At 30.6% G+C, this 72,089-nt stretch overlaps 5 protein-coding genes across 8 annotated transcripts in view; 3 read left to right on the forward strand and 2 right to left on the reverse strand.

Moving 5' to 3' along the window:
* LOC140452913 (uncharacterized) overlaps nucleotides 1-1,849 on the forward strand; it is an 11,329-nt gene extending 9,480 nt beyond the window's left edge. Inside the window, exons 2-3 of the mRNA XM_072547240.1 lie at nucleotides 749-963; nucleotides 1,645-1,849. Of these exons, the coding sequence (XP_072403341.1) occupies nucleotides 749-963; nucleotides 1,645-1,703 (274 nt within the window). The 3' untranslated portion in view covers nucleotides 1,704-1,849. The remainder of the gene's footprint in view (nucleotides 1-748; nucleotides 964-1,644) is intronic.
* An 18,163-nt stretch (nucleotides 1,850-20,012) lies between these two features.
* Nucleotides 20,013-25,882, forward strand: LOC140452877 (uncharacterized). Of its 2 annotated transcripts, XM_072547214.1 has the most exons (5): nucleotides 20,441-20,517; nucleotides 21,299-21,472; nucleotides 22,490-22,911; nucleotides 22,973-23,302; nucleotides 23,713-25,882. In XM_072547214.1, exons 3-5 carry the CDS (start codon nucleotides 22,651-22,653, stop codon nucleotides 25,756-25,758), a joined length of 2,637 nt encoding a protein of 878 aa, XP_072403315.1. In that variant the 5' UTR covers nucleotides 20,441-20,517; nucleotides 21,299-21,472; nucleotides 22,490-22,650; the 3' UTR covers nucleotides 25,759-25,882. The 2 variants fall into 2 exon arrangements, with proteins under 2 accessions (XP_072403314.1, XP_072403315.1); XM_072547213.1 differs by lacking the exon at nucleotides 21,299-21,472 and having other exon boundaries at nucleotides 20,013-20,517.
* Nucleotides 25,883-27,068: 1,186 nt separating this feature from the next.
* On the reverse strand, nucleotides 27,069-32,848 carry LOC140452882 (uncharacterized). Of its 2 annotated transcripts, XM_072547218.1 has the most exons (5): nucleotides 32,434-32,510; nucleotides 31,479-31,652; nucleotides 30,040-30,461; nucleotides 29,649-29,978; nucleotides 27,069-29,238 (listed from the first exon to the last, which is right to left on the reverse strand). In XM_072547218.1, the coding sequence occupies exons 3-5, from the start codon at nucleotides 30,298-30,300 to the stop codon at nucleotides 27,193-27,195; spliced, it is 2,637 nt and encodes an 878-aa protein (XP_072403319.1). In that variant the 5' UTR covers nucleotides 30,301-30,461; nucleotides 31,479-31,652; nucleotides 32,434-32,510; the 3' UTR covers nucleotides 27,069-27,192. The 2 variants fall into 2 exon arrangements, with proteins under 2 accessions (XP_072403319.1, XP_072403318.1); XM_072547217.1 differs by lacking the exon at nucleotides 31,479-31,652 and having other exon boundaries at nucleotides 32,434-32,848.
* Nucleotides 32,849-33,699: 851 nt separating this feature from the next.
* Nucleotides 33,700-39,478, forward strand: LOC140452878 (uncharacterized). 2 transcript variants are annotated; one of them, XM_072547216.1, is made up of 5 exons: nucleotides 34,037-34,113; nucleotides 34,895-35,068; nucleotides 36,086-36,507; nucleotides 36,569-36,898; nucleotides 37,309-39,478. In XM_072547216.1, the coding sequence occupies exons 3-5, from the start codon at nucleotides 36,247-36,249 to the stop codon at nucleotides 39,352-39,354; spliced, it is 2,637 nt and encodes an 878-aa protein (XP_072403317.1). In that variant the 5' UTR covers nucleotides 34,037-34,113; nucleotides 34,895-35,068; nucleotides 36,086-36,246; the 3' UTR covers nucleotides 39,355-39,478. The 2 variants fall into 2 exon arrangements, with proteins under 2 accessions (XP_072403316.1, XP_072403317.1); XM_072547215.1 differs by lacking the exon at nucleotides 34,895-35,068 and having other exon boundaries at nucleotides 33,700-34,113.
* A 9,072-nt stretch (nucleotides 39,479-48,550) lies between these two features.
* On the reverse strand, nucleotides 48,551-50,089 carry LOC140452643 (uncharacterized). The gene has a single exon (XM_072546963.1). It carries the CDS (start codon nucleotides 50,087-50,089, stop codon nucleotides 48,551-48,553), a length of 1,539 nt encoding a protein of 512 aa, XP_072403064.1.
* Between the last annotated feature and the right edge of the window lie 22,000 nt (nucleotides 50,090-72,089).

Here is a 72,089-nt window from a genome sequence, read left to right on the forward strand (position 1 = left end):
AAATTAGATGAATTAAATAATGTGCAAAGTGCTTTAGCAGATCAAGAAAACAAAATAGACAATCTAGACACAATTCCTGTTCATTTTCAACATGTCAGTTTTTATACCATAATTTTATATGTCTTAGCAATTATTTTCCTTGTCTACACCATTTGGCAAATATACACAAAAAGGACAAATCCAGAATCACCAAAAGAATCCACAGTACGAGAAAAAAAAGGTACCAGATAATTTTCCATTTCTTCGAACTATGCCACCCTATAGTTCTCATCTAGCCCCGGAGGAGTTAAGAAACCAGAACTGCTAATTCAGCTATAATAAAAGGACAGCGTCAGCATGCCACATCTCGGCGTCACCGAGCTTATAAATTTACTTTTGCATTGTATAGCGTCACTCTTATTTTGCATTTTACTGTAGTAAGTAGTCCCTTGTAAATAAAGTTCTTTTTTAAAAATATCGTTCTTGGACCTAGAAACATCATTATATATATATATATATATATATATATATATATATATATATATATATATATATATATATATATATATATATATATATATATATATATATATATATATATATATTATATAGAAATGATATTTCTATTTTGTTATGAAAGTTCATAAAACTCAAATTTGCTAAATTTTGTAATCTATAATGATTAAGTTTTCGCGTAGTAATATTTTTTATCCATTTTATCTAGTCAATTTTCAATAATTTTCAAATTCTCAAAATATATTTGTTTCAGGGCAGAAACCTGGGCACGAGCTGCTGGACGGGTGGATTTATATGTAAAGCTTCCAGCTTTTCATAAAAGTTATCAACTTTGTCATCTACATTTTGATGACAATTGCTTCTTAAATTATCTCCGTAACAGGCTTAAGCCTACTGCAGTTCCTACCATTTTTTCATGTATGCAGGGATCCTCAGACAATCACTGTGATCATTCATATTCACTTTTAGGTAAGTCATTTTCTATTAGTGTTTTTTGGTAAATACTTTTCTATTATTTTTAAAACTTCACTGTCCAAATGGTAATAGCTACGAAGAGTCTCTCAGTCCAATGTTATTTTAATATTAAATATCATGACCTACTCTTGAATCACATTTGAATCATGAATGGATTTTATATAATCCATTTAGCATATAACCACGCTATTTGAATCATATATGATTCATTGGACAGTGAAGTTTTAAATATGTTGGTTATACCAAAAAGATATTTATCTTTAATATCAGACATTAATGTTTCATTATAAGACATCAAGTGCAAAACGTTATTAAACTTAAAAGGCGGTTTCTAAACTATTGAAACCTATGTTTCAATTTTAAATAGTGTTCCTTATGTTATTATATATCAAAGTTAAGAGTGCTCTACAGGTTATACATGGTTATTTAGTCTGTTTGATCCACTCTATGTATAATCCTATTTTTAAAAAACAGTTAAAAATAAAAGTTGTTAAAAGTTATATGAATTTTAATACTAGTAGTAAACATTCAGAGGATTCATTCATAACACGTGATAGAATTAGCACTATTTTTCCAAAAGAAATATTCAATAGATTATAACATTTTTAAATTGGACTTTTTTCTATTATTACAAGAGTATTAACTTATGTATAATACAGTTTTTTCTGTTTACAGATAATGTAGACAAATCAACTTCACCACTATCAGAATTTTCTCCAACATTGAGCACTTAAACACCTTTACTTCTATCTTCCCATACTCCTAGGAAGGAAGTTCTCAGATCAAAAGTAAAGGAATTGATAAATGAAAATTATCGTTTGTCCCAAAAAATAAATGAACTTGAGAATCAAGTTATAAAAAAATGTCAAATAAATATATAAAAAATAAATTAATCGTTTGGAGCAATAAATAGATTTTTTTACTACTAACATGAAAAATTACTATTATTTATTTAATTACTACAAGAAGTAAATTTTCTCTCTGTAGAGAACCTTTACTTTTACTTTTTTACCTAGGTAAATAATGCAAAATAAATGTTAGTATAGTGCCATGTAGTTGTTTTGATTTGTTGATTTACTTCTAATAAAAGTATTACAATGCCTTTAACTTCTTTTGCCGACACTGTTCACAATAGTGAAGTAAATATTCCCTCAGAGAACTCTGTTACAGGAAATGCAGAAATACATAATGGTTTGTAACAATTGTCCAATTAATTATAATTTTAACCAAATTTCCATGTTCCAAGTCTGGTTAAATACATGTTCATGTTCCAAATATTACAAATTATAGTTTTTTATAATTGTTTGTTTTTCATTTTTTTTTTGTTTAGAATAAATTAAGCTTACATTAAGAATATGCTAATATATAAATGTTAGTAGCAAAAAAATACTATACAGTTGTGGTAATCTGAAAACTGTATATAGCACGTATAATTAGTGTGAAAAGAACAGTATGAGGTTGTTCTACTAGCAAAGAGAAGCCGAATATAGTATGAAACTAGTACCGACATACGAGCTTGTTTTTAACACCCATTAGATTGAATTGTAGTTTTATTAAAGTGACATTCAGTTTTAATAAGGGAAACGTCAAATATACATCTATTTTTTCATTAATAATGAAATCACAATCAATCTAGGTTTTATCACAAGAAATTCTCGAGATATTTCGGTACCCACATATAGAATTTTATATCTTACTTTTATTTGTGGCATCCTGTCTTATGCTTCTAGAGAATTGTCACCATACTATTTTAACCATATTTACACCCTCGAAAAAATTCAAAATAAGTTTCTCCGGATTTGTGCTTATAGATTAAACTTAAAGAACTTGTCTTTGGTTTAACTAAGGTCAAGGCTAAATATCAGTTCCTTAGAAAACTATAGAACTAAAATGCGATCTAGTCTTTCTCTATAAACTACTTAATCATACAACTGACTCTTCTGATTTATTAGGTCCTATCAACTTTAGATGTAGCACTAGAATTCTTAAAGAAATGTCTTTGTTCTCTATAAAGCACTATCACACTAACTATGCCAAATTCCCATATCAGAATTCAGATACTGGGAAATGACTTTAGTCAATCTTATGATCTGCTGGATATTTCTTTCTTTCTCCCCCTCCTTTTACACTATCAGGGTGTCGGATCTGCTGGATATAAAATCTGTAAGATTCAAGCACTGTTTGACTGAGTATATTAGGGATCGAAGATGAGTGACCTTTAACTTGAGAGTTTTCATTTCATTTTTATAAGAACTTAAGGTATCCATTTCATTTTAAAACGATTCTCAGGAAAATTTAATTTATGTAATTTAATAATTGTTTAACAATATTTAATAATTATTTAGTATTTAGTTTTAGTATTTGTGTTATGGTTAGGATATTTTACGTTGTTAATTATTTTGTAAAAAATGGGGACATCCCGTTAATAAATAAATAAATAAATAATAATTCTGATTTTATTCGCAAAAAAAAATAATGGAATTGATATTTCCAGTTAGGAGAATGGTAACCTTTACAACTGAACATAAAATTCAAAGTATTTAATGATATTATTCTGGAAGTAGTGCCAAAGATATAATTGGTACGTTTTTGTTTTTATTCGAAGGCCCTGTACCATCAAAATCTGCAATTCACAACATTATTTTTAAATTTAAAAAAACTGATTGTGAAAAAAGAATTCTAGAAAATGCACGAATAGTGATAGAGATAAATTAACCAGATCGTGTAATTAATCAAGAACAGGAACAGCGTGAAACTGCCGTAAGTAGTCTAACTAAAATCAATTTTCCTTGTAACAACACCCTAATTTCAACAGAAACTGGTATCACTGCTAGAACTGTACGAAATACTTTAAAAACAAATAAGTACCATTGCTACTAAAAAAATTTTAAATTCACAACTATTCCACTAAATACTGTAGGGAATGCAATTTAAAAAGGCAGGTAAAAAACTTATAATAAAAAAGATGGCCTCTGGCTGTCTTTTATGTAATTTCAGATATAACAAGAAAAAATGCATGTTGTTTATAAAAGCGCAAATAGTCAATGTTCTTTGTCTCAAAAACATTTCACGATATTACTCGGTAAAACTATTTTGAATGAACATCTAAAAAGAAGAAAAGATATGAAACAGCTCTCTAATGATTTAAAAACCACAATCATAAAAATTCTTGGAACAGGTCAAGACAAGAGTTTAAGAGGGTACACGTAAACTCATCACCAATTACCATAAATACCCTCGTACATAGTACAAACTCATCACCACCATAAAAGTAAGTATTTTCAAATAGACCCCGAGAGATTGGTAAACTCATCACTGGCCTACCTGAACCCCGTGGCAGGTATAGACCATAAACTCCTTGCAAACCGCCAAGATTGGATAATTTGGACAGAATAAATCTAAAATAGATGTATTAAATGCAAATGCAATTCATTTGTTTTTACTTGGGAATTCCTCAAAATTCTATTGATAGATCTATATATACCTAAAACTATACGCTTAGAAAAATTTCTCTTTATTTGCCCGGACATATCTTGTATTCGGAGGAATATGAGCAACGATCGTTTTCCTTTTATGTCACCTGTACATAAGACATAAGTTTTGTACAGGTAGAAGAAGAATATAAAAATAATGGAATGGAAATAAACTTAGAGAAAACCGAATACCTAACAACAGAAAACAAGGATATGAGAAACCTAGAGATAGACGAGGGAAGACAAATAAAGGGAACAGATAAATTCAAGTATTTAGGAACCATAATATCGAACCAGGGAACAACAGTAGAAGATATAAACAACAGACTGAGACAAACAAGAAACTGTATAAGACAACTAAACTCAGTGTTGTGGGATAAGAACATTACGATAAAGACAAAAAAGAGAATATATAATACCCTGACAAGAAGTATCCTGACATATGGGTCCGAAAACTGGACAATAAACAAGAGAAATAGAGGTAGAATAAGAGCAGTAGAAATGGAGTTCCTGAGGATAAGCTGTAGACTTACAAAAAGAGACAGAATTGAAAACGCAGAGATTAAGCGGAGAATGGGAGTGCAATCAGACATAATCGACTATATAGAGGAGAAGAGACTATCCTGGTACGGCCACGTCAGAAGAGCGGACAGAGGACGCTGGATAAACAAAATCACAGAATGGAGCCCGATTGGAAGAAGAAAGAGAGGAAGACCCCGAAGGTCATTCAGAGATGAAATCGACGAGGCTATGGAGAAAAGAACCCTGCGAGATGGAGACTGGAATGACAGGGAAAATTGGAGAAAACGATTGAGTGAAGGAAGACAGTGAAAACTGTGGAAATCCTTAGTAGTAGTAGTAGTACATAAGACAATGAAAAAGCACATCAAGCAATCCAACAGATGAAACTAAAGACGGACCGCGATAAATGTTTTGTGTTGGATAACGATTCGCAACAAAATATTATTATTTTTGGCATTCCTGAGAATTTACGATACTTGCGAAAGCAGATGCATATTACTTGGATGGTACATTTCAATACGTTCCAAAATTTTTCTTGCAATTATTTACCATCCATAGCTTATTAAATGGGCATTACTCAATTAATTCGTTGCTTCGAAGAAGTTGGTGTCATTTTAAGTCCATTAAGACTTGTGGCTGATTTCGTAATTGCCGTTCGACGTCTGTGAACCGAATTGGGTGTTTATTTCACTTGACTCAAAGTTGGTCTCGCAAAATCCAAAAACTTGGTTTTATAACCACTTACAAGAGGGGAGATTTTAACGGCAAGTGGCTGCACCACTTATTTGGCAGGTCATTTTTGGACCCAGAATGAGTGGGCAATTGTTTTGTCAACGATTTCATGCGGATATCCCTAACTTGCCTTTATTTATGAAAATGGCCGATTATATGTTAGAGAACTACGTAAGTAATGAGTCTCTTTTCCCACTAACTGATTATGCATCCCAGTCTGGCCATATACATTTCACCACAAATCCATGCGAATCCGTTCATGCCCATTTTTCCAACCATTTTTACCATTCTCATCCCCACTTTTGTATCTACGCTTCTACAGTACTAAACAATAGTGTACATAAAACTGCAAAGTTTACATGTACCTGTCCTGTTTTCACAGGATAATGTTTCTTAGGCTTTAACCGTTTATAAGGTGGGTCCTTAGGCTGTACTTAAGCATTTTGATTCCTTCTGTCATAATAAATAGATTTCTAATTAGTTAATAAGTTGAGGACTATTTCCGATATAAACGGAAACAGCACATGTTCATAAATATTTTCATTATAAAGTTCACTAACGAAACTATGCAACTGAATTTTCAGATCTCAAAACCGCTTAGATTGACAGATACGTCCAATAGGCTACACCGTAAAAAAATCGATATTAATATCTATTTTAAAGTAATTTGCTTAAAATAATTTCTGAATTGAATAAATTACCACAAAAACGAGAAGTGTAACAGGTAACTGGCCATTTTCCGCATTAGAAACCAGCGCCTTGGGGCAAAAATACTGGTGATCAGTTTACCTATCTGCGGTGATGAGTTTGCCTATCTCCAAAGGATGCCGGTGATCAGTTTACCATATCTCGGAGGGTCTAATAATTTTATGGTGGGCTATAAAGTGATGAGTTCGTACACGTCCGTTCAAGAAACCCAACTGAGGAACTTCCAAATCGACAACCTGCTAAGCAAACAAGATGTCCGAAACATAAAGACAGAAAAGTGAAATCATGTGATGACTGTAAGAGAGCAAGTTGTAAGGAACGTAGTGTCACCCGAAACTTTTGTCAAGATTGTTTTAGAAATTAAGATATATACGTATTCATCACTCCCTCTTAATTTTTCCGATATAATTTTTAATTGTTAAAATTTTTTGTAAGTTTACTTTTGTTAAATTAATGTTGTAGAAGTTAAAAGTAAGTCTATTTAAGTTAGTTTACACAAAACAATTGCCTCCCGAAATAATTGTTAGAGTTGTTTTTTACTTTAATAGGAATAGAAGTTTTTCAGTTTCTTATTTGGTTATGGTAAAAAAGTTTTATTTTTATATAAAATAAATAAAACATTTTTAATAATTATATTTAACTTTTGTATTTTTTAGTTAATAATAAATATTGTATGAGACATGTCTTCTTTTTTTCAATGCAGAGATAAATGCTGGTCACTTTAATTTTGGAGTATTTACGCACCCCACGATACCAGTTGTGTGTTTATAAAATAACGATACCAGCTGAGGATAAAAATTAAAACGAATATATTGTCCATTGTAATTAATTTAAATTAACTTGTTTACTAACTTTGAAATAATATAAACACGTCTCTGTTCTAACCTCTTGTGCCAGTCCGTAACTGATTTGGTCTGTTTTCAATATGGCGTCTGGATACTTTATACTTCAAAGGCGCCGAGAGTGTTAAAAGGTAGACTGTGGTTTCGCGGTGTTCTCGTGGACGATTTCGTAATAGTTCTTTTTATGATTTAAAGGTAAGGACATGCTTATTATTTATTTTTTATAATAAACCGTAGTTTTAGAACTTAACACTCTTTGTTTTTTAAAAGTTGCACTCATTAATCAAACAAATTTAGATTTAATTCGTTTTACGATTAAAACGTAAAAAGATTTAAACCAATAATTAGACTTATTGCACTTTATTTTTAAAAAAAGAGAATTTATTTTGTATCATTAGAGTTTACTTTAGTTTACTTAAAAAAAAAATGAAGTAAAATTATATGAATTTGAGTTAATGCACTTTCTTTTTAATTTAATGGGAATGATAAATAGCATTATTCGATTTGTTTCTGTTTTAGATGAAACAGGCGTGGAGAAGCCGTAAAATTTTGGGATAACTTCAACCTTCCGAGGTTTTTGAAAGGCAAGAAAACCCTGATTTGACGGCTGAAGAACCTATTCAACCTTCCGAGGTTTTTGAAAGGCAAGAGAACCTTGATTCGACGACTGAAGAACCTATGTACATTAGTGGAAATTAAGTAAGTAGAAAAAACTAAAAAAAATATTGATTTTACATTACACCAAAAACCCGTTAATTACAGGATTCTACAGCATGGACTACAGTGGAAATTGAAGCGTCGGTAAATGAATCCTTACTTGACAGTCAATAGAAGTACAAACGAATCTTGTACCCGAATACGATAATGATGGTTTTTCGTATAAAGACGAGATAGAGAATGCCAAAACAGTTGAAGAAATTAGAGTAACACCGAGACGGACTTCTTCTTCATCCTCCTCTTCTTAGAGGTCTTCTAGTTCTTCTTTATCTTCTTCCTCGTCTTCAAATTCAGATAGCTCCACGTCAAAAGAAAGCTCTAACGAAAAGACTAAAGAGAGAAGCAAGTCACAGGGCTATTTGGCTTCGGCTATTGTGCAAACAGCTGCTGGATTTAATGTAGATGTCATCACACAAGAAAGTGATTACAGATCCCGTGTACGTACTTAATATGTCATATTCTAGAATAATTTACTGTATAATTTTTTATTTAACTAAATTAATTCAATAATTAAATCATATTTCATTAACTAATTGTGTAGACGTTAAAAAGATTTGTTTAACTTATTAATTTATAAATTTAATAAAAAAATCCTTCTCTTTCAGACTGCCACTGCATCACGAAATTCTTGTAAAAGATCTTGTGCGACGAATTCTCCCATAACCATTTCTCCTATGTACACTGATGATAGTGACTTTGACGATGACGAAGGTGATCCTACTTTTAATGTAGAGGACAAATTTGGTAAGTCCTCATGGGGAAAAAATTTGCTAATACGATCGTACTCGGATTCTTTTAGCTCTGATAATGGCATTGCAACACAACTTAAAAGAGGTCGTAAGAGGGTAAAACATCGTTCTAAATGGAGGCAAAATGGAGTTAAAAAGTTGCGCAATGAAGGAAGAAGTTATGTGTCCATGTCAAAAACTCACACAAAGAAGCGAGCCCGTTGTCTAAAGACTGCTTGTACTGACAAGTATAAATTAAAATGCATAAATAAAATAGATACTCAAGGTAGATACGAATTATTCGATAAATTCTGGAAGTTAGGTGATTTAAATAAGCAAAGAATCTACATAAACAATTGCATGGTTGACATAGCACCAAAATATAAGTACACAAACGCTAAGAAACCTCGTCGCCCTAATAAGGCTTTTTATTTTAATTTTCAAGGCGACAAAATAAGAGTCTGTAAGACCTTTTTCAGAAGTACGTTGGACATCACTGATAGAATGATTTACACCATAATTACCAACACTGATGAGATGGGCTTAGTTGCTGACAAACGCGAAAAACACGGCAATAATCATAGATTGGATCCTGAATTGTTAGATGATATCAGAAAACATATTGATACAATTCCAAGAATGGAGGGCCACTACGTTAGGGCTAACAGTTTAAGACAATATGTCGAGGGTGGTAGGACAATTAAGGATTTATATAGTGACTTTAAGTCTGCACAAACTGAAAAAAAATAAACAAATTGGCAGTTACATAACTTACTATAACATTTTTACAAATGAGTTAAACTTAAGTTTCCACAAACCAAAAAAGGATCAGGACCAATGTACTGCATACGAACACATTGATCGCAATGGTCCTAATTTCGCAGTAAAAGATAAAAAATATCAGAGCCATATTAAAGAAAAATAACCAAGTAGGAAGGAGAAATTTAATGACAGAATGAATATAAACAACGAAAACAAGGTCCTAGAGGTGAAACTTCAGCATTTTATTATAAAAGTAAATTGAGTAGTTACAACCTAACATTAACTGAACTGAATAGTAAAGACGACAAGCCTCCATACGACAACGTTCATTGCTACTTTTAGACAGAATGTGACGCCAAACGTGGTGCAATCGAGATTGGTTCGTGTATTTGGAAATATTTGATAAATATAAGCTCTGACAATGAAGAAGCGAAAAACGTCATCTTCTATTCAGATAATTGTTGTGGACAAAACAAAAATAAGTTTGTCTTAACCTTATATATGTATGCCGTGTCTAATTTAAATATTAAGAGTATAACGCACAAATTTTTGATCAGGGGTCACACCCAAAACGAGGCAGATAGTGTGCATAGTCTAATACAGAAAGAGGTCAAGAAAAATTTAAAACCTGGCCCTATCTACACGCCGGTTTAGTATATTGCCTTAATCAAAAACGCAAAAAAGACACGACCAGCAATAGCCGTACACGAGCTGTTTTTCGATTTTTTCGTATATTTGAAAGAATTACAAGAGGAGTGGCGCTATAATTTCAGTATCAACACTAATGGGCAAAACGTTAACTGGAATGATATTAAACAATTATTAAAGGTGTCTAAAGACTACCCATTTACGTTTAAATACAAAATGTCATATAAAGAAGAAGAGTTTAAGGAAGTAAACGTGCGAAATAAAAGAAGAAAAATGACACCTCTCAGTGAAATTCTGCTTAAAAAAGCTTATACTTCAAAAAAAGAATATAAAGCGCTAATAAAAAGAAAAATCTGAAGGAGTTAGCTACTAAAGGATTAATTCCGTCATACTACGCTAATTTTTATAATAGGTAAAATATAAATTACCCTGTTAATTTACTATTGTATTCCTATGTACGTGATCTCATTATTATTACGGCATAATTAAGAGTACAAGACTGCTAATAATAAGAGAGCTCAAAGACAATTTTATTGTATTCAATATTAAGCAAAGTTCCTTTATATTATTTTTTGTTAATTTTCTTAAAGACTTTCATTTTGTGTTACGTTTCTACAAAAACTTGATTTTTAATAAAATACTTATATAATTTTGTATTTTATTTTATTACTAGCACCCACCCGGCTTTCCACGGGTTTATATTATAAAAACAAACCTTCCCTTATATTAGTCTGTCTATTATTGATGAAAACTGCATTAAAATCCGACTTATTTTATACTATGTAAGGATTATCCTTCTCAATAACTTTTTAGTAATTTCTTTATAAATTGCAAGTTTTAACAATTTTATAACGTTAAATAGAATTAAACTTTAATTATTATAAGACACTTACTTTTTAATAATCTTAAACAGTAATAACACTGAAAGTCTAATATATTTTATTTTACTTTAAATTATAAAAAGAATGTAATCTTAAAATTAAAAGAATATAAAAATATTTTTAAAAGCGAAATTGCATTAACAGGTTTTCGTGTAATCCGAAATTTAGATATTTTTCTTTATTTTTTATTATAAAACGAACTAAGTCCTCAATCTTTTTTTTAAACTAACGCACCTTTTGAAACATGCACGATAACAGGTATTTATATGTACGAATTAAAAGAGAATTTTATTATGAATACGCCAAACGTTATCACATTTCCTTAAACCATATACATTCAATAATATGCCTCTAAATATAGGTGAGGTCAAACATGCAAAACTTTAAACGCAATTTCCCAAAAAAATGTGATTTTAGAGTTATTTCGGTTTATTTTTAAAGGAGCGATATAGTAGTCTAGATGATATAGTTGGAATGCGCGTAGTTGGCAAGTCCATGCAAGAGGAAATATCAAGACTCTGAAGATTATGAAGAAAATGAGAATAATGAAAAATTGTAACAAGATTATACTTGGCAACCCTGTCAACCATTGTGACGTAGGATGCTGTCAACGGTTGTCTGCCATATTTCATTGGCATTGTCATATTGTCATAGCAATCAACATGTGTGTATCTGTATAATGTAGTTTTAATTGTTTTATTTTTCATCTGAATACACCACATCAAGCAATGTGTTTTATTATCGATTACATCAACGTGTGCGTTGCTACCTATTTGCAGTGAAGTTAGTACGAAATAAACCCTTCTTTCTCGAGAATCACACCCCAACCTACACATCCTCTTAAAAAATGAAAATAAAAAGAGATGAAAAAAAGAATCAGCCAATTCTTAATAAAATACGAAAATATTAGAAAAAATAATTTTTTTAAGGAGAAGGTATAAAAATTTGTATAGGCAGTATAAGATAAACATAATACAAGCAATACATAATATAGTACAAGATAAGCAGGTCAAGAAGAGCTATAATTAACGACTTCCACATGTTACAGGAAGGATATGGAAGAATAAATAAGATATATAGTACAGAAATATAAGGAAATACTATTTCTAAATCGAATTACGAAGACATGTTGAGAAATATGTGAAATGTAAAGAGATGCGACGACTGCCAAAGGCATAAGCACTCAATTATTAACAAGGAACCCATGAACATGTACATGGATGAAAATGGGAACAGACATATATTGACTTACAATACGAATTAAGCAACTACATAGAAAGATACATAATACAGAATAAAATAAGACGAAACAGTAGCCAAATCATTGGTAGAAAAATTTATCTTGAGGTATGGAGTACCCAGAAAAATAATAGCAGACCAAGGCACAGAGTTTATGGCTAGAATAATTATTAAGGAAGCAATACTTGGCATTGCTGTAAAAAGAGTCAATGAATATACTCGAAATATATAAATGTACTTTTGAATGCAAATAATATAAAATTATATTTAAATGAATATAATGTGTTAAGTTAGTACAATATAATATATTTAAAATGTGTATAATAAAAGAAAATGTTAGATTGTATATTAGTTAAACAAAAGAAATAGGGATAAATGAATAAATGGTTAAAACGGCAAAACTTTATTGTGAGATGTCAAAGTGATTAATCGTGTATACGAAAACTGAAAACAGAACTATAACTTGGTACCAAGAATTAATATGAGATTTTATTATTGTAATTTTGATTTAATATGTAAATAGTATTGTAAATATTATGTGCACATAATAACATAATAGGGGTTAATATGTAATATAATCTAAATGATTTAACGTTTAAAAAAAAGTAGGTAAAATATTAAGATAATATAAGGCATAATAAAGGATACTAGATAGCATATTACAAGGGAACAATCAGGGTAACCTTATAATATGCTGATGTTAGGTGAGGTTACTAAATTAAAAAATAAAAAAAAAATTTTTAGATAATAAGGAAATATGTACCAAAAATTTGTATAGTTCTATAAATATGTATATGTAAATACTGAATGTAAATAATGTATATATGTACAGTAATCAGTTGATGATGACACGAAAAATTTTCTTCTTTCGGAAGGGAAGAGTAAAAACAGTTCATGTAATTGATTGAAAACGAACAGCACTCAGAAACTTTTTCTTCTGAGGGATAGGGATGTAACGGGATTTAATTAAGCATCAGATCTAAGTAATCTTTTTAATAACGTGACACACATTTGCGAAAATATATTATTTGTTTACGACATTGAAAATATCGTTGTAACGAGAGACACTCTGACCTAGTGAAATTTGCAATGTAGTCGAAAGATTATTAAATAACGTGTATCAATTAACAAATAACAAACGTATTATGATAACAAACTCACGTGTGTTAAATAGCTGGAAATCACGGGATTATTAGTATTATCATTATTGTTAAGAATAAAGAATCAAGAGACTGGTCGAGGTTAATATTGTTAACGTCAACTGAGTACTATCTAGTATTGTACTTAGATAACTAATAAACCAAATCATGAGTATCTAGTGTGTTTAAATAAATGTACCATACGAGACCATAAGTGAAGCATTATTTATTACAAAAATAACAAAAAAGTATTGTATTGGACACCGCAGGAGAGACGAGGGAAGTCAACAACTACTATACATAAATATATAAGTCCCATCTGAGCAGTCATTACAAGTATCCTCCGAACTGTAACTACTATACACAACTCACAAATATGATTATTGGTATACGATAACGTTTTATTGCATACTATATTTTATCTACAACAATTACTATTTTACAACGATATTCATACAGTGTGTAAAGGCCAAATGGAATAAATTCATTATTTAGGTTAATGTACATATTTATAAAAAATCCCGAAACACGTCAAATTTAAATTATAACTTGACATTCTTTAAGGTGAAAATGCAACCCTTACCTTCAACTCCCTTAGAATGACAGGTACAACCCCCAATTTTTAAAATAGGAAGTATAGGCTTGTGATATATCGTTTGAAAGGTCTTTTCATTCTCCATTTAAAAATGCTTTAGCTTTAAAGTTTATTAAGATTAATTAAGATAAAATAAATTAAAATCATGTGGTTACCGAAATTCAGTACAATACAATCAAAATCTAAAATGTAATGCAAAACGTAATAAAATGTAAAACACGAAAAAGAACTATGAATGTTAATAAAGTAGATGTTCAAAATGTTTACCGCAAACGTCTTGGCAACATTCTAATCTCAAATAAAACTGTCTTCTAACATTATTTAACATAACAGGTGTGATCTACCTAATCGCAAGCGTTATTCGTTCTTTTAAGTCATTTAAATCAGAAGGTTTAGTTTTGTACACATATCCCCATAAAAAGAAATCTAATAATGTAAGATTAGGTGATCGCGCTGGCCATTCAATCGATCCTCGCCTCCCTATTCACCGATTGGAAAATATTGTATCGACGTACTGCCGGACATTCAGTTGGTAATGTGGTGGTGCTCCATCCTGCTGAAACCATATCGTATTCGCTGGAACTTTAGGGTTTCCTGGATCAGGATATAAATTTTCCAACGTTGGAATGACATCATTTTGAAGTAGTGCCAAATAATTGTTGCCATTCAAGTTGCCCTCAATGAAAAAGGGACCAATGATATTGTTCCCTACAATCCCTACCCAAACATTAACATTTTGAGGATATTGAGTGTGTTCTTCTCTCATCCAGTGAGGATTTTCCGTGGCCCAGTAGCGGCAATTTTGCCGATTAGCATGACCGTTAAGTGAAAAACTACACTCATCAGAAAACATAACTTATTCTAATTGGATAATATTGTTATCCAACATGTCCATCATTTGCTCACAAAAAAAAGTTGTCCTATCAAAATCGTCTTCCATGAGCTCCTGAGTAGGTATCATCTTATAGGGATGCAATTTATTTTCTTTTAATATGTTAGCCTGTCTACTCGATGTATGAGGATTTTCCTGAAACTCAAGCAAGACATCTAATTTGAGTTCATCACTCTGTGCATTGGCAGCTGCTTTTTTTATCTGCCTTACATGACCAAACTCGCGAAACTGCTTCTCTATTTTACTTATTGTTCCTGGGGATATAGGCGGTAAATTAGGAAATTTCTCATGAAATAGGCGAGTTACTTCCTGTTGGGTTCGGGTATTATCTCCGTAATCAATCATTTGTAAAACTGTCATTCTAAGGGGGTTAAAGGTAGGGGTTGCATTTTTACGTTAAAGAATGTCAAGTTATAATTTAAATTTGACGTGTTTCGGGATTTTCTATAAATATGTACAGAAACCTAAATAATGAATTTATTCCATTTGGCTTTTACACACTGTATATAATCCAATTGTAACGAGGACTAACAAACGGATGTTTACCATTCTTCCAGTATGTTCAAACAACTAACGTATATTACTCGACATAGATATGAGTTGGATGATCACAAACCGATAAGGACCTAAATGTTCTCTACAAGCCACATCTGAACGACCACTACTATACACAAATCTCCACCGAACGTACAATTCGACAAGAGTCTCCGCTGAACACTCAGTAGTACACACAGATCTCATCTGAACGTATAATTAGTCAAGAGTCTTATCTAAATATCCACTATCATACATAAATATTCAATATGACTATTTTTGGATTTGTTGCTACTATATTTTATCTACAACAATTTTACAAATATATTCAGATATAATCCAATTATGACGAAGACTAACCAACGAATGATTTCCATCCATAAATTATGTTCAAACAAACTAACGCACCGAAAGACCATTACATTATATCTTCGTTGTTATTTATCTGATTTTGAAGCACAAGACGTTAACTGAAAGGCAAAAGGTAAGCGTAAATATTTGCATACTATAGTTTATCTACGACGGGCAAGTAATTTATTGTTTTAAAGTGGATAATGAACATTGGTCTCTGTAAGAATATATGCTGGTCATAGACGGTTCTTCGTTTGCTATCAGGCAACAATTTCCCCTAATGTTAGTATCGAAGTGATGGAATGGGTTTAAAGCGACGTACAAAAAAAATATGGTCATCTGATATTAAAACTAGGAAATTCTTCGACTCCTGTTTTGGGATAAGCTATCGAAGACTTAAAACTAAATTGAGGTAAAGGTAACCGTTGTCTTAAATTGTTAGGGAGGCTGCACGAACACATAGCTCTGGAGTTAACCAGAACGGTCATTAATTCGCCAGTGGTCCATTTCAGATACCTTTTTTAGCGGTCATAACTTAACATCTTTTTAAATATGCTAATCTTAAGTATCTTAATTTAAAAATAATATATACAAAAGTAAGAATTATTAAAATTATCATACAAAAAACGATTAGTGATATTAAACGGTGATAAAATGAATATATCTAATGAAAAAAAGTATTTTACAATATTGTAGTTGCAATAAATAAGTTAAATTAAAAAAAAAATGGCAATATACAATTAGCATCCATCTTAAAGTCAATCAAATAATGAAGATAAATTTAGAAAAGAGTTGGCTTATTGAAATCTTACTTTGTGTTAATCTACATCCATCTCAAAATTATCAATTACAATTGTATCATATTTATATTATTCGTACGGCCTGAAGTCACGTAACTGGCCAAAAGTCACGTATATATTAAAAGAATTGGTTGGTATACGTTACTATTTACAGGGGTAAGATTTCATGCTTCTACATATTATATTCTCTACTGTTAGCAGTTTTTTTATTACAGCTCAAGCTTATAAATATAGATATGCGTTATTTTTTATCATACTGCTTTTTAAGATGCTTAAATGTACATGTACTCCTTTTTGTGCTCAACTTGTGAGAGTACTATATTACTGTAGTACATGTACGCATTATTTTGGTAAGGATGTAGCATCAGCGGAGTTTGATGCATACATCCAGCATAACACAACCCTACACCCTAGGTGTGGGATGCTGGCAGTAATATCCTCGTATATATTTACCTGTAACGAACGGAGGCATTCAGTGTCGGCGTTGCAACAATTTTTGTTGCAAATGCCGACAATGAGTCCGACACTGATTCGCAAATAGAAGATAGTGATAACGATATTTCGAAGGATTCATATTAGATTTCTTAAAAATATCGTTATCACTATTTATTATTATCGTTATTTGCTATAGAAAATTGAGTTTAGAGAGTATAATGTTATTGATCTATATAACGTTAAAAATCTAAATAGCTCAGACAATATTTTTTTTTTTTAAGTGCAATTTTTAAAATTTGTGTAGTTTATAAATATTGCTTTTGCAGAGATACTGATATATGATTCTCCGAACGGAAACTAGTACGTATGGCAGTAAAATAAACATGTTTATAAAACTTTTTTAATTCCTTCTGACATCAGTAAATTTACAGAGTAAAATGTATAGTCGTTACATTTTATTTTGTAAATTAATTGATAGTAAACAGATATATATATATATATATATATATATATATATATATATATATATATATATATATATATATAGAAACTTTTTTATTTCCTGGGTTTGTCGGTTTGTTGTAAGTAAAACTACTTAAACGTTTCGGCAGTTTGCCATTTTCAAGCACTTTATTTTATAAACATTAAATTGTGCAATTATATTTCATGTTTATACTTTTTCAAAAGTTTAACGTGGACTAACTGACTTTAACTATCTAACATTGACAGATGACATCTGACAGGTATCTTAAATAGGAGTGGTTCAGGGTCGTATCTTAAATTTCTGCCATGGTGCATTTACAAACAACTCAATTTATTAAATTATGAGACATATTGGAAAGATCTTTGATGTCTTATTATTGATATAATTTGGATCTTTTTTATGTGAATCATATCCAATATGCATCTTTTGTTGTAATTTTGTTCTTTTTTCAAAATCTATACATTTGCGAAATCAAAAGAATGGCTATTTTCTAGAGAATGTTTTGCTAGTGCTGTTGTGTTTAATCCATTGGTCTGTACACTTTGTTTTTGTTAAACTTTTAAAAAAGTGGAAACATGTTTATAATGTTTATAAAATAAAGTGCTTATTGAAAATGTCAAATTGCCTAAACGTTTGCCGTTTAAGCAATGGTTAAGTAGTTTCATTTACCGACAACAGACCACCTTTATTTTTAAAGAAACCCCCCTTTTAATTTTTATGTGTTTAAAAGATTCTTAACAATCTGATTGCAACGAACTCTATCATGTAGGGTCTATAATGAATAATACAAGGTGAAATTTTGAAATTATTAATTTATCACATGTTATGGTATTATTTTAAATAAGCTAAATACAGACATCACACTTCTATTCTAAGTGTCAGTATATTGGGGAAAATTTCTTTTTAGTAACCGTGTTAACATTTTTTGCTAATTTTTCTAATTAAACAAAATCGATAAATAATGATAAATAATGCAGATTGTTATCAATCAGTTGTTGGTGTGTTGACATTTTACATTAAAATAATAAATTCCCAATTAAAAGCTAATCCAACGTCAGTGTCAAGTTCACGTCAAATTGCAAGTCAAAATAATGTGAGTCACACAACTATCCTAAGGTGTTTCCATGAAGAAAAACTTTATCCATATAAATTGACTTTTGTGCAGGAGCTAACAGAAGACTGTCCAGATCGTAGAAGGGATTTCTGCGAGAGAATAATGGATACAATTAATACAAATGAAATAGCTCTTGGCACAATTCGTTTTTCTGATGAATCAACATTTACATTAATATAACGAAGAGGTAAACCGAAAAATCTGTAGATATTGGTCAGCGGAGAATCATCATTGGATGCGTGAGACACACTCAGTATCGTCAAAAGTTGAATGTTTGGGCAGGTATTATGGGAGATCGTATTATTGGTCCTATATTTGTAGATGGTAATTTGACAGCGGACAAATATTTAAGCATACTAAGAGACTATGTTCTTCCTCAGTTGGCTAACTTATATCTCAATCCAATAGATCCGAACCTACCGCATGAAACTGTCTGATTCCAGCAGGACGGTGCAACACCCCATTGTGCTTTAATGGTGAGAAATTACTTAAATGAAGTCTTCTTCAATAAATGGATTGGATGAAGGGGTACTATTGAGTGGTCAGCTAGGTCGTCAGATCTTACGCCTTTGGATTTTTTTCTGTGGGGTTGTCTCAAGAGCAAAGTATATGCAATACAACCAACTAGCATTGAAGACCTCAAAGAAAAGGATAACTACAGAAATACTGAGTTATTTCACCTCAATCTTTAAACAAAGGTCGGGACGAGTTTTATAGGAGACTGTGCTTTAGCCAGCGACCAGGTGGAGAACATTTTGAGCATTTATTTTAATGTAATCCAATCAATTACCTCGGGTATTGTATAAAATAATTGTCTTGAAGAAAATTATATTTAATTTCAAAATTTAACCTTGTATTATTCTTAAAAGACCATACATGATATAGTTCGTTGAGATCAGGTTGTTAAGGAGCTTTCAAAAACATAAAAAATACAGGGTGTTTCATTTAAAATACAGATTATAGACCATGCCAGACTTTCGTGGATCACCCTGTACATTCAAATTTATATTTAAAAGCGCAAGTTTTTTATTATTTTTTAAAATAAGGACACAAACAATTTTATTCCATAAGTGGTTTCCACACCGTATACATATATATATATATATATATATATATATATATATATATATATATATATATATATATATATATATATATATATATATATATATATATATATATATATATATATATATATATATATATATATATATATATATATATATATATATATATATATATATATATATATATATATATATATATATATATATATATATATATATATATATATATATATATATATATATATATATATATATATATATATATATATATATATATATATATACATATATATATATATATATATATATATTTGTTTTTAGTACAATCCTGAGCCTTCGATAGTAAAACTTAAGCACAAACCTGAACCCCGTTTACGATCCTGAACCTGTATATTGGTTCAGGATTGGGTTCCTTTTATAACTGACATATAATTTAAAATTTACAAATTAAATAATTTTTTTAACTTAGTGGTGCCATCAGCGGACAAAACTGCCTAACTTTCACTTCAATATGTCATTTGGAATCGGAGAGAAACCTGTTTGTATTGTGGTTCAGGATTGCATTTTTTAGTTCAGCCATTTGCCACTTTGGCGCTGGAAACAATTTCTCGAATATACATGATTTTGATATACATTATCACAATTAGTACCATCCTGATCCATACTATGTGGCAACATTGTTTTGTCGTTATTTTGTTTAGAGAATTGGGGAATTCTATTTTTAGCCAAGGTCAGAGAGATTTCTTTTCAATAGGTGTTATAAATATATTATTATTTAGTCGCAACTTTGCAACAGTCGCTTGTGTAGGTTCAGGAACGTGAGTTTTAAAATGAATGATTATAAAGGACGTTCTAAACTTATGGTTGATATGTGTTTAGGGAAAGGTAAGTTATACAAATGGTATTAAAATAAATTGTCATTTTGAGCACGTTGGCTTAAAAATCTAACTGAATTGTCCTTATTTATATTAAGGATAAGTTAAGTTAATATTAACAGAGGTACAGGGTGTCCAAGTAAAATAGTTATTCTTGATTTTAATTCATATTTACAAAATGACTGTGTCAGAGTTTATTAAAAATTATTATAAGTAGGCGATTGTCTGATCGAAAGAAGCTTATTTGCAATCTGGGATGATCATATTATCCTGTTTTTAGGATTTGTTCTAAATAATATTTTAAAAAAATGTAAATTTTTATTTTTTTTTTTAACAAAAAACATATACATGATTTTAGACGACTTATGAAATGTGTTCAGTTGTCTGCGATATCTCCAAGTAAGAGAAATCATGTCATCTTCTTTTTGCTAATTGTTATGTAAGATGTTTTAAAAGTACTTCGATAAATCTCTAGGGAAATTATTTTAGAAGGAAAAGTCTCTCTAACTAATGAACCTTGATGTCTTCCTGTTTATATTTTTAAATTAGTAATTTATCACTGTCAGTATCTCAGACGAATTTGACTAAATTAGCACTATTACAGGTTAATTAGTTTAAAACCTTTGTCTCTATTAGTTAACAATAGCGCAAAAGTGACTGTTTATGAAGACTTTTCATCTAACAATGATACCTCTGAAATTTTTCAAAATAGTTTTAAAACATCCTGTGTATAATTAACCAAAAAAGCAAAGAATTAAAAAGGGTTTAAAGAATAAATGTATAATTTTTAGACAAAAACATAGAAAAAATACACTTTGATTATTTATTGCTCGTCAAATTCGGAGAGCAGCTTATCTACAATTTCTCAGATACAAGTAAATAAAGATTCAGAAGTTTAAAGTTCAAAAGAGAAAAATGGAAAGGGGAAAAACGAATAAGAGCAACGTATGGGTAATGTAAGATCTGTAAGTGATCATGTTGTGGATGATATGCGTTTAACGAAAGTAAATTGGCCAAGTTTAAATAATATTTTACATAATAAAATAATAATGGGTCTGAAATGCTTTTTTCTCATATATTAAGCTGTAAGAATAAAATATGTTTTTGGTAATAAATTTCCTGTATTTACAGGGAAATCATAATCTTTTTGTATAAAAAAAGTTACATTTCTTCGATATTCAAAATATTAACCATGTGCTGAATTACCAATATTAAAATATCTCGAAACAGTTAATATTTGGAAGGTCAATGAAATATAACTTTTTTATTCAAAAATGAATTGTTTCAAAATAGTTTAGCTGTAAATTTCTTTAAAAATAGATTTCTTCTATTCAATACGATAAAGTGATATCTTGAGAATATACACATCTAATAACATGGAGACCCAGTGGAGTAGTAGTAGAGTATCCGCTGGGAGTTTGTTAATGTTTTCCTCTCTCCGCACAAGTTTTCTAGGAAACTTCTATCGGTTCACTCGTAAGGGGTTGATTGTGTGTTACAATTACTCGAATCTTCAGGCATCTATCTGGAAAAATGGCGAATTTATGAACAAAAACAAATTCTGTTCTTACAACTTTTGACGTTCTGTAGATCAGAATGGAGCGATCTTAGCACCTATATTCTTGAGCCAAATATTATTATTTCGATCTTTTAAATCTACATATACAATATATATGTATTACAGTAAGGTGTAATGTATGGAATAAATTCATTTTAGAAAAACAAGTTATTTTGTCAAATCCTGAGATAGGTTGATTTTAATTTTAATTTAATTTATGTTACGTAAAATGTAAATTTACATCAAATTAAAATCAAAAATCGATCTGTTTTAGGATTTTTTTTAAAATTCTTTGTTTAGCTAAATATAGACATCATACTGTATGTATAAATTAAAACAACACAAAATAAAACAAAAAAAAAACAGTTTAATTGTAAAGAAAAAAGCGTACTCTATTCGCTATAAATGATTGTGAAATTTTTAGATAAAAAATTACCTGGCCTTGATTCAGCTTGCTCGAATATTTCTGAAAATAGGCTATTACCACCTACAAAAATACAAATAATTGAAGATTGGCTTCTGGGTGTGGAACCCAAATGCATATATTCAAAGTTTAATTCTCAAAATGAAGAAGAAAATGCAGAAATGAATAATGAAAAAGAACAAAAAGGAATGGAAGAACACGAGGAAGACGTCAAGTTTATAAGTGATCAAGCAATAAATATGGATTTTTTATCTGACGAATGTGATTCCTATGCGGACAATGATAATGCTATGTTTCTAGAGAAACAAAAAATGAATAACTCGTCCAACACATCCAAAAGCGAATTTATAGAGGATGACGACGATTCCATAAAGGATCCTAATTATATACCATCTGAGGACGGCCGAGCTAAAAAAAAATGGGTAGGTATTTTTTTTGTTTAATTGTTCTTAAATTTGGTTAAACTTTGACTCTTTCTTGCAGTTCTCAAATTTAAAAATTCCACTAAGAAAGAGTCACCCACAAATCTGTGAAGAATTGGTTGACAGCAAACAGCGTGAAAACGATTCTTTAATACTTAAAAAAGTGATTGATATAGCGGAGCACGGAAATGATGTTTCTTCAATATTATTTAATGAACCGATTGAAAGAGAGAAGCACGAGAAGGACAAATCTCTAATAGTACGGAATCTCTTAAATTTTGATAATAAACAAAAAAGTGAACATCAAATGGAGAAGGAGAGTGAAAAGGAGCAACACACAAGCAGCAGTACTGTAGCTCAAAGGATATCATCTGTTGCTCTAGAAGACAAGGTAAGAACTCAATTAAATTACCTTATAAGCAGTATATGGCATCCAAAACAATTTGATACTTTACATTCCCCTAAACTCCAAATTGTTAAACTAACAATCTGTGAGAAAGCATATTACGTAAGGAACGAAGCAGAATTGATTTTAATTTATTAGACATGACATGCTGTGGTAATGTTGTTTTGTCGTTTACGACTCATTAGACGGGTTTTTTTGTCCAATAAAACAAACCAAACTCAGCTATATGTAAAAAAAAGTCTATCTGACTAGTCGTAAAGGACGAGACAACTAAGTCACAAGATGTCGTGTCTTAAGTTAAAATCAATTATATTTCATTTTTTTTAATGTTACTTTACTTAAATCTTTTCTATTTCTTTTAACGTGTTTGATTCATTCTGCATTTTTTTTTTCAGCCACTTGTTGAAAAAACGTTGAGAAAAAATTACAAAGATCGAAGGGATTTTTGCTTCTATTGCGAAAAGGATGTATCCCATTTTTCGAGACATATTTCTAAATGGCACTCAGAAGAAATTGACGTAGTTAAAATATTATGTCATAAGGTTAATTCAAAAGAGAGACGATTGGCTTTATCAAACTTAAGAAAAAAGGGAAATTTTATCAGAAATCGGACAGACTCCGCATTAAGACCAGTTAAGAGGCCAAAACTTACTGATAAGTCGTTAAGTGCAGATCAATATCTGCCGTGCAAGTATTGTTTGGGTTACTATAAGAAAAAATTTTTATTTAGGCATACTAAAATTTGTCTGTCTAATTATGATAAGGAAAATAATAGAAGACAAACGTCCCAAAGCGACGGACAAACTACTTTGCTTCTACACCATTTTCTTAAACATGACGATTTATTAAAATCAAAAATTTTCTCAAGAATGCGTGCAGACGACATAAATCTTATTGCTAAAAAAGATCCCTTAATTTGCCAGTACGCATATTCGTACATAAAAGGCCGTCAAAGTAAAGGCAATATTGATTTGGTAAGACAAAATATGCGAAGACTCGCAAAACTCTTAGACTTTGCAAGGCTACAGAATCCTGATATTAAGAAACTTATAGATATTCTTCGCCCAAAGCATTTTCAACTAATAATTTCTGGAGTTAATAAAATAGCAAAATATAACCCAGAAACAGATAATTATGAGTCACCAACGTTGGCCATAAATTTTGGGACACTTATAAAAAAATGTTGCGACTTAGCATATATTAATCTTGTTCAGATTGAAAACACAAGCGATGAGAGAAAAGAACTTAAAATATTAAAAACTCTTTTAGAATCCCAATGGTGTAATGAAGTTTCTGCTCAAGCATGTACCAATTTAAATCAAAATAAATGGAACAAGGAAGAACTTTTGCCGCTTACTAACGACCTCAAGAAACTTAATATTTTTTTGCAAACATCTTCAGAAGAATTATTCCACAAATTGAAATCAGATGAGAATGATTTTAAGATCTATAATTCATTAAAAGACACACTGTATGCGCAAGTCATTCTTCTTAACAGACGGCGACCAGCAGAGGTGGCTCAGCTAAAAGTCCAAACGTTTAAATCCATTAATTTGGGGGGTGAAAATGATAATGAATTTGAAAAATGTTTAACTGAAGCTGAAAAAATTTTATTAAAAACTTACAGTCGTTTAGTTATAAGAGGTAAGCGTGGAAGAGGTGTTCCCATATTGTTATCACCATCAATGAAAATGCATTTTGATTTAATTTTGCAGTGTAGAAATAACTTTGCAATTGAAAGTGACTTTGTATTTCACACCACTGGAAGAGGATTTGTTGATGGAACTAAAATTATTCATAAATATGCCAAAAAATGTCAGTTGGAAAGACCTGCGAGTATAACAGCAACAAAACTTCGAAAGCATTTGGCCACCATTACTCAACTTCTTCAATTTTCCAATAATGATATGGAGCAATTAAGCAAATTCATGGGACACACATTACAAACGCATTGCAATTATTATCGTTTGTCTGACAAAGTATATCAAACGGCTAAAATTTCTAAACTTTTACTTTTAATGATGGAAGGCGGAGCTGAAAAATACAAAGGTAAAACTTTAGACGAAATTGACATTAACTTAGCTCCTCTCTCTGACGCGGAAGAGGAAGAAATGGAAAATATCTTGGATACTAATGATAATCTAACCGTCGATTGTAAGATTCCATCTACTTCAGCTGACTTAGATAATAATAAAGAACCTCATAAAAAAATGCGTAATTTAAAGAAGAAAAGATTTATTGATAGAAGACGACCATGGACAAAACAACAAAAAAGCATTATCGCAGAATACTTTTCCGACAACATTAAAAACAGAAAGCCTCCCATTGAGATAGAAGTGAAACACCTTATTGAAGAATATCCCGAGGTATTTAAAGAAAGAAAATGGACATGTATCAAAGCTGTAGTGTATAATATGTATACAGGAAAACTTAAATATTAAACATCCATTTTCAAATATTTTTTTTATTTATTTAAATTTATATTTTCACTGTTTTGAAAGACTTTCTTGTTTTAGTTTTGATCTGATCTGTATCTATTTTTGATAATAAATTAATGCAATACTTTTCTGATTTATTTCTTTTTTTAAATCCTAATCGCCGTTAATGTAAGCTCATATTTTTGACATTTATGAATTGGAACGTTATGACGCCTTCGCTGTTAAAATAATCCGTAAATAGGACGTATTGTTTATATAAATGTTAGGATATGTATAATTAAGGGAAAGTAAAAATATACTGCTTCTGACTCTCACGCAAACACATACGAAAACTTTTCGTATTTTATTTAAAACTGGCAACATCTCTTAGGTTCAGGTTTGTGCATATGCACGTATGTTTGGGTTCAGAATTGACTGAAATAACAAAGGGATCAGGATTATGTCATTAATAAGTAAAATCCCCATTTATATATATTTGAAAATATTGAAATTTTCGTTTGTATATATACATTTTTGAAATCCCCGCTAGAATTAATTAATATAAGCGTGCCATAGGCAGCTCTAAATACTCTAGAAATAGGAGGTTCAGGATTGTATGGTTTTTCAGATGGTTCAGGTTTGTTATAAAGATGTATATATATATATATATATATATATATATATATATATATATATATATATATATATATATATATATATATATATATATATATATATATATATATATATATATATATATATATATATATATATATATATATATATATATATATATATATATATATATATATATATATATATATATATACATCTTTATAACAAACCTGAACCATCTGAAAAACCATACAATCCTGAACCTCCTATTTCTAGAGTATTTAGAGCTGCCTATGGCACGCTTATATTAATTAATTCTAGCGGGGATTTCAAAAATGTATATATACAAACGAAAATTTCAATATTTTCAAATATATATAAATGGGGATTTTACTTATTAATGACATAATCCTGATCCCTTTGTTATTTCAGTCAATTCTGAACCCAAACATACGTGCATATGCACAAACCTGAACCTAAGAGATGTTGCCAGTTTTAAATAAAATACGAAAAGTTTTCGTATGTGTTTGCGTGAGAGTCAGAAGCAGTATATTTTTACTTTCCCTTAATTATACATATCCTAACATTTATATAAACAATACGTCCTATTTACGGATTATTTTAACAGCGAAGGCGTCATAACGTTCCAATTCATAAATGTCAAAAATATGAGCTTACATTAACGGCGATTAGGATTTAAAAAAAGAAATAAATCAGAAAAGTATTGCATTAATTTATTATCAAAAATAGATACAGATCAGATCAAAACTAAAACAAGAAAGTCTTTCAAAACAGTGAAAATATAAATTTAAATAAATAAAAAAAATATTTGAAAATGGATGTTTAATATTTAAGTTTTCCTGTATACATATTATACACTACAGCTTTGATACATGTCCATTTTCTTTCTTTAAATACCTCGGGATATTCTTCAATAAGGTGTTTCACTTCTATCTCAATGGGAGGCTTTCTGTTTTTAATGTTGTCGGAAAAGTATTCTGCGATAATGCTTTTTTGTTGTTTTGTCCATGGTCGTCTTCTATCAATAAATCTTTTCTTCTTTAAATTACGCATTTTTTTATGAGGTTCTTTATTATTATCTAAGTCAGCTGAAGTAGATGGAATCTTACAATCGACGGTTAGATTATCATTAGTATCCAAGATATTTTCCATTTCTTCCTCTTCCGCGTCAGAGAGAGGAGCTAAGTTAATGTCAATTTCGTCTAAAGTTTTACCTTTGTATTTTTCAGCTCCGCCTTCCATCATTAAAAGTAAAAGTTTAGAAATTTTAGCCGTTTGATATACTTTGTCAGACAAACGATAATAATTGCAATGCGTTTGTAATGTGTGTCCCATGAATTTGCTTAATTGCTCCATATCATTATTGGAAAATTGAAGAAGTTGAGTAATGGTGGCCAAATGCTTTCGAAGTTTTGTTGCTGTTATACTCGCAGGTCTTTCCAACTGACATTTTTTGGCATATTTATGAATAATTTTAGTTCCATCAACAAATCCTCTTCCAGTGGTGTGAAATACAAAGTCACTTTCAATTGCAAAGTTATTTCTACACTGCAAAATTAAATCAAAATGCATTTTCATTGATGGTGATAACAATATGGGAACACCTCTTCCACGCTTACCTCTTATAACTAAACGACTGTAAGTTTTTAATAAAATTTTTTCAGCTTCAGTTAAACATTTTTCAAATTCATTATCATTTTCACCCCCCAAATTAATGGATTTAAACGTTTGGACTTTTAGCTGAGCCACCTCTGCTGGTCGCCGTCTGTTAAGAAGAATGACTTGCGCATACAGTGTGTCTTTTAATGAATTATAGATCTTAAAATCATTCTCATCTGATTTCAATTTGTGGAATAATTCTTCTGAAGATGTTTGCAAAAAAATATTAAGTTTCTTGAGGTCGTTAGTAAGCGGCAAAAGTTCTTCCTTGTTCCATTTATTTTGATTTAAATTGGTACATGCTTGAGCAGAAACTTCATTACACCATTGGGATTCTAAAAGAGTTTTTAATATTTTAAGTTCTTTTCTCTCATCGCTTGTGTTTTCAATCTGAACAAGATTAATATATGCTAAGTCGCAACATTTTTTTATAAGTGTCCCAAAATTTATGGCCAACGTTGGTGACTCATAATTATCTGTTTCTGGGTTATATTTTGCTATTTTATTAACTCCAGAAATTATTAGTTGAAAATGCTTTGGGCGAAGAATATCTATAAGTTTCTTAATATCAGGATTCTGTAGCCTTGCAAAGTCTAAGAGTTTTGCGAGTCTTCGCATATTTTGTCTTACCAAATCAATATTGCCTTTACTTTGACGGCCTTTTATGTACGAATATGCGTACTGGCAAATTAAGGGATCTTTTTTAGCAATAAGATTTATGTCGTCTGCACGCATTCTTGAGAAAATTTTTGATTTTAATAAATCGTCATGTTTAAGAAAATGGTGTAGAAGCAAAGTAGTTTGTCCGTCGCTTTGGGACGTTTGTCTTCTATTATTTTCCTTATCATAATTAGACAGACAAATTTTAGTATGCCTAAATAAAAATTTTTTCTTATAGTAACCCAAACAATACTTGCACGGCAGATATTGATCTGCACTTAACGACTTATCAGTAAGTTTTGGCCTCTTAACTGGTCTTAATGCGGAGTCTGTCCGATTTCTGATAAAATTTCCCTTTTTTCTTAAGTTTGATAAAGCCAATCGTCTCTCTTTTGAATTAACCTTATGACATAATATTTTAACTACGTCAATTTCTTCTGAGTGCCATTTAGAAATATGTCTCGAAAAATGGGATACATCCTTTTCGCAATAGAAGCAAAAATCCCTTCGATCTTTGTAATTTTTTCTCAACGTTTTTTCAACAAGTGGCTGAAAAAAAAAATGCAGAATGAATCAAACACGTTAAAAGAAATAGAAAAGATTTAAGTAAAGTAACATTAAAAAAAATGAAATATAATTGATTTTAACTTAAGACACGACATCTTGTGACTTAGTTGTCTCGTCCTTTACGACTAGTCAGATAGACTTTTTTTTACATATAGCTGAGTTTGGTTTGTTTTATTGGACAAAAAAACCCGTCTAATGAGTCGTAAACGACAAAACAACATTACCACAGCATGTCATGTCTAATAAATTAAAATCAATTCTGCTTCGTTCCTTACGTAATATGCTTTCTCACAGATTGTTAGTTTAACAATTTGGAGTTTAGGGGAATGTAAAGTATCAAATTGTTTTGGATGCCATATACTGCTTATAAGGTAATTTAATTGAGTTCTTACCTTGTCTTCTAGAGCAACAGATGATATCCTTTGAGCTACAGTACTGCTGCTTGTGTGTTGCTCCTTTTCACTCTCCTTCTCCATTTGATGTTCACTTTTTTGTTTATTATCAAAATTTAAGAGATTCCGTACTATTAGAGATTTGTCCTTCTCGTGCTTCTCTCTTTCAATCGGTTCATTAAATAATATTGAAGAAACATCATTTCCGTGCTCCGCTATATCAATCACTTTTTTAAGTATTAAAGAATCGTTTTCACGCTGTTTGCTGTCAACCAATTCTTCACAGATTTGTGGGTGACTCTTTCTTAGTGGAATTTTTAAATTTGAGAACTGCAAGAAAGAGTCAAAGTTTAACCAAATTTAAGAACAATTAAACAAAAAAAATACCTACCCATTTTTTTTTAGCTCGGCCGTCCTCAGATGGTATATAATTAGGATCCTTTATGGAATCGTCGTCATCCTCTATAAATTCGCTTTTGGATGTGTTGGACGAGTTATTCATTTTTTGTTTCTCTAGAAACATAGCATTATCATTGTCCGCATAGGAATCACATTCGTCAGATAAAAAATCCATATTTATTGCTTGATCACTTATAAACTTGACGTCTTCCTCGTGTTCTTCCATTCCTTTTTGTTCTTTTTCATTATTCATTTCTGCATTTTCTTCTTCATTTTGAGAATTAAACTTTGAATATATGCATTTGGGTTCCACACCCAGAAGCCAATCTTCAATTATTTGTATTTTTGTAGGTGGTAATAGCCTATTTTCAGAAATATTCGAGCAAGCTGAATCAAGGCCAGGTAATTTTTTATCTAAAAATTTCACAATCATTTATAGCGAATAGAGTACGCTTTTTTCTTTACAATTAAACTGTTTTTTTTTTGTTTTATTTTGTGTTGTTTTAATTTATACATACAGTATGATGTCTATATTTAGCTAAACAAAGAATTTTAAAAAAAATCCTAAAACAGATCGATTTTTGATTTTAATTTGATGTAAATTTACATTTTACGTAACATAAATTAAATTAAAATTAAAATCAACCTATCTCAGGATTTGACAAAATAACTTGTTTTTCTAAAATGAATTTATTCCATACATTACACCTTACTGTAATACATATATATTGTATATGTAGATTTAAAAGATCGAAATAATAATATTTGGCTCAAGAATATAGGTGCTAAGATCGCTCCATTCTGATCTACAGAACGTCAAAAGTTGTAAGAACAGAATTTGTTTTTGTTCATAAATTCGCCATTTTTCCAGATAGATGCCTGAAGATTCGAGTAATTGTAACACACAATCAACCCCTTACGAGTGAACCGATAGAAGTTTCCTAGAAAACTTGTGCGGAGAGAGGAAAACATTAACAAACTCCCAGCGGATACTCTACTACTACTCCACTGGGTCTCCATGTTATTAGATGTGTATATTCTCAAGATATCACTTTATCGTATTGAATAGAAGAAATCTATTTTTAAAGAAATTTACAGCTAAACTATTTTGAAACAATTCATTTTTGAATAAAAAAGTTATATTTCATTGACCTTCCAAATATTAACTGTTTCGAGATATTTTAATATTGGTAATTCAGCACATGGTTAATATTTTGAATATCGAAGAAATGTAACTTTTTTTATACAAAAAGATTATGATTTCCCTGTAAATACAGGAAATTTATTACCAAAAACATATTTTATTCTTACAGCTTAATATATGAGAAAAAAGCATTTCAGACCCATTATTATTTTATTATGTAAAATATTATTTAAACTTGGCCAATTTACTTTCGTTAAACGCATATCATCCACAACATGATCACTTACAGATCTTACATTACCCATACGTTGCTCTTATTCGTTTTTCCCCTTTCCATTTTTCTCTTTTGAACTTTAAACTTCTGAATCTTTATTTACTTGTATCTGAGAAATTGTAGATAAGCTGCTCTCCGAATTTGACGAGCAATAAATAATCAAAGTGTATTTTTTCTATGTTTTTGTCTAAAAATTATACATTTATTCTTTAAACCCTTTTTAATTCTTTGCTTTTTTGGTTAATTATACACAGGATGTTTTAAAACTATTTTGAAAAATTTCAGAGGTATCATTGTTAGATGAAAAGTCTTCATAAACAGTCACTTTTGCGCTATTGTTAACTAATAGAGACAAAGGTTTTAAACTAATTAACCTGTAATAGTGCTAATTTAGTCAAATTCGTCTGAGATACTGACAGTGATAAATTACTAATTTAAAAATATAAACAGGAAGACATCAAGGTTCATTAGTTAGAGAGACTTTTCCTTCTAAAATAATTTCCCTAGAGATTTATCGAAGTACTTTTAAAACATCTTACATAACAATTAGCAAAAAGAAGATGACATGATTTCTCTTACTTGGAGATATCGCAGACAACTGAACACATTTCATAAGTCGTCTAAAATCATGTATATGTTTTTTGTTAAAAAAAAAAATAAAAATTTACATTTTTTTAAAATATTATTTAGAACAAATCCTAAAAACAGGATAATATGATCATCCCAGATTGCAAATAAGCTTCTTTCGATCAGACAATCGCCTACTTATAATAATTTTTAATAAACTCTGACACAGTCATTTTGTAAATATGAATTAAAATCAAGAATAACTATTTTACTTGGACACCCTGTACCTCTGTTAATATTAACTTAACTTATCCTTAATATAAATAAGGACAATTCAGTTAGATTTTTAAGCCAACGTGCTCAAAATGACAATTTATTTTAATACCATTTGTATAACTTACCTTTCCCTAAACACATATCAACCATAAGTTTAGAACGTCCTTTATAATCATTCATTTTAAAACTCACGTTCCTGAACCTACACAAGCGACTGTTGCAAAGTTGCGACTAAATAATAATATATTTATAACACCTATTGAAAAGAAATCTCTCTGACCTTGGCTAAAAATAGAATTCCCCAATTCTCTAAACAAAATAACGACAAAACAATGTTGCCACATAGTATGGATCAGGATGGTACTAATTGTGATAATGTATATCAAAATCATGTATATTCGAGAAATTGTTTCCAGCGCCAAAGTGGCAAATGGCTGAACTAAAAAATGCAATCCTGAACCACAATACAAACAGGTTTCTCTCCGATTCCAAATGACATATTGAAGTGAAAGTTAGGCAGTTTTGTCCGCTGATGGCACCACTAAGTTAAAAAAATTATTTAATTTGTAAATTTTAAATTATATGTCAGTTATAAAAGGAACCCAATCCTGAACCAATATACAGGTTCAGGATCGTAAACGGGGTTCAGGTTTGTGCTTAAGTTTTACTATCGAAGGCTCAGGATTGTACTAAAAACAAATATATATATATATATATATATATATATACATATATATATATATATATATATATATATATATATATATAAATATATACATATATATATATATATATATATATATATATATATAGATATATATATATATATATATATATATATATATATATATATATATATATATATATATATATATATATATATATATATATATATATATATATATATATATATATATATATATATATATATATATATATATATATATATATATATATATATATATATATATATATATATATATATATATATATATATATATATATATATATATATATATATATATATATATATATATATATATATATATATATATATATATATATATATATATATATATATATATATATATATATATATATATATATATATATATATATATATATATATATATATATATATATATATATATATATATATATATATATATATATATATATATATATATATATATATATATATATATATATATATATATATATATATATATATTTGTTTTTAGTACAATCCTGAGCCTTCGATAGTAAAACTTAAGCACAAACCTGAACCCCGTTTACGATCCTGAACCTGTATATTGGTTCAGGATTGGGTTCCTTTTATAACTGACATATAATTTAAAATTTACAAATTAAATAATTTTTTTAACTTAGTGGTGCCATCAGCGGACAAAACTGCCTAACTTTCACTTCAATATGTCATTTGGAATCGGAGAGAAACCTGTTTGTATTGTGGTTCAGGATTGCATTTTTTAGTTCAGCCATTTGCCACTTTGGCGCTGGAAACAATTTCTCGAATATACATGATTTTGATATACATTATCACAATTAGTACCATCCTGATCCATACTATGTGGCAACATTGTTTTGTCGTTATTTTGTTTAGAGAATTGGGGAATTCTATTTTTAGCCAAGGTCAGAGAGATTTCTTTTCAATAGGTGTTATAAATATATTATTATTTAGTCGCAACTTTGCAACAGTCGCTTGTGTAGGTTCAGGAACGTGAGTTTTAAAATGAATGATTATAAAGGACGTTCTAAACTTATGGTTGATATGTGTTTAGGGAAAGGTAAGTTATACAAATGGTATTAAAATAAATTGTCATTTTGAGCACGTTGGCTTAAAAATCTAACTGAATTGTCCTTATTTATATTAAGGATAAGTTAAGTTAATATTAACAGAGGTACAGGGTGTCCAAGTAAAATAGTTATTCTTGATTTTAATTCATATTTACAAAATGACTGTGTCAGAGTTTATTAAAAATTATTATAAGTAGGCGATTGTCTGATCGAAAGAAGCTTATTTGCAATCTGGGATGATCATATTATCCTGTTTTTAGGATTTGTTCTAAATAATATTTTAAAAAAATGTAAATTTTTATTTTTTTTTTTAACAAAAAACATATACATGATTTTAGACGACTTATGAAATGTGTTCAGTTGTCTGCGATATCTCCAAGTAAGAGAAATCATGTCATCTTCTTTTTGCTAATTGTTATGTAAGATGTTTTAAAAGTACTTCGATAAATCTCTAGGGAAATTATTTTAGAAGGAAAAGTCTCTCTAACTAATGAACCTTGATGTCTTCCTGTTTATATTTTTAAATTAGTAATTTATCACTGTCAGTATCTCAGACGAATTTGACTAAATTAGCACTATTACAGGTTAATTAGTTTAAAACCTTTGTCTCTATTAGTTAACAATAGCGCAAAAGTGACTGTTTATGAAGACTTTTCATCTAACAATGATACCTCTGAAATTTTTCAAAATAGTTTTAAAACATCCTGTGTATAATTAACCAAAAAAGCAAAGAATTAAAAAGGGTTTAAAGAATAAATGTATAATTTTTAGACAAAAACATAGAAAAAATACACTTTGATTATTTATTGCTCGTCAAATTCGGAGAGCAGCTTATCTACAATTTCTCAGATACAAGTAAATAAAGATTCAGAAGTTTAAAGTTCAAAAGAGAAAAATGGAAAGGGGAAAAACGAATAAGAGCAACGTATGGGTAATGTAAGATCTGTAAGTGATCATGTTGTGGATGATATGCGTTTAACGAAAGTAAATTGGCCAAGTTTAAATAATATTTTACATAATAAAATAATAATGGGTCTGAAATGCTTTTTTCTCATATATTAAGCTGTAAGAATAAAATATGTTTTTGGTAATAAATTTCCTGTATTTACAGGGAAATCATAATCTTTTTGTATAAAAAAAGTTACATTTCTTCGATATTCAAAATATTAACCATGTGCTGAATTACCAATATTAAAATATCTCGAAACAGTTAATATTTGGAAGGTCAATGAAATATAACTTTTTTATTCAAAAATGAATTGTTTCAAAATAGTTTAGCTGTAAATTTCTTTAAAAATAGATTTCTTCTATTCAATACGATAAAGTGATATCTTGAGAATATACACATCTAATAACATGGAGACCCAGTGGAGTAGTAGTAGAGTATCCGCTGGGAGTTTGTTAATGTTTTCCTCTCTCCGCACAAGTTTTCTAGGAAACTTCTATCGGTTCACTCGTAAGGGGTTGATTGTGTGTTACAATTACTCGAATCTTCAGGCATCTATCTGGAAAAATGGCGAATTTATGAACAAAAACAAATTCTGTTCTTACAACTTTTGACGTTCTGTAGATCAGAATGGAGCGATCTTAGCACCTATATTCTTGAGCCAAATATTATTATTTCGATCTTTTAAATCTACATATACAATATATATGTATTACAGTAAGGTGTAATGTATGGAATAAATTCATTTTAGAAAAACAAGTTATTTTGTCAAATCCTGAGATAGGTTGATTTTAATTTTAATTTAATTTATGTTACGTAAAATGTAAATTTACATCAAATTAAAATCAAAAATCGATCTGTTTTAGGATTTTTTTTAAAATTCTTTGTTTAGCTAAATATAGACATCATACTGTATGTATAAATTAAAACAACACAAAATAAAACAAAAAAAAAACAGTTTAATTGTAAAGAAAAAAGCGTACTCTATTCGCTATAAATGATTGTGAAATTTTTAGATAAAAAATTACCTGGCCTTGATTCAGCTTGCTCGAATATTTCTGAAAATAGGCTATTACCACCTACAAAAATACAAATAATTGAAGATTGGCTTCTGGGTGTGGAACCCAAATGCATATATTCAAAGTTTAATTCTCAAAATGAAGAAGAAAATGCAGAAATGAATAATGAAAAAGAACAAAAAGGAATGGAAGAACACGAGGAAGACGTCAAGTTTATAAGTGATCAAGCAATAAATATGGATTTTTTATCTGACGAATGTGATTCCTATGCGGACAATGATAATGCTATGTTTCTAGAGAAACAAAAAATGAATAACTCGTCCAACACATCCAAAAGCGAATTTATAGAGGATGACGACGATTCCATAAAGGATCCTAATTATATACCATCTGAGGACGGCCGAGCTAAAAAAAAATGGGTAGGTATTTTTTTTGTTTAATTGTTCTTAAATTTGGTTAAACTTTGACTCTTTCTTGCAGTTCTCAAATTTAAAAATTCCACTAAGAAAGAGTCACCCACAAATCTGTGAAGAATTGGTTGACAGCAAACAGCGTGAAAACGATTCTTTAATACTTAAAAAAGTGATTGATATAGCGGAGCACGGAAATGATGTTTCTTCAATATTATTTAATGAACCGATTGAAAGAGAGAAGCACGAGAAGGACAAATCTCTAATAGTACGGAATCTCTTAAATTTTGATAATAAACAAAAAAGTGAACATCAAATGGAGAAGGAGAGTGAAAAGGAGCAACACACAAGCAGCAGTACTGTAGCTCAAAGGATATCATCTGTTGCTCTAGAAGACAAGGTAAGAACTCAATTAAATTACCTTATAAGCAGTATATGGCATCCAAAACAATTTGATACTTTACATTCCCCTAAACTCCAAATTGTTAAACTAACAATCTGTGAGAAAGCATATTACGTAAGGAACGAAGCAGAATTGATTTTAATTTATTAGACATGACATGCTGTGGTAATGTTGTTTTGTCGTTTACGACTCATTAGACGGGTTTTTTTGTCCAATAAAACAAACCAAACTCAGCTATATGTAAAAAAAAGTCTATCTGACTAGTCGTAAAGGACGAGACAACTAAGTCACAAGATGTCGTGTCTTAAGTTAAAATCAATTATATTTCATTTTTTTTAATGTTACTTTACTTAAATCTTTTCTATTTCTTTTAACGTGTTTGATTCATTCTGCATTTTTTTTTTCAGCCACTTGTTGAAAAAACGTTGAGAAAAAATTACAAAGATCGAAGGGATTTTTGCTTCTATTGCGAAAAGGATGTATCCCATTTTTCGAGACATATTTCTAAATGGCACTCAGAAGAAATTGACGTAGTTAAAATATTATGTCATAAGGTTAATTCAAAAGAGAGACGATTGGCTTTATCAAACTTAAGAAAAAAGGGAAATTTTATCAGAAATCGGACAGACTCCGCATTAAGACCAGTTAAGAGGCCAAAACTTACTGATAAGTCGTTAAGTGCAGATCAATATCTGCCGTGCAAGTATTGTTTGGGTTACTATAAGAAAAAATTTTTATTTAGGCATACTAAAATTTGTCTGTCTAATTATGATAAGGAAAATAATAGAAGACAAACGTCCCAAAGCGACGGACAAACTACTTTGCTTCTACACCATTTTCTTAAACATGACGATTTATTAAAATCAAAAATTTTCTCAAGAATGCGTGCAGACGACATAAATCTTATTGCTAAAAAAGATCCCTTAATTTGCCAGTACGCATATTCGTACATAAAAGGCCGTCAAAGTAAAGGCAATATTGATTTGGTAAGACAAAATATGCGAAGACTCGCAAAACTCTTAGACTTTGCAAGGCTACAGAATCCTGATATTAAGAAACTTATAGATATTCTTCGCCCAAAGCATTTTCAACTAATAATTTCTGGAGTTAATAAAATAGCAAAATATAACCCAGAAACAGATAATTATGAGTCACCAACGTTGGCCATAAATTTTGGGACACTTATAAAAAAATGTTGCGACTTAGCATATATTAATCTTGTTCAGATTGAAAACACAAGCGATGAGAGAAAAGAACTTAAAATATTAAAAACTCTTTTAGAATCCCAATGGTGTAATGAAGTTTCTGCTCAAGCATGTACCAATTTAAATCAAAATAAATGGAACAAGGAAGAACTTTTGCCGCTTACTAACGACCTCAAGAAACTTAATATTTTTTTGCAAACATCTTCAGAAGAATTATTCCACAAATTGAAATCAGATGAGAATGATTTTAAGATCTATAATTCATTAAAAGACACACTGTATGCGCAAGTCATTCTTCTTAACAGACGGCGACCAGCAGAGGTGGCTCAGCTAAAAGTCCAAACGTTTAAATCCATTAATTTGGGGGGTGAAAATGATAATGAATTTGAAAAATGTTTAACTGAAGCTGAAAAAATTTTATTAAAAACTTACAGTCGTTTAGTTATAAGAGGTAAGCGTGGAAGAGGTGTTCCCATATTGTTATCACCATCAATGAAAATGCATTTTGATTTAATTTTGCAGTGTAGAAATAACTTTGCAATTGAAAGTGACTTTGTATTTCACACCACTGGAAGAGGATTTGTTGATGGAACTAAAATTATTCATAAATATGCCAAAAAATGTCAGTTGGAAAGACCTGCGAGTATAACAGCAACAAAACTTCGAAAGCATTTGGCCACCATTACTCAACTTCTTCAATTTTCCAATAATGATATGGAGCAATTAAGCAAATTCATGGGACACACATTACAAACGCATTGCAATTATTATCGTTTGTCTGACAAAGTATATCAAACGGCTAAAATTTCTAAACTTTTACTTTTAATGATGGAAGGCGGAGCTGAAAAATACAAAGGTAAAACTTTAGACGAAATTGACATTAACTTAGCTCCTCTCTCTGACGCGGAAGAGGAAGAAATGGAAAATATCTTGGATACTAATGATAATCTAACCGTCGATTGTAAGATTCCATCTACTTCAGCTGACTTAGATAATAATAAAGAACCTCATAAAAAAATGCGTAATTTAAAGAAGAAAAGATTTATTGATAGAAGACGACCATGGACAAAACAACAAAAAAGCATTATCGCAGAATACTTTTCCGACAACATTAAAAACAGAAAGCCTCCCATTGAGATAGAAGTGAAACACCTTATTGAAGAATATCCCGAGGTATTTAAAGAAAGAAAATGGACATGTATCAAAGCTGTAGTGTATAATATGTATACAGGAAAACTTAAATATTAAACATCCATTTTCAAATATTTTTTTTATTTATTTAAATTTATATTTTCACTGTTTTGAAAGACTTTCTTGTTTTAGTTTTGATCTGATCTGTATCTATTTTTGATAATAAATTAATGCAATACTTTTCTGATTTATTTCTTTTTTTAAATCCTAATCGCCGTTAATGTAAGCTCATATTTTTGACATTTATGAATTGGAACGTTATGACGCCTTCGCTGTTAAAATAATCCGTAAATAGGACGTATTGTTTATATAAATGTTAGGATATGTATAATTAAGGGAAAGTAAAAATATACTGCTTCTGACTCTCACGCAAACACATACGAAAACTTTTCGTATTTTATTTAAAACTGGCAACATCTCTTAGGTTCAGGTTTGTGCATATGCACGTATGTTTGGGTTCAGAATTGACTGAAATAACAAAGGGATCAGGATTATGTCATTAATAAGTAAAATCCCCATTTATATATATTTGAAAATATTGAAATTTTCGTTTGTATATATACATTTTTGAAATCCCCGCTAGAATTAATTAATATAAGCGTGCCATAGGCAGCTCTAAATACTCTAGAAATAGGAGGTTCAGGATTGTATGGTTTTTCAGATGGTTCAGGTTTGTTATAAAGATGTATATATATATATATATATATATATATATATATATATATATATATATATATATATATATATATATATATATATATATATATATATATATATATATATATATATATATATATATATATATATATATATATATGCTGTCACTATTTTTCCGGGTTTGACTCCGCGTTGTAAAATGCTGGTTTTCTTGAAAACCATTGTTTTGGCGACGTTTCGGCAAGGTCTCACTTGCCATTCTCAAGCCTGGTGGAACTACTTCTCGTCGTTACTCGATTAGTACTGGTCGACTGGGCATTTCGGCGCTCGTTTAAGTACTCTCTCGGCGGCGCGCGGGCTCTTGTGATTGGTCCTGCCTGTGTGCGAGTGGGCGGGGCCTTGTCTGGCGGTTTCGCTGTTTGTTTTTTCTGTGCGTTAACTGAAGTTGAATTTTTTTGGACGGTTCTTTGCAGAGCTGGTTTCCAAGTTGTTGGAAGTCTTTGGGCATCATCTCGAGTGTTTAGGTTATTTGGATATTTTTCTATTTCTATGGCTTCCCTGATTATTCGCTTGGTTTTGTGTTCGATGTTCGCTAGCATTGTTGTCTGTTCTAGATCGATTGTGTGTCCTGTTGTTAGGGCATGTTGTGCAAGGGAAGATGTCTTTTCTTGCTTTGCAATAGCGTTTCGATGTTCTTCTCGTCTTACTTGAATTCTTCGATTAGTCTGTCCGATGTAGGATTTGTCGCAGTCTCCACAGGGAATCTTGTACACTCCTTGGTTTTCTAGTGGGATTTTGGTTTTTGCGGAGTTAAGCATATTAGCAATTTTCTTATCCGTGTTGAATATTGTCTCTATTTTATGTTTTCTTAGGACTCTACTGATTTTTTCCGTAGTGCCCTTCACGTACGGTAAAATCGTCTTAGCAATAGGTTTTTCTTTTTCTTCTGTTGATTCTTTGCTTTTTCCTCCTTGTGCCTTTTCAATTGTGTACGTGGTGAAGCCGTTTTTTCTTAATGCTGTTTTGACCGTTTTCATTTCTTTGTTCCTGTGTTCTTCATCTGTTAATCTTTCTGATCTTATAGTCAGGGTTTTGATGACTGACTGCAGTTGTGCATATATATATATATATATATATATATATATATATATATATATATATATATATATATATATATATATTGTTATGGATCAGTTTATCGATCAAAAATAGAATAAAGAGTTTTTTTTTATTATTTTAATATACAGCGGGCATATAAGTTAAAATACAACCCTGTACTTATTTGTAATCGTTAAAAAAAGAAAAGACATTGTTTCCGTGACGGACTAGTTTTTCCTTGAAGGACTAAGTGAATAGTGAAAGGACAATGGAATTCGTGTAATTATATATTTAAGGAATAAACTTTGTAATTGTATTTTGCGGTGGACATTTTTCGAAAGTAAATAAGAATTAGATTTAGATATGAGATAACATGAATTTGGAAGCTTATTTCGGTTGAAAAAGGCAAAATTGTTAATGGTTTCTGAAAAGTAATTTGAGTGAAATTAGTTTATTTGTTTCAAATATTATGTTGGAAATTTTCTGAATCGAAAATTAGTGGGAAAGATGAATGCTTATGATTGGTTAAAAAGGAATGAGGGGGGATGAGAGAGTTTGAGAAGGTTGTCTGGGGAGATTGAAAAGATTATTATGTTACCGACAGACCAGAAGAGAAGACGTGTTTTTTCGTGTAGTCAATCGGAGTAGGAGTGTTTTTTCGTTTGTTAGTGAAAAAGGTGGAAGCGGAGAGCAGATCAAAAACGAGAAGATTAATACCTCTTTTGAGTCTGCATAGTCCACGAGATCTAATTGAGAAAGAAAGGAGAATTTGTGAATAAAGAGTACCGGTCAAAAGAGGCTTGGGCTTGTGTTTTCGGAGGAGTAGTTTGCTGGTATGCGGTTTTGGAGCGATGCTGAGAACTGGAAAGATTTGATGGTAGCCGGACATAATCAATCAAGGAAGGAACTGTGGTTTAATCGAGAGGAGACATCATTGGTGTAAAAAAATAAAGGTCAGTCAAATAATTTGAATGAAAGAAAACTTTAAGACATTCTAAAGATAAAATCAAATATAAGCATACGAACTAAGATTCCAAGTTTTAAAGAGTTATTTTTTTGTGAATAAATTATATTTTTTATATGGTAAATTTTTTAGTAGATATTATTATAAAGCAGATCAATAGATAGTTTGTTAATTAAAATTAAATTTAGAGTATAGGAGTTTGTTGGGAAAGATAATTGCCCACAAAAAGTTATTTATTAACATTCACCGTATTGCTTATTGAAATAAATAATAATTTGTGTGCATATTTATGTTGTTTTAATGTTAGTTCCGTTTCCTGTTTTATCCCGATTATGAGCAACTAGAAGATACTGAACCCACTAGAAGAGATATATAAAGTAAACTGATTAATGTAAAATTAAAAAGGCACCCTGAGAATTTTTAATAGTAATTGAATTGTATGACTCTGCATAAATTAGTGAACCAATTAATTAAATAATTGGATTAATTAAATTAGTCTTAATCAATAATAAGACATCATAAAGCAGATCACAACAATATATATATATATATATATATATATATATATATATATATATATATATATATATATATATATATATATATATATATATATAACAGGTACTGGCAACACGGTAACCAAAACGTAAACAAGTATTTTATTTGTCGTCTGCAATAAACTCAATTTCTGATAGTTGTAACGGGAAATAAATTATTGAAAATATCCAGTGAACAATATAAGATATTAAGTGAAGGAAAGTGCTAAGAAAAAACTTTAAAATCAATGAAATAACATCCGAAAACAACAAGGCCTATAAAAAGTAAGATCGCTATAATTGATAAGCCTAATTAACATCAAAGCATAGAAACGAAACTCTGACCTTTGAAATTGCGACGTTATCGTTGTGAGTAGACTTTCGGGGTAGACATAGAAAAATAACAACGGCTAATAAACATAAAATAAATACGGTAAACGCTGTCTTCTCTAAACTGTTGAGGTGGAAGACAGTGTTTGGCGCCGGAAAATGGAAAAATATCTGAAATATTTAGACTGGGATGACACACTTTCAGAAGGAGGATCAAAAAGGAAGGACATATATAAAGTCAGCGAGGAAGAAGATAACATTTTCAGAAAGAGTAAGAAGTTCTCGAGAACACCAACAAAAACTCCAGAGAAAAAAAATGAGGAAACAAAAATTGATCAATTACTAATAATGATGAGCCATCTTACCGATGCCATTAAGGAAATAAAAATAAATCAAAAAGAAAGCAAGTAAACAATAGAAAAGCTTATTATGGAAAACAAAGAGCTGAGAAAAGAAAATGCAGAACTAAAACAAGAAAATATAGAGATCAATGAAGAACTCAAAGAAATAACAAAAAACATGGAACAAAAACACCGACGAATAAAATTTATTATTATATTTATATTATTTATTATTAATTTATTATAACATAGTTATAAACGGCCTTAGGATAGACACATATAAGCAAACAGGGTTAAAAAGAAAAATCAACAATTTCATCAAACAACATATAGGGGTAGAGGTTAAAATAAGGAATGCTTACAGGTTAGGCGAAAAAACATGCCTAATTAAATTAGAAAACCAAAAAGAGAAAAGAAAAATAATGGAAAAAAAGCACAAGTTAAAAGAAATTAAAGAGTAAAAAGTATGTATCAACAAAGATACAAAAATAAAAGAACGAGAAATACAGAAAACAATTAGAAACATAGCTCAAGAAGAAAGAATTAAAGGAAATGAAGTCAAGATTGGAGTAAAAATAATATGGGTAAATAACAGCGAATGGAAGTGGAATGACAAAGAAGGCGCAATAGTTAAAAAATCATCAAAAAACTAGCAACTAAATGTACTACTGAAATAACGTTGACGAAACAAGCACATAACAATTTTAACGATAATACAAAAAAAGGAAAAAAGGAAAAAAATAAAAACCGGACCAAAACACAAGAAAACATGTCGAAACAAACACTTAGTTTTAGGAAAATGGAATGTAAGAGGCACATATGGAGAATACTTAAATTATTTAAACATTTAGCGAGAGAAATCGAAAAGTTTCATTTTGACATACATAGTAGCTTTACAGGAGACAAAACAGATGGGAAACAACAGCTTATATATTAGAAATAGAAGGTACAGTATTTTTAACAGCGGCGGAAAGAATCGAACGTTAGACACAGGTTTTGTGATAAAAAAGAGCTAAAAGAAGCAATAGTTTGAGTTTAAATCAGTATGAGACCGCATGTGTAGTATCAGGTTTAAGGGAAAATACCAAAAAATCACCCTCATAAATATTCACGCGCCTTCAGAAGAAAAAGTTAATACTGCCAAATAATTTTTCTACAGTAAATTAAACAGAACAATCGAAAATATACCCAGATATGATATAAAACATATTTTATGCGACGCAAATGCCAAAATATGGAAGTAAGAAGTATTTAGACCGGCAATAGGAAAATATAGTAAACACAATGAAATAGATGAGAACGGACAATTCCTGATAGATTTCGCAAGAGAAAAAAAAATATGATTATGAACATATTTACATTATTTATATAAAACTATGGGAATGGGATGATAAAATCTGAAGTCGGCGAACTTAAGCTAGTTCAAAGTTAATATTTTCTCATATAATATAGATATATATATATATATATAAACTTTTATAAGTAAACTGCTTAAAACAAGATGCACTTTATTGCACATTTGCACAATTTCTCCGGTGTCATTTCTCAGAACACTCATCTGTTCATTCTTAGGCAAACTGCTATATAATTAACCTGTTTAAATCAAATTTTAAACTTGCAAGTTGTTTTTCCAGTGTAAAATCTCCAATATGTAATTAAATAATTAATTTAACAAGTTCTTCATTATTATTTAGCATTTCCCACTTAACTTTCTCTAAGTGCTTTTTGTTGTTATTCATAGGGAAGATATTTTGGCGATATCGGTAATTATGTGGTCTGACAGTAAAAACTGTTTAAAACAAATTCTACGATTTTGATTATTTTCCCTTAATTTAAGACCTGTCCATTATTGCAATTAAATCCTCAGACTCCAAATTTAAGCTCTCGTATCACCGTTTAGAATGACTTTTAAGTTGCCCCGATACATTGGCTTTTTCATAACTTGCAATTTTTGGGACCTCCCATCGTCCGTTCTACTGATGTAGTCTCTTCACTCTCTGGCTCTCTGTCTAGCATATCGACTATATTCCAGACCCCGCATAGTTATTATAAATTCATTATATTATATAACTAATTTTGGAACACTCGGTATATCGATTTTTAAAAAGATTTATTTAAACAATTTTTACAAAAACAAGTTTCATTGAAGAGAACAAATTCTAAACTAGATTATAAAATTAATATTTACATGCCTAACAACACAAAATGATAAAAATATAATTCTAGCTAACCGGAGATATGTTGAAACAGTAGACGCGGCTTGGGCAATGTCCTACAACTATTTGCATACACTGCTGGTTATTCACTATAACTCCTTTCATCTTAAAATGAAGCTCCTTCAGGAGGTTGAATTTTGTTTTCTTTTTGTTTTGATGTTCTTGCTGCTTTCCTCTGCTGTTTTCTTTTGTAAATAAAATATAATAAAGATAGGATAATACCAATATACAGTAGAATAGTCCATACGCTTGGAATGTGGAATTTTGTATATATCGTCAGAATAGGAAATGGTCCATTGGTATGCATTTCTTTAAGTTCCAGTGACTTAAGGTTAATTTTCATTGGTACAATTTTTGTGGGATTAAATTGAATTTTTGGTTTGTTTATTATAAGAGGTTGTCCATATGTTTTTTCTAAAAAGATCAATTCTTGATTTCTAAATGTTATTTGGAATTCGAATTTTCTAGAAAGATATATTCCGGTTAATGTTTTAATCTCTGTTTCTTGTGGACAATTTATAGTTAATTTTTCTGGCCAAGGAAATATAGCTAAATATTGGTTTACTTCTGGGATGATTTCTATACGATTTTTTTAAATTTCAACTTTGATATATTGGCATTCAGAAGAATTTCCATTGGTTATTATTTGTTCTTCGCATTTAAAATTTTTATTGTTTTGAAGGTGACCAGGGCATTGGAATATTTTACCTTTAGTATATATGTCGTTTAGAGGTTTTATTATATTTTTAGATTTCAGCAAAAATTTTGTGTTTGGTATTATTGTTAAAAATTCTGATTCATGTTCTGTGGGAGTAGGTAACAAATAAAAAAGTTCAAATTCCAATTCAAAATCAATAGGTATAGAAAGAAAATAGGTTATTTTATTTTTGTCTATTTTACAGTTAACTTCTAATAGGGATTCAAAATTTAATATATTTTCATATTTGACTTCAAAAGGAAGTTGGGATTGGTAATGGGAAGAGATTTTTCTCATTTCTAATAGTAAGTCTCGGGATTTTTTATTACTTGGGGTGTAAGGTTTTAAGTTTACAGAATGTGAGGGAGTTTTCGATGTTTCCTAAAACATGTAGTATTGAATTAAACATAATTAGCATTTCATTGAACAAATCTTTTAAACAGACGACATTTTCAAGATATCCTTGAAAGTTAATAATATCGTTGATTTCTAGTATTTTAGACTTAAGATTTAATTCGTTATTTTGAATGTCGACTACAGTTTGATTAAAATTTTTAATTATTTTGTGGCTTACGGAGTATTGCATTTGAAGTTGGTTTTGTAAATTAATTTGGTTTTCCTTTAAATGTTCTAACATTGAATTTATACGTTCCCCGTCCTGTGAATCTAAGTTACCAGTAATAGCTTTAGCTATCGATCCAAGACCATTTATCAACCCTCTTTTGTTTCGTATACTAGTAGAATGAATATTAAAATTATCTAACTTATCATTTATACTATTCTTAACATACTGAATTAAATTAATAAAATTTTCGGTTTCTGACCTAAAAAAGGTATCGTTCGAAATATTAATTTTAAGATGGCTGTACTGAATATTTAGATTATTGTATTCGTCTAATAATGGATTAAGATCATAAAAATGGATAAAAGTATGACTTGCTATTTGTAATTTGGCAGGTCCAAGATTAATGGGTAGAATGCCCATATTGTTGCTAATATCCTTTATGTTGATCGCTGCATGTCCGACTGCGATGCATCTGCAATAAAATTATAAGGTTTTCGTTTAGGACGTTTAATATTAGATAGGTGTATGTCGTCAGTTGTATTTTTATGTCGAGTAATGATTTTGGCTGTTTTTCTGTCGCGATTGTTATTTTTTATTTCTTCCTTTTGATATTTATTTTTTGTTTTTCCTTTAATTTGTTTGTTACGTACAAATATATTGGGGGGAATTATTTCAGGTAATTCTTCACGATTTAAGTTTGCTTTTCCAATTATTTTTTCTTTATTTTCTTGTATACTTTTATTTATTTCTGAGTAAAGTAACTTCATTTTTTCTTTATGGTTTATTCTATAATTATTATTAAGTTGCTTTTCAAGATCTAAGTCGAATGTAGAAGTATTTTCTAAATGTCCATTTATTATTTCGTAAGGTTTTTTTTTAGTCACTGAATGTATACTACTATTATAAGCCAATAGGGCGTAATTGACTTTTTGTTCTATTGGTTCATCCTTAAATTCGTCGCGGTTATTAAATAATCTAATATGTTCGATAAGTGTGCTATGAAATCTTTCGGCAATTCCATTAGATTTTGGGTGTTGTGAAGATATAAAATGGATCTTGATTTTATGAATAGAACGAAGTTCTTGGACAAGAGAATTTTTAAGTTCGGTACCATTCTCCGAGATTATTTGGTCGGGTGTATTATGATGAGAGAAGTACTTTATTAGGGCATTTACAACTTCTATTCCTTGGGCGGAGTTTAATTTGTAGAGTTGGCCATATTTGGAAAATGAATCGATTAACGTTAGAAATTTAGTATTTTTTAATGTAATTGTATCGAGATGTAATGTTTGGAAGGGTTTGATTGCTGTGGGTGTAACATTATAAAATGGTTTGATTGGTTTTCTGTCGTATTTAGTTAGTTGACAGATTTCGCACTCATTTATATAGGTTTGAATCGAAGCCCTTTGATTGGGCCCATATTATATATATAGTTTTTATACGTGACTCGGTCTCATCCAATCCTCTATGGTTTTGTTTTCCTTCATGGTAGTTTTTAATTATTTCTTTTATTTCATCGAGGGAAACATCGATAAGTTTTTTTAAACAGTTAATGAAGGATATTTGGGAATTTTTGAAGAATTTTTGGAGAACTACGCTAAACTTTTCGTATACAGAATTTTCAAAATATAAATGATATTTTGTTCTTGGAACAATATATTCTTTGACGAATTTTATGACATCTTTTTCGAAATTTTTTTTTTTTTTTTATTTTAATTAACGTGTCTCGACTACGAGGTCATTGACACGATGACAGTATAATACAATATAAAGTATATACAATTTTACATTTGACAATATACAGTACTTATTTTTTACAAATTTAACCGTTACACTTAATTATTAAACTTTAGAGTTTACTAAGCACTTCAATGTCTTTTAAATATTTAAACAGGTTTACAAATTGCTGAGTTTCACTTAACATTTCTTTAATATTATCTCCCAACTGGTGTTGTTTTCTTTTAGCAGAAAGATGCGGACATTCTATAAGAAAATGTCTGACTGTTAAGAGACTGCTGCAATGGCTGCATGAAGGTGGATCGGTAGATGCCATTAGAAAGCCATGTGTAAGACGAGTGTGTCCAAGTCTTAATCTTCTTAGAATAACCTTGTGTCTTCTGGGCATAGGTGGTAGCTCTAAGGAAGGTATAACTGGTTGTATATCGTGTAAGTGACTCTGAGTTTTATTCCAATTAGCTTGCCATTTGTCATATATACGCTTCTTAAACATTTTCCTAATATCATTATGCAACTGGATATTTGATATAGGTATATCCAAAGTAGAAGCTTCTTTTGCGGCTACATCTGCAGCCTCATTTCCTACAACTCCTACATGTGAAGGTACAAAGACAATAGTGACAATTACTCCATGATCCGTAAGTTTATTATATATGTCATGTATTAAATTTACCAGAGGATGATCTGAGAACATGTTTTTGATTACTTGTATTGATGATAAGGAGTCAGTGCAAATCGCTACATTGCGGTCAGTTGGTTCCAACATACGAAAAGCCTCGACGATACCATATAGTTCTGCAGTGTATACACTACAAACGGCAGGAAGTTTGATTAGTTTTGTAGTGCTGAAAGAGGAAACAACAGCACTACCCACCCCTACATCATTTTTAGAGGCATCTGTATAAAAAACTTTACGAAACTGATTTCGATTAAGTATGTCTAGGAACAATTGTTTAATTATAGCTTTAGGAGTATCATGTTTATTGAAAGAGCAAAGGGAAGTATTGACATTCGGAAGTTGCTTATGCCACGGAGGAAGTGTAGAGATATGAAAGGGTGAAGTTTCAGAAAGATCAAAACCATCGAGAATAGAATTTAGTATGCAAGAGAGGGGTTGTGCAGCTCTAGTGCTCTGAGAATGATGAGTGAGATTATTTGGTTGTATAATTAGTTGATAGACTGGATTTTGTGGATTGGCTGATAAGCTAGCTGCATATGACAAAAGAAGATGTTGTCTCCTTAACCAGAGTGGTGGTTCGTTAGCTTCACAGTACATACTTTGAGCTGGGCTAGATCTGAAAGCACCTAAGCAGATCCTAAGACCCGTATTATGTACGGAGTCAAGAGCTTTTAGATGTGACTTGGAGGCAGACATATAGACAAAACTACCATAGTCTATTTTTGATCGAATAATGGATCTGTAAACTGTAAGCAATACCTCTTCGTCGGCTCCCCAATGAAAATGTGCTAAACTTTTTAGGATATTAATATTTTTTAAGCAGTTGACTTTCGTTTCCTGTATGTGTGTATTCCAAGTAAGTCTGGAGTCGAAGGTCAGTCCTAAGACTTTATGATGATCAATAACATCTAGTACTACTCCGTTGTATGTCAAAATTGGATTATCTTTTGTCGTTTTTCTGCTAAATCTCATGATTTTAGTTTTTTGAGAAGAGAAGGAAAGCCCAATATGCCTCGACCATCTTTCTATATTATCAATGGCTGTTTGCATTAGTCGACAGGTTGTTTCGGTATTCTTTCCTCTGTAAAAGAGTACAAGGTCATCAGCGTATAATGCGTGTTTAACTGGAAGATGAATACTTTTGCCTACATCATTAAATGCCAAACTAAACAGAGTTGTGCTTATAACAGAACCTTGTGGTACTCCATTATGTTGAATACGAGTAGATGACCGCTTTCCGTTTAAAATAACTTTAAAAGTTCTATCATCTAAAAAATTCTGCACAAAGTAGTATATGTTTCCACCAAGTCCACATTGTTGAAGTTTTTGGAGTATTATAGATTTTTGAACAGTGTCAAAGGCTCCTTCTACATCAAAAAAGGCTGCTAATAAATCTTGTTTACAGGCCATAGAGTCGGAAATATGTGACTGTAAAATTACCAAATTATCTGATGTGGAGCGATGAGATCTAAAACCGGATTGTGCCGGTGAAATAATTCTATTTTTTTCCAAAAACCAGACCAATCTTTTGTTTACCATTTTCTCCATTAATTTGCACATGGTGCACGTCAGTGATATTGGCCTATATGAATTGGATAAGCTTTGTGTTTGGTTATGAACTTTTTTAATTGGTATAATATATGATTCTCGCCACAGCTTAGGAAAATTATAACTGTTCCAAATACCGTTGTAAAATTTTAATAAAACAATGATACACGGAGTCGATAATTTCTTTAAGAATATGAAAGGAATGTCATCTGGACCAGAGGCTGTGTTTTTACACAAATCGAGTGCCGTCATTAGTTCCTCTAAGGTAAATGGTGTGTTAATAGGATCGGTTTCTTGTACAGTTTTTATTGTGGAGGCATTTTCGGTTAATGTGCCTGATGATATGTTAGGTGAGTATTGTCTTTTGGATTTTTGTTCAAACGTATCAGCTAGTAAATTGGCAATGCGTTGTGTGTCATTGATAACGATGTTTTCATAGCTTATACTTTGAATACCAAAACTTGTCTTACGGCCCTGCATTTGTCGTATTTTCGTCCATACTTCCGCAGAAGGAGTGTTGGTTTTTAGTGATGAAGTATATTCTCTCCATGAAATTTTCTTGTTTTCTTTTAGCACGTATTTTGCTCTGGCCTTTAGTTTTTTAAATTGCACAAAATCTTCGTTATTTCGAGTTCTTCGATATCTGTTTAATGCTTTTTTGCATTGACGAACTGCATATTCACAGTCCTTATTCCACCATGGTACTTTCTTCCGTCTATAGGTTGTAGAAGTTTTGCCAATATGTTAATCAGCTGCAGAGATAATGCAGTGGATAAAAAGGTTCAGAGATTCGTCTACGTCATCAGAAAGAGATAGAAGTGGAAGTTTTTTTTCGAGATACGAGCAGAAGCCAATCCAATCTGCATTGGCGATTCGCCATTTGGGTACATTATAATTGCTAGATTTATTCTCGCTATTTGAAATCAGAATTGGAAAGTGGTTGCTATCAAAGAGACTGTCGAGGACATGCCAGTTTAATAGAGATGATGACTTTGGGTCAGAAAAGCTCAAATCAATTGCTGAAAATGTGCCAGAAGATATATTGCAGTATGTGCTTGATCCGGTATTTAATAGACAAGTGCTAGAACAATTTAATACATTTTCAATGACTTTTCCCCTTCCAAATGTTTTATCAGAGCCCCACATAATATTATGTGCATTGAAATCACCCACAAGGAGATAAGGAGTGGGGAGTTGATGGATTAAATCATACAGTTCCTCTTCTGAAAGTTTGTAATTAGGTGGTATGTAAATGCTGCATACTGTAATTTTGCTGGGGCACCAGATGGAGACTGCGACTGCTTCAATGCCAGTAGTGAGTATGTGATGTGTAGAAAACAGATCTCTGGAAACAAAAATTGAGGTGCCGCCACTGGCTCTCAGGAAGTCCTTTCGTAGACAATGGTAACCTTCGTAATTTTTAAGTTGTCCAATTTTGGTATCTTTAAAGTTTGTCTCTTGTAAACATATAAAATCTGCTTCTGTTTCTGCGATCAATTGTTGGATTCTTTCGTATCTCGGATAGAATCCGTCACAATTCCATTGAATTAATTTGAAAAGTAACTAAGTAATTAAAAGGTAGATTTTTGGGACTTTTGTGATGTATCTGAGAGATAATCGTCGTCAGTTGATGATTGTGATACTTCAGCGTTGCTATTATCTGTGGTTAAATATTTCTTTAATTTTTTCGTTGTTCTGGTAACTCTACCCTTAACAGATCTTTTGTGTTAAAGAAGGATATATCTTATACATATCGTCCAACAGGACCTGTATATCTGTAGTAATTTGCAGAGCTTCGATTACTGGGTTGCCGTTGCCAAATGAGTTCTCGAGGAATGCAATAATCTGATCAGCTGTTAACGAATAGTCATTCCGAATGACTATTCGTTAACAGCTGTGTTACAGAGATTTTGTATAATTGTCTTTGTGTTGTCTGATAAAATAGCTTCGTTTGTGGACTGCATCCTAGGTTTCTTCTTAACTAATTTTGGTTTATCAGTGCTGGAGGAGTGCTCAGGATGGGGCATTACATCAACGTCGGATGTCTGATCTTCAAGAGAATTTGTGTCATTAGTTGATGAATGCAGTCGTTTGACACCTGGTGCTGGTAATAATGTAGTTGCTTGAATATTCTCAGAATTTGTATCAATTATTGTAGTTGTTGACAATGTTGATGGTAAATTATTTGATTGCGGCAATGAGGTTGTTTGTGTATTTGTGTTAGGACATTTGTTTGCTGTATGTCCAGGCTGTTTACAAAGGAAACATTCCATACGATCTGTAGGTAAGAATATTCTATATGCAATATTCTCATGCTGTATTAAAAGTGACGTTTGAAGCTCGTAGTTCTCAGTAGCTGGAATAACGTAGACTTGACGTCTGAAACTCATAATATGCGAGTACTCATCTCCTGGGATACCTGCCTTTAATATTAATATAGGCGACACTATTTGAAGTCCGAAATCTTTGAGTGCCTGTTCTATGATCTCGTTAGGTATGGATGGACAGACATTTGATATTAATATTCTCTTAGCTGGAGAAATTAGTCTTCTTATACTCAGCTCAACGGAATTTACAGTTACAGTGGAATGCTCTAATATAAGCTGGTCTACAAGTTCGGTTCTTGATAAGTAGATACATACTCGGTTGTTTGATATTTTCGATGCAAAACAAACATTTTTGGGATTAACGATGTTTCCAACTGCTTTAACGTAGTCCAATAACACAAGATTGGGATGAGAATGTATGATAATTGCTTGTTCTTTTTTTGGAAAAATAGGTTTAGGTCTTGTTTTGGCTGCAGCAACGTATGAAGTTGTAGGTGTATTGTTTTCTCCGTCATTCGTTAACATTATTGATTTAGTTACGTTTGAAGTAGTTTGTTCAATTTCGTTGCCCTTGTAGTCAAAAGCAACAGGTTTAGGATCATCCACAGTGGTTGTAATTATTGGCCAGTATCTAGATAACAACAACACACCATTTCGTATTACTGGTTGCCTATAAAATTGGCGTAAATCGAAAGGCGATTTGAAATATATTAGTGTTTCACTAATGAGCACAAAAAAGTTCAAAGATAAACAAAATAAACAGTACAATGCAACAATTATAGTCAGATATTAAATATTACATTTACGCTTACTCGTAGGCAAAAGTTAACAGCAGTTTCCAATACACTACACTCCATGTTTATATGTCCAAAATTTAGTAAATCTACAATCCAAATATTCACTTTAAAAACTTAAATAACGACTCTCGACATACAGAATGACCTTCACACGCTCAGTCACCGGAATCCAATCTTTTTCGAAATTGTTTTTCGAAAATTGCACTAGAATCCTTAACTTATTATTAAATAATTTAATAATACTGGGTGTTGCTGGTTCGAAGTTTACTTCGGAAATTATTATTTGGTTTTGACATTTACGACATATTCTGCGATAGGAATGCCGATAGTTGGATTTTCCTGATTGGTGTGTATTATGTTATTCTCGTCATCTAGGTCTTCATTTCTTTCGTCGCATTCAACTATGAGTGATTCGTTCTCTATATCATTTTTTGGAGTATTAAGAAGTTCTTCGTCAAAATTAATCATGTAATCAATTTCTTTTTCGGTATTTAGTTGTGCATCATTTGTTTCATTTACGTTTAATTCTATCCTGGATAGAAAATCACTATTAGTGTTTAATGCACCCTTTTTGTATATGATATTGTAATCATATTCTTCCAATTTAAGGCGCCATCTAACTATCTTTGAGTTAGGGTCCTTTAAAGAAAATAGCCATTGTAATAACTTGTGGTCAGTTACAATTGTAAACTTACGACCAAAAAGATAAGGGCGAAAGTTTTTTACTGCCCAAACAATTGCAAGAAGTTCCTTCTCCATTGTTGAGTAGTTGGTTTCGCTTTTATTTAGAGTTCGACTAGCAAACGCTATAGGTAAATCAGGTCCGATTTTTCTTGGCTCAATACAGCTCCTAAAGCAAAGTTGCTTGCATCTGCGGTTAAGTTAAATGGTTTAGAAAAATCAGGGTACTGCAGTATTGGGTCATTAATAAGAAAATTTTTACACATTTCAAAGCACTGAGAATAATCTGAATAGTTTACATTTATGATTGCATCTTTTTTAAGACGAGAAGTTAAAGGCTTAGTTAATTTTGAAAAATCTTTTATAAACTTCCTATAGTATCCCAATAATCCTAAGAAACCTTTTAGTTGTTTAGTATTTTTTAGAATAGGAAAGTTTACTATAGCTTTAATTTTATCGGGATTGGGTTTTACGCCATCTGGTGTAACGATGTGTCCCAGGTCATCATCATCATGTGTGTCCCAGGTATGCAATCTCTTTTCTAAAAATTCGGATTTATCAATCTGAATTTTAAAATTTGACTCTCTTAAACTCTTAAAAACATCTTTTAGATTTGTAAGGTGTTCTTTAAGACTAGTACTAAACACTATAATATCGTCTAAGTACACAAGACACTTTTCATTCTGTATTCCTCGAAGTATATTGTCCATTACTCTTTGGAAGGTCGCCGGGGCGTTACGCAATCCAAAGGGCATTCTAAGGAATTCGTAGTGACCGTTTTTGGTGTTAAAAGCTGTTTTAGGTATATCTTCTTCGGCCATTTCTATTTGATGAAATCTCGAAGCAAGATCTAAAGTTGTGAAATACTGACAACCACCTAGTTTGTCAAGTAAATCGGAAATATTAGGTAGGGGATATCGATTTCCTAAAGTAATTTCAGCATAGCATATTGCCTGTTACATGAATTATATCTGAAAATTCTTTGATTAGCTTTAATATTTTTCCCGTTCCTCGATATTCATGTGTTCGGTACGAACTTTGGAAATATCGAATTTAAATTTGTCTACGTATATATTATTTAAATTAGGGTAAACTAGGCTATAGTTTTCTGAGAATCTTTCAGCTTCGATAGGTGAAGAGAAAGTAATTTTACAGGCATTCTCAAAAGAGTTCAAAATACTGCAAATGGCTTTATTATTTTGAACTTTTGTTAAACATTGTGGGATTTCTGAATTCCCAATTTTGGTATATGAGATTATTACATCACCATTATTGACATTTTTTATGTCTACCGAAATTATTTGTTCGGTTCTAGGAGGCACTACTATACAATTCATGCTTTCCTTGTTAATATTATGATAAAGAATTTTAATTTGACTATTCTTTGTAATTAAGACATTATTTGTAAGGTCTATTTTTGCATTAGGTTTCTTAAGATTGTCTAATCCTAATAAACAATCAAAGTAGTCATGAAATTTAAATATACAATAATTTAATTTCATAGTATTTTTGGTTTCAAATATTTTAGAAGTAGGAATTACAGTACAAAAATTTTGTTGGGTCATGCCTAGTGCTGTTGAAACTTGAAAAGGTTTCCGAAAAATGGAATTTTTGAAATATTTTTTCGCTACATTTGGAACAACAAAAGATTTAGTACTACCGGTATCAATCAAAATTTTCAGATTATTTTCAGGAAAAATTATATACGGTAGTTCACTTTCTTTATTTGTTAAATTTAATAATTCTATTCTATTTGGTCCTAGGCAAGTTGCTCTAAAAAAATGGTCATTATCTTCAGAAATATTTATTTCGTCTATATTATGTAGTTCTTCTGGAATTATATTTTGTGATTGGTTTGAAAAATAGGTTTGATTACGTGGTTTATATCGGTTTTGATAATTTTGGTTCGGTCTGGAAGTATTAATTGTTGAAATAGTCATCGGAGTTGGGATTGGAAGATTCAGGTTTTGATTTGGTCTAAAAACGTTATTATCTCTGCTACTGCCAGATTGGTTTTGATTATTATTAAAAGTTCGGGTTTGTATGTTTTGATAGTGACTTTTTGGGGATTGAGAATAATTATGATTTCTTTGATAATTATGCTGGAAGTTAAATTTATTTGGTGGAACATAATTAGATGAGTTTGATTTGTTTTTATGCGAAAAATTATGATGATGAGGGGTTTTGATTTTTTGTAGAATTACTTTGTCCCATATAATTTGAAAATCATTTGTTAGAACGTTTATAGCTGTGTTTATATCAATAGGGTTTTTGGTGTGCATAAAAGTACCCAAGGGTTCCTTAAGACCACGTAGCAATACTCTTAAAGCTAAGTTTAGTTTAAGAAATAACTACCAAGTATCTCTTGTTCGTTAATATTAGAACGAGTTTGCAACAAAGATATTTGGAGATTTAAGAGATGCTGTATTTTGTGGAAAAATTCAAATCGCGATTCATTGCTTTGTTTAAGGTATGTGATTTCTATACTAAGTGTATATACGTCTCTCTAATCTGCATAAGTATTTAATAGAGCATCTTTTAAATTTTCCCAAGTTCTTATAGTACATGAAGAAATATTTATGGCGGCATCACCTTTAATTTTTGCTAAAATGCTAGAAGTCAAATATTCATTTTGAAAATCGGTTGGGTCGATTATATTATAGAATTTATTGACTAATTTTTCGCAAATATCTATAAAGCGTGGAAGTAACGCAACATCTCCATGGAATTCTGGGATCATGTCCAGATATTCTGTTTTTAGTTGAGGTAAAGCCATAGTTAATTTGGATTTTGATAAAATAACTTTAGGACAAATATTAGAAGTATTTGGTTGAGTTTTAAATGATAATGTATTGTTGTTTGAGTCAGAATCTGAGTCAGAATTATTTGAACTATCTGAATTAATGAAAAATAGTTTCCAGCCAATCTATGCTCTGAGTCCACGTTGACACTGTAGGAACAGGACTCTCACAGGAACTTCAATATTCACTTGAATTTTCCTTTACACTATTCTTCAAGTTAGGCTACTCAATTCACCAAACTAAGAGTCTTTATTCGCGGTTCCAATTATTTATTAGTTCGATAGATTATTAAATCGTTAATACGAACCGGGATTTATATTCATTAAAGCCCGTTTTATCTATCCTACTGACTGCGCCACTAAACCTGGAACACTCGGTATATCGATTTTTAAAAAGATTCATTTAAACAATTTTTACAAAAACAAGTTTCATTGAAGAGAACAGATTCTAAACTAAATTATAAAATTAATATTTACATGCCTAACAACACAAAATGATAAAAATGTAATTCTAGCTAACCGGAGATATGTTGAGACAGTAGACGCGGCTTGGGCAATGGCCTAAAACTATTTGCATATACACATATATATATATATATATATATATATATATATATATATATATATATATATATATATTATATAAATATGTATATTTATTATATATATATATATATATATATATATATATATATATATATATATATATATATATATATATATAAATCTTTTGCCGACACTGCAGGTCCCAAGCCCGGATAAAGGATGGTTTACAGGTTTACAGGAGATTAGCAACCTGACTGTGGTAAAAAGAATATGTGCTTGTTTATAGATATTGCAAAGAAGCCTTCTCCTCTGTAGTTCGTTTTTTGTCATTTTTAGTTAATATATAACTTATGCTTTTTCTTTCTAGATCTTACTAATTTGTTATCCATTCTTGTGTTTGTTAAAATGATCATGCTCCTTAGATAGATCTTGTTCAATACTGTTTCTTTATCTTACTTTTCTTTCACTGTTGTATTTACCTCGTTATTTTTTCTTAGATCAGTAACAGAATATTCAGTCATTGATTTCTATTTTGCCTTCTGTTCTCAGTTTACTTTCCTGCATGTCATATAATGCTTTTAGTTTCTTTGTAACTGGTTCTTTTTAAATTGTAAATAATTTGGTACCCAATATAGAGCTCTGTGGTACCTGTTCATTGTTTTTTCTAGAATATGGTTTGCATTTCTCTTGCTATCTTTTCTATGTTTCACTTTTACCTATAATATCAGTCTTTACACCGGTTTTTCTTGAGGTCTTTTAGTATTCACAGTTTCACTTTGTGTCTGCATTCTCCTATAATTCAAGCTATCTACAGTATTTGTTTTATCGTCTACGTTAAGCTTATTAAAATTTAACAATTTTTTCTGACCCTTTTCTCTTGCTTCTTTTAAATTCTGTTTAAGTATTCTTATGTGGGCTTTTATCTCCCTGTACTTTTGAAAGTAACATTCACTAAGCTTAATTTTCCTTTTAGTTTTTTTCGATTGCCTCATTATTTCTGTTACTTTTGCACCACTTTTAAGTTTCAGTCTATAGGTCTCATGTTATTATCATTTTGATTACCAACGTGTTTTACATCTATTATGTCGGTATTTTCATTTAGTGAAACATGGGTTTTAAATGAAATATTTTTTATGTTTCAGCATTCATGCTTTTTTTATTGCATCCTATATGTATTTATTTGTTTTTTTCTTAATTCTCTTTCTCGATTTTCTTTGTTTTAACTGTTCTTTCTCGTAAGCTTTATTTTCTGATATTAATGCTACATTTTAGGCTTCTAATTCTGCTTTCCACTTTCATTAGCTGGATCTAATTTTGCATTTTATCTTTTTTTTGGTTTTATTCAAACATCTCTCTTCTCCATACGATCTAGTTTTTTACTTATTTTTTTCATAGTTTCCTATATTTTTAATCAAAGATACAAACCTCTCAGATAGCGTTAAGAGCTTTCTCACATTAACGCTTCTTTCAGACGGACGGTATTTTGTCGCTGTCGTGCAGTACTGTGTCGTACCGTGGATATATCGTTGCCGTATACGTCAACGACAAAATATCGTTCATTTCAAAGAAGCCTAACGGTTCGGAAGACTTTGCTCTTATTCAGTCTTATAGCGTAGAACTTAACTAACCTTAACACACTCATTCTCGCGGATTTCTCTTACAATTCGGCAACGTCACCGTTTATCTGGCTAGGTTTTCTGATTTTATCGTTCCTTTACTGTCAGTTGTCAATTTGAGATGCCCACTTACTTTTTAGTAGTTTACATTATTTTTATGTTTGCTTATAGTTTTACTCACGATTTTATATTCACTGCACTTCTTCCTATCTCGATACTGCTTTCTATATATATATATATATATATATATATATATATATATATATATATATATATATATATATATATATATATATATATATATAGAAATGTAGCCATAAGCTCCCCTACTATTAAGAATCAGCAGATTCCGATATCCGACGTTATAAATAGGAAGAAATCAATATATTTATTATTATTGTAATTATTATGTTTCAATAGTCAAGTTTAAATCATTAAATGTAGTAGTTTGTAAAATTTCTCAAAAATTGTAACTTTTTATTTCAAAATAAAGATTTTTTTTTGGGAATATCGACGTTGAAGAAACATTTCTGGCGCTGCGAACCACAGGATATTTCATACAGAAACATAGTCGTTTCCTGGTCTACATTAGTTTAATGAAATCCTGATGGAAATCAAACACGATCATCCTTGCGTAAGTTTTTCCTTTCTTTACCATTGTTTATGAGCATTTATTATTTTAATTGAATTCTTAAACATTTACATTGAATTTATTATTTATTGTTTATTGAATTTATATTATTTATAACATTTTACTTCAACGCATTTTTATATATATTTGCATTTATATTTTTGCATATATTTTATGAGTACATTGAATGATATTTCCCAAAATAGTATCGAAAATTTAAGTTTACTATTCGACAATTTAAATCTAAAAATAAAAAGAAATCTACAAACCTCTAAATCTAAGCCTGCATCTAAATTACGTTCCAAAATGCCGATGACCAATAGCGATATTGCTAGCCTTTGCTCAACTCTGCCCGAATTCTCTTCTGGAGACAACCTCTCCACCTTTATCAAAGCAGTAGATAATTTAATAGTTTTCTTAGGCACCCAAGATTTAAATCCGTCCCAAGAATTTATCTTAAATTCCCATATCGTATCTCGAATTAAAGGAGAACCTAGAAATTTCTTAAACTATTCTAATAAAACCAATTGGACAGAAATTCGTCCAGCATTATTAACTAAATACGGAGACAGACGTTCCGAAGACATATTAGTAACACAACTATCCACCACCGTCCAAAAACATAGTGAATCCTACGACAATTATCATCAGAGAATAACTACAAATCTTAACGATTTACTCCAACACATCACCCTAAACGATAATCCCGCGACAGTCACTTTTAAAACTCCATACTTCAAAAACATTGCCCTCAAAACTTTCTGTACCGGAATCAACGAGCCTTATTGCGAATACTTATCGCATTTTGAATTAAATTTCCTAGAAGAAGCCCTTCAAAAGTGTATTGCCTACGATAACCACAAAAATCAACAACAATACATGAACTTCCTTAAAAGCCAACAAAACAAAAAGGCCCCACTCAAAAATAAACCCTATCAATCTTCGAATAATCAAAGATCCACAAACTTCCAACCCACATACTCAAACTTCCAACCCACGCATTCAAATTATGTGAGACCTTCAACTCACAACACAGAGCCCAATTTTAACTTCACTCCACAACAGAACTATAATTTTCCTCAGAGACAAAATTTCAGTCCTCACGAACAAACTCAATCCTTCCAATGAAACAATGTTCCGAAAAACAACCAACAAAGATTAAATAAATATAAAGCTCCTCGACCCCAACCAAATTTTGCTACTCCAATGAGCGGTGTTCAAACTACCACAACCAGAAACCATCAGCCCATGACAATTACAACTAATAGAAGCCACAATTTTCACATAGACTCAAATGATACCCAATATTTCGAAAATGATTTCGAAAATTACGAATCCGAACAAGAGCCCGATTTGCATGATGAAAATCATCAGGATTTTCAAGCCATCCCGTTAGACGATCATCCACCCCCTGTATAAACCTACATAATATTGAAAGTTCCCCTGGGTTACCCTGCTTCGTTACACCCAAAACACATCTACGCGTTTTAATCGATACCGGCGGTTCCCATTCAATTTTAAATCCGCGAGCTCTCAAACTATTTGATAAAAATCATATTTATCGAAAACCTTTTTCGCTAACGTCAATGAAAATTACTTCCAAGCACGACTTAAATATTAAGACGCCACTATTCCTAGAATATGGAATTCCACAAACATTCGACGTAAAAGTCGCCGACTTTAGTCTGCACTTTGATATCCTCCTTGGAACTTACGATCTGAAAAGATTCCACGCCACAATTAGCTACGCAACTCATACTTTAACCTTTGAGAATCCTCATGTTAGCATTCCATTTGAAACTTTATACCAAAAAATTCCAGTAAGCGTTCATAATGGCGAAGTTTTATTGCGCGAAAGACACTTTCGAGGTATCAAAATTCCCCATTCTATTCACGTTGCAAAAAACGGCTTTATACACACTATCGACTTACCTATGCCTATGAAATTTAATAAGAGAATTAAAGTTGAGAACTTTTGTAATTATAATATAGTAAAAATTCCTACGACGCATTTTAATGAAAATAAAATCCGTACTTCGCACTTAAATAACGAAGAAAAATATAAAATTATAAATCTTTGCAAAAAATTTAAAGACGTATTTTACGACGAAAACAAAAATTTAACTTTCACGTCAGCTGTTAGACACGAAATTAAAACGAAGGATGAAAATCCGATATATGTAAAGGGATTTCGGCATCCCAAAGCAATGCAGGAAGAAATAAAAAAACAAATAAATAATTTATTAGATAATAAGATAATTCGACCGTCAATTTCACCGTACTCAGCTCCAGTTTAGATAGTACCAAAAAAAGCTGATGCCTCAGGTCAGAAAAAATTTAGATTAGTAATTGATTACAGGAAGCTCAATGATCATACTGAAAGTGATCGCTACCCACTTCCTCAGATAGATGAGATACTGGATAACTTAGGAAAAGCCAGTTATTTCACAACATTAGATTTAGCTCAAGGTTACCATCAGATTGAAGTTCATTTGGATTCTATTCGGAAAACAGCCTTTTCAGTTCCGCATGGTCACTTTGAATTTTTACGTATGCCCTTTGGTTTAAAGAATAGCCCAGCAACATTCGAAAGGTTAATGGACAATATTCTTAGGCCATTTATTATATATGATTTTGAAGTTAAATATAAAAAAGGCAAAGAGAATCAAGTTGCTGATGCTCTTAGCCGAGTCCAAATAAATGCCCTAAGCTCGAGTTCAGAATGTGCTGAACCCCCGAATTCAGAATGTGCTGAACCACCCGACAATTTCGACATAGACGATTTCCTTGCCGATTTTGACAACTTACAAAACAGTACTAACACACAACATACATCAGTTGAGAACCCTATCACTGGAATAGAGATTTCACCTGAACCAATTAATTTATCCTCAAACCAAATTATTTTTAAACCAGAGTCAAATAATTTTGAAATTAAATACAAAAGAATTTTTAACAGACACCGTTACACTGTCACTTTGACAAATAATTGGAAAACAGAAATAGCAAATACCTTCCAAAATATCCTTAGACCAAATCAAAAATTTGCAATAACAATCCCTCACGAATTTAGACCTTTTATCTGTAACTATTTTAAAGAAAAAATAAATTCCACAGTCAAAGCAATATTTTGCAATATACTACTTCAGGACATAGAAGAAGAAAACCAACAAATAGAATGCATAAAGAAATATCACGTAGAAAATCACAACGGAATAATTGAAACCTACAAACATTTTAAACAAAAATTTTATTGGCCCTCAATGCAGACAACTATTTCTAATTTTATCAATAAATGCGAAATTTGCCTAAAAAATAAATACGAACGACGCCCTTATAAACTTTCCCAATTAGGACCGTTGTTAGGTCAAAAACCTTTTGATATATTACATATCGATCTATTCCACTGCAATAAAAACCTGTATCTCACAATAATAGATTCTTTTTCCAAATACGGTCAATGCTATAAGCTCACCGACAAAACTTTCATTTCCATACTAAATAAATTAAGACACTACTTTTCGCACCACAATTATCCAAAAAAGATTGTATGCGACAGCGGCACCGAATTTAATTCCGCAGTCATTAAAGAATTCCTAAATATCCACAAAATCGAAATACATTTTACAACAGTAAACAATTCTTCCTCAAACTCTCAAGTAGAGCGCTTTCATTCAACTCTTATTGAAAAACTTAGGACCTTACAAGCCCAAAAATCCAAATGATTCGTTAGATGACATTCTAACACACGCCATCCTTATTTACAACCAATCAATCCACAGTTCCACAGATTATTCCCCGTTCTCAATTCTGTACGGACCCTATGCAGAAGAAATACATTTCGACTTTGATCTTCCGATATACGAAACATATAATCAAAGACATAAAGAAGAACTCCAACCCTTTATTGCAGAACTATATAATAAACAAAAACAAAAAAGACAACAACTTTTAGATAGACAAAATGAAAATGCCGAAGATATTCCGGAAATAGACCTTACAAAATCCCTATATGTTTCTAAGAAAAAACATAAGTCCAAATTACAAGCCCCTTTCTCCACTATTCATCCAGAAACGCAAGACAAAACAAAAATAATCGGTAAAACAGATAAACAAAATTTAACAAGCACTCACCTTAAATATGTAAAACGAATACGAAAACATGTAGATAAACCTACTCAAGACCCAAATTTTTCACAGGACAATCCTCGCCCTGGTCCATCCACTCAATATTCAGGAGATTCCGAATAATGGTTACTATGCTGAAGAGATAGGCAAATCAAGAGAAATCTCCCACTATCACAGACATTTTCTTCACATTCCACTAGACAAATTATCCGACAGTATTGACGCTAGTCCGACAAGCTATTTCAAAGATCACTTCAAAAATGCACCTCTCTCGCTACTGTACTCCCAATACACCCACATACAAGAACAAACAAAAGACGATCTACACAAGATTACGCGAAAACAGAAACGCGGACTTTTTAATTTTCTAGGTACAGCCATCAAATACGTGACTGGAAATCCAGACGACTCTGACTTAGACTTGTTAAAATCACACATAATCTCTTTAGAAAATAAACAAAACGAAATCATAAAAAAATTTAATAACCAAATATCTTATGGAAACTCTTTTAACACGAGATTCGATAAACTTTTAGAAAAACTAAATTCTGATAATTCAATTCTCATATCTGCACTCAACAAATTATCAGCTGATTTTGACAGCTATATCATTCTACACAACGAGATAATAAATCTCCAAAATATAAACGAATTTCTAATGAAACTTATTAGAACCATTACTTTATCTGAACTTAATATCTCCAATATAGAATTATTCACTTTAAAGGAAATAATAGACCTTAAAGAGAACCTTCTCAAAATTTATCCCAGAAATTCAATACCCAATAGTAATGAACACCCTCACGAACTTATAGAGTCAACAAAAACTTTAGTTTGTGTAACTTCAAATACAATGCTCATAATAATTAAAATCCCTATACTACATGAAAGTCCTTACACTACCTATAAAATCTATCCCATTCCAAACAAAGATCATGTTATGATTCTGCCACCTGCAAGCTACTATACAAATAATAAATGGTTCAACACTTGTATAGGACAAGGCGATAACATAGTTTGTTTCAACTATGTACAATCCAAATGTAACATACCCAATGTAGATAATTGCACAAAAACATTAATCACAGAGAACTTTTTCCAAGAAACCAGCAAAGTCATATTGCTAGGAATAGTTCACCCAATGAGAATCCAGCAGATAGAAATTAATTCAACCAGCCTCTTGACGACAGATGTACCAATAATGATTGAAGGTATCCAATTTAATAAAAAGACGTCTCAAGACATTTCCATTCCAAAAATTGTTCCAATCAAATTAATACCAAACCATGAGATGAAAATCGAAAAATTAACAATCCCAGAGACACATGGCCAAATTCAACCAATAGATACCATACAAGTACTACCCCGATTATCCATAGGACTGAGCACCACTTCTGTTATAATATTTTTAACTATTTTAGCTTTCCTAATAATCTTCCTAATTAGGAAAAGAAAACGAATTTCCAAATCCTATTTGGAGAAAAATTGCATCCTGCCCAGATCCAGATACTAGACGAGCTGATAGCCGAAGTAACCAAAACTTCGAGGACGAAGTCCCAACCAATGGAGGGAGGAGAAATGTAGCCATAAGCTCCCTTACTATTAAGAATCAGCAGATTCCGATATCCGACGTTATAAATAGGAAGAAATCAATATTTTTATTATTATTGTAATTATTATGTTTCAATAGTCAAGTTTAAATCATTAAATGTAGTAGTTTGTAGAATTTCTCAAAAATTGTAACTTTTTATTTCAAAATAAAGATTTTTTTCGGGAATATCGACGTTGAAGAAACATTTCTATATATATATATATATATATATATATATATATATATATATATATATATATATATATATATATATATATATATATATATATATATATAATTTTTTAATTATAACTATTTTTCGACTTTTTGTTGAAGCGAAATAATGTTTACGTATTTCTACACACACACACACTGTTGCCAAGTCCACAACGAAGGAAAATAGAGAAAAGTTAAATACGAAAATGGAAGAAGACTAGAAATTCTGAATCATACTTCTTATGTACACGAAGGGAGATTAAAAACTCCCTTCAATAAACCATAAAATTTACAAAATAATTCCAAAGAGGAATAACACTTGTAGATGTCGTTTTTCAGATATTACCAGGAAATATTCACCGTCACTTTATTTTAGATATTCAGTTTAGTTTTTTAGGCTTTGCAGAAAACAAAAAGCTGTTGGTTTTTACTCCTTTCCTCAGGACGACTGTGTCGAGACACGTTCTTAGAAATCTACAATTTAAATTTTTAAAACAGCTGTCATTATGCAAAAAATTATTTATAATAACATTATATAATCAAAGCATTAATTGTTAAATTGTGGAAAGCCCTAATGTCAGATATAGTGTCGCCAACCCATTAATAACGGATGACTAACAGTAATTTTAAAGTAAACTTATTTTTACAAATTTTAGCTACGATTTCGTCAACCAATTTCCTCAACCAATCAAATCTTGGAATTAGTTATACAGCATTTGTTTATTCGTCTGTGCACTATCTGCAGAAAAGATAAATAAAACTCTTTAATTTTTCTTTGACAAAGACAATTGTGGAATGGATAGAAATGGAACCATTTTTGGGTTGTTTTCTGTTAGCTGTAAAAACTCGTATATTTGATTATGTTTAGTTTCTGCAACTTGCAGAAAGCAGTTAGAAAAACGCAGAGTCAATGATCAATAATACAATTTACAGAGTTTAGATACGCTTAGAAGAGGTAACAATCTTTAGGAAGAACATAAATTCAGAAAGGCGCTTCACGTCGCCCCTCACGATGGGTGATTTCATCTCAGCAAGTCCTCTAGCATGCACCATTTCATAAAATAGGATCTACGATGCCGCGCTTTTAGTGGGTACGCCTAGAAAAATAAAGGCCGCGTCCACCAAATAGCAGGAACTCTCTGATGGTGGGAAGACTCATATCTCAATTTTTACTGGAATTTCCGTATCAATCGAGGTAATTTTGTTGTATGTTATCCATTACCACACCTTCCAATGCAATATGTTTCCTGATATCTTCATTTCTTATCATCTTTCCCTTCGAAATCCTTAGCCTTAGACTTCTTGCCAGAGTCTCATAGATCTCAAACGTTCTCTTCTTAGTTATATTTTTATTCCAGAAAATTCCAATAAGGTATCCTTGAGCTTTTCTGGCTTGAGTTATTCTGGTGTTAATTTTCATTCATTCATTCATTATTTTATTAAGCTTTACAATCTCTAGGGATTACAGCTAATGCCATGGCGTTCAAAATCCCATGTTTAAATGAGACAGATTATTCCTATATGTTATTTATAGCTTTCTGTGTGTCTTTGCTGCTGTCGTGACTCTTTTTCATTTCTTCCTGTTCTTGTACAGAACTCTACAGTCTTTAACATTCTTTGTTCTTATATCATCTTCTACATAGTCCATCCATCTTCTTCTAGACCATTCTCTACACTGGGCCATACTGGTATCCATTTAGTTATCCTTCTCAGCATATCGGATTGTGGGCGTCTCTGTATATGTCCTATCTATTCTAAGCGAAGAGATTTTATGTATCTGATTAGATTTTCTCCCTTTAATTCTTCTTTAATTTTGGTATTTGTTGTTATTCTTGTTTCTCCCTCTCTTGTTACATTTGGGCTCAGTATCGTTCTCATTATTTTTCTTTTAAATTTAAGTGGGCTATCTTCCTCTTTCTTGTTAGTCGTCGTTGTTTCCTTCCTATGTGTAACAATAGGTCTTATTAAGATCTTATATAGGTTTATTTTTGTTCTTATACTTAACGGAAATTAATTGTCGATCTCCCCAGTTTGAACCTGTTCTGATATTTAGTATTTTCTTCTGTGGTAATTTTTGTTTCTTCATTATCTTGCACTATTTGTCTTACATCTTCATCGCAGTGAGTTTGTTTCGTAGTGAATAGCATTTTTTCATAATAGTCTCCTCATATTATCCTGATCTTTTTATCTTCAAATAGGGTCTCTCCTTTTTGGTTTTTTAGTCTTCTTGTTTTATTGCTAAGCGTATGTCTGACTTTTTTGTAAAATTGTTTTATTTTATGATTTTTTCTGTGTTTTTAATATCCTGTAGCTTTCGATTTAACCATTCATTTTTCTTCTCTTCCTTTGCTACGTTGGCTTTGTTTGTCGCTTTTTTGTATTTTGTATTTTCTTTTTTATTTTGTTCTGATGGATTTTTGATGCATGTAATTCTGGCGGAATTTGGTATTTTCTCTGTTTTGCATTCTTGATCGTACCGGCCTTTATTTCATTTTGTTGTTTTTTCTGTCCTATTGCTTTATGTGTTTCATTTATTCTTCTTTTTAGTTCTTGCCATCTTCCGTTTATATCTGTGAGTTGACTCATAAGGTTGGATATATTTGAATTCATCTGTTGTTGAAATTTGTCTCCAACTTTAGTCTCTTCTAATGCTTCTAGGTTCCATTTATTAGAGTTTGTTTAAGCTTAATATTTTTTCCATTTGAGCGCTCTAATGTTTATTGTTCTCAGAGAGAGATCCGTGTCCGCATTTGCTACTACATTGGACCCTAAGATCTAGCCTCCAGTGTTTTTGTACTAACTCTTTGGTTGCTAGGACGTCGTTGATTTGATTTTCAATGCTAGATGGATGGACGCCAGGTTGCCTTAGAATTTCTTGGATGCTTAAATTTTGTCAATATTAAAGTAATACTTAGTGTTGCTATGAGTTGACAGATTCTGTGGGCATTGTCATTTATTTCTTCGTCTAGAGTTCCATTTTATTTTTTGACTAGGTCTTTCAAGTATCCTTTTTTCTCCCAGTTGTGACTTTGCGTCTGCCAGTATCAGTACCATATCTTTTTGGTATTTTGTTGTATACATTATTTAGGTATTGTTGCAATAGAAAATGACGTGTCATATGACTCAAAACTGTAAACATATTTATTACTAATATTCTTTTCATTCAAGTCTTTTCTAGATCATATACCAGCCGGCAGAAGCCGCTATAAAAAACCAGTCTGGCGTAATCTTCCAGTCTTTTCGCCAACGGTCAGGAAGGCCGACGAGTTTCTAGACGTATGAGTCCCCCTACGATAAAAAAAAACCTGCTTTGGATGGAAGGTCATCGATTTTTCGCCGTAATTCCAGAATAACTGTATATTATATATATATATATATATATATATATATATATATATATATATATATATATATATATATATATATATATATATATATATATTGTTATGATATGTGAATTCGATGCAAGAAAACTACAAGTTGCTCTTATTTACCGGCTAGCTTTATGAAGATAAAAATAATTTTTTTTTAAGTTGATTAATTTGTAATATTGTTAAATTTAGAAATGCTTTTAATAAAAATTATTGAACGCCTGAAAATAAAAAAAAATTTGACAAACATTTATTCTACTCACCTTGTATTCTCTAAATCTGTATTTTGAATTTAAATTTTTTTTTTTTTTTTTTATTTATTTGTCTTAGAACATGCAGACTCTTAACTCAAGCGAGTTCTGTGACCTGTACTGCTTGATAAAGCTATATAAAATTATATAAAGCAAAAATCACCACACAAGAAGTTTTATTTTTAATGTACTGTGCAATTATTCACAAGTGATCAATTAAATATTACACAACGATATCTTGTATAATATATAAAAAAAATTATTTAAGATTCTTCCAATAAATAAGCCAATACTTAAACGTTTAATACTAATATGAATGGATTTAGATTTATGACGTAATACAATATTGAAGTAAGTATATGAAATTAGTGTTTTGTGAAGTTACAACAAGAAACACTTGATCTAAGATCTAATACGTGTTTGTTTGTCAAAGTATTTATAACCTCACTTACTATCTTTTTAGAGCGAAAACAAAGGTTTATAATCCTTCAATTTTTTAGTTTAACTGTTTTGTTTAATGATTTTAGTAAGCAAAAGAAACGGTGAATTATATTTGGTTAATATTACAAAAGCGATAATAAAATTTTTGTGAACTTGACTTCAAATTATTTTGTTTTTTAACACAAAGATGATTTAGAATGATATAGGCTGTTTAAAAAAAAGGTAAGATTATTTCTAAAGAAATTTCAAAACTTGCGTTTAACTTTATTAAAGTTCACTTTCGTCTTTCAGATAATCCCTTCTCTAAAAATTTTATGGAAATCTTCAATAACAAAGATTGCATCTTTCAGTGACGTCTTCTAATGGATTAGGGCCGCAAAACTATCAGAATTATCTCTCCAATGGTTGAGAAATATTTATAAGTACCCAAAATGAATTTTAAATGATCTTCAGTCAAAAATAAACACCAAACGGTCTCTTTATTCAGCGAGAATTCAAATGAGTGTAAAAACTCACCTTTCTGGTAGCTGTGGACCTCTTTATGATGACTGCTAACAATTCCCTTATCGGAAAATATACTGTTAATCTGCAGGCTTTGCTAAAATTTAATCAGAAACGATGGTTTCTTATCGGCAAGGTAATTTGAATATACTTTGTTATAATTCAGGACTTTTTTAAGGTTTTTTAAAATACTTTTGAAAAATTGTGACTGCTGAAAAATAATCAAAAATTTTCTGCCCCTTCGTAACTATTGATTTTCTATCTTTTATTTTTCATTGCTTACCAGATCTCCAAGCATTTTGACAATGTTTTTTAAGATCTGACAGGATATTTGTATATTTTTGACATTTATGATTAAAATAAAAAATATTTTAAATTTTCATAAATTGTTAAATCTTGAGAACTATATTGACTTTTGAAATGAATTGAAACAAATACTAGAGAATTTAAGCATTCTTTTGACATATAATTTCTACAACAAATGATAATTTAAATATTAAAATTTTTACTAACAAATTTGACATACACCAATTTTAACATGAATTAGTTGCTTTTATTTTGCTTTTATTCAATTTTAAAGCTATCTGAAAGCATTTTTGATATTGAATCACTGAGAATTGTCTTCAGATTACCTGTCCATTAAAGATTATATCATTCTGAACTCTTATTTATGAGATATATCCTATTTCACCTCCTAACACGTTTTATTTTCTGAGCTCTATCCATGTTAACTGTATGTTTACTAACAAATTGAAACTTCTTACTTTGTGAATAAATGACTTAAATATTTTATCTGTTTTAGGACTGTTGAAGATTCTATTGACTTGTATATATTAGAATTTGGATTATAATAAAAATTGTAATTAATTAATAAATACAAATTTATGGTTTTTATTTCCACTCGATCCGAAGTGGTTTGATATTTGCTTTTTGTATCTTTATGTTGTGGCTATATTGGCTTATTCTGTAAGTATCTCTTACATAAATAATATAATATATATATATATAACGAACAATAACTTAAGTTTAAATCATAATCAATTTCATGATCAACAATTGTTTTTGGTTTAATTTTTTTTTATATATTTTTTTTTTTATTGAAAAGTGTTTATCAACCAACTATAACTCAGTGGCTATAATAACTCACGTATTAAAAGAATCTTATTTCTATTATGCTAAATTTGTTTATAATAAACCAACTGGTTTTAATTATAATAATAATAAAATTATTTTGAAAACATTAATTAAATCTGGTGATACAATATAGTCCTTATTGGTTTGTTACATGTCTGTGAATTCTGCTTATTTTTGCTTTTAGTTTCTTTCTTATTGTTGAATCTAGTTTCAACTATTAAATTAACAACAATAATACAATTGTTTGAGTTAAATATATATGTGGTATATTCAATATTGTCATTTTGTTTTATGTTCATACTATTCAAAAAAAAAAAAACTGTTTAGGAGCTTTAATTTCATAACAATTCTCCAAAAATTAATATTTCACATTTGACAATTTTTTTGGCAAAT

This window comes from Diabrotica undecimpunctata, chromosome 11, assembly GCF_040954645.1.
Source record: "Diabrotica undecimpunctata isolate CICGRU chromosome 11, icDiaUnde3, whole genome shotgun sequence".
NCBI lineage: Eukaryota > Metazoa > Arthropoda > Insecta > Coleoptera > Chrysomelidae > Diabrotica > Diabrotica undecimpunctata.

Bases quoted from the DNA above. Each gene is read 5' to 3' on its own strand.
- LOC140452877 (XM_072547213.1), top strand. From the start codon at position 20,463: ATGAATGATTATAAAGGACGTTCTAAACTTATGGTTGATATGTGTTTA. The intron at 20,518-22,489 runs GTAAGTTATACA...TGAAATTTTTAG, and splicing joins TGATATGTGTTTAGGGAAAG to ATAAAAAATTACCTGGCCTT. The intron at 22,912-22,972 runs GTAGGTATTTTT...TCTTTCTTGCAG, and splicing joins GCCGAGCTAAAAAAAAATGG to TTCTCAAATTTAAAAATTCC.
- LOC140452882 (XM_072547217.1), bottom strand. From the start codon at position 32,488: ATGAATGATTATAAAGGACGTTCTAAACTTATGGTTGATATGTGTTTA. The intron at 30,462-32,433 runs GTAAGTTATACA...TGAAATTTTTAG, and splicing joins TGATATGTGTTTAGGGAAAG to ATAAAAAATTACCTGGCCTT. The intron at 29,979-30,039 runs GTAGGTATTTTT...TCTTTCTTGCAG, and splicing joins GCCGAGCTAAAAAAAAATGG to TTCTCAAATTTAAAAATTCC.
- LOC140452878 (XM_072547215.1), top strand. From the start codon at position 34,059: ATGAATGATTATAAAGGACGTTCTAAACTTATGGTTGATATGTGTTTA. The intron at 34,114-36,085 runs GTAAGTTATACA...TGAAATTTTTAG, and splicing joins TGATATGTGTTTAGGGAAAG to ATAAAAAATTACCTGGCCTT. The intron at 36,508-36,568 runs GTAGGTATTTTT...TCTTTCTTGCAG, and splicing joins GCCGAGCTAAAAAAAAATGG to TTCTCAAATTTAAAAATTCC.
- LOC140452643 (XM_072546963.1), bottom strand. From the start codon at position 50,089: ATGAGATTTAGCAGAAAAACGACAAAAGATAATCCAATTTTGACATAC.